The sequence below is a fragment of the Coenobita brevimanus genome, chromosome 61, assembly GCF_032717465.1.
Source record: "Coenobita brevimanus isolate Jiangsu-jjx chromosome 61, ASM3271746v2, whole genome shotgun sequence".
NCBI classification, from domain to species: domain Eukaryota; kingdom Metazoa; phylum Arthropoda; class Malacostraca; order Decapoda; family Coenobitidae; genus Coenobita; species Coenobita brevimanus.
This window is the reverse complement of record NC_137014.1, coordinates 618,453-690,541: the sequence shown is the minus strand read 5'-3', so window position 1 is coordinate 690,541 and position 72,089 is coordinate 618,453. Positions and strand designations below refer to the sequence as shown.

Sequence of the window (72,089 nt, the reverse complement as noted above, 5' to 3'; positions counted from 1 at the left end):
CATCCTCTAACTCCCATTCAGTTCAGTTTGTGGCCATGTGTTGTTGGAATCGAGGGTTCATTTGGCTGGTAACCAAGGAGACTCATTCCTACCTCATACCTAGAAGACTCATCCAATTTTATGTAACTGCGACTTAGAATTAGTCTCAGTGGCCCAGTTCCATCAGATAAAACCAGACGACCTATAGTAACCAAGGAGACTCATTTCCACCTCATATCTAAGGCTCAAGGAATTTCATGCAACCACAACTTAAATAAGACGTGAGGAGGGCACTGATCCGTCAAGCCAAAAGAAACAGAACAGGATAGCGTAAGTGCTAAGGGAAGGAATGGCGGGAATGTAACCTACCTGCCATGACCCTGGAGACGTGGTGTGGTAGGTCAGTGGGAAGGCGTTATATCTTCACAACATCATTATACAGCAACACTCCCCCCTGTGGACACCCCTGCACTGGAACTTATTTAATATCACACTACCCACGACACACCCTATAATTTCAAACGTCTTGCGTCATTATTGTATCCAGACTCGGGTGAGGTGAGGTGTAAAGTCGTCCCTTAAAACACGCCACTAAGTATCATCACGCACTTCCGCTCTTGACTTATTCCTGTGTTGAAGTTCGGAAGACGCGGGTATGTGACTGGAAAGAAAAGCACCCACAATGTGAAGGAGAGGGACAGAAGAAGTGGCAGGTGATGAGGAAGTGAATTTCAGGAAAAGGAACAAGTGTCGGGGCTTGACCCAACATGCACAGGTAATATTTTCTGGATAAGAGTCAGTCAGAAGCACACAGAAGTGAGGGGGACGTGGACGCAAAGTAAATAAACACACGACGCGGAGTGTGAGCGATGTGGGTGCGGGCGAGGGGCCGGCTGGGGAAGGAGTGAGAGCAGAGTGGACCAGCTCTCAACTTTTACTTTCTGCTGTTGAGTAAGTAGGGGATGCCCAGACCTTCGTCAGCAAGGCAGGGATGTGGAGGCAGCGGTGAGAGTGATCGACGAGGCTCCAATAGGACACAGTGATGTAGTTATCAGTAATACAGGGTTTGCAGGGTGGTTAATAATTACTTCATTATTAGCACATCATCGATTTATCAGTAGTGAATTACAGAAGATATAATTTAGGAAAAAAGCGCCTTAACATTGTATAAAGTATCTCATGAAATAATGCACAGTGGAGACTCATGCATGAAGTCCAGTCTTTTCAGTCTCAGTAACCCGGATATAAACGCATGGCTTGTGTCAGGAATATTACGTGTCATGACAAATGGAAGGGTCGGGTTTCTGAGGATATTCCATCACTTCCTCACTTTCCTTTACCCAGGCCTTCCCTATGTAATGGGTCTGTGAATTGGTCTTCAAATTGAGACGAACTTAAGTTAAAGGTAGAGCTTTTTTTTTTTTTTTTTTTTTTTCTTTTTTTTTCTACACTTACCTTTTGGACTGGATGAGTGTCGCGATTAAAACGGGACTGAGGCGTCTGGCAATAGATAGATAGACTTTGATCTGTGTGGTGAGAGTGAGGTGTGTGTGTGTGTGTGTGTGTGTGTGTGTGTGTGTGTGTGTGTGTGTGTGTGTGTGTGTGTGTGTGTGTGTGTGTGTGTGTGTGTGTGTGTGTGTGTGTGTGTGTGTGTGTGTGTGTGTGTGTGTGTGTGTGTGTGTGTGTGTGTGTGTGTGTGTGTGTGTGTGAGTGGCGATACTCGTGAAGGCAGCACCATCACTGTGTAACACGGTACCCTGGAGCCAATAGCACTGCCTGTTACAAAGTGCACTATGACAGGGGTAGCCTAAACAGTACTTCCTGTACCACTCGTCATCCTACAGTCTTATGCACAAGTTTCCGTCATCATCATCATCATCAACAACAATAACAACCACACTTCATAACAGCTATGTATTATTAAGAATGAAAACAATAAACGATATTTCTTGAACCAGTTGTCATTGATGCTTCTTATACTGAAGTTTTATCTTCCTCCTCCTCCTCCTCCTCCTCATCATCATCATCATCATCATCACTAGCTCATTTTATATGGATAAATATGAGTGACAGAAGTAGATAACTTTCTAAATCTGTTTCCATTGTGCCACGAAACACTAATGCATCTCTCATACAAATCCCATTCAGTCATCGTACTTTGTTATTCTATCCTGTTATTACAGTGATTTTAATTAGTTTCAGGAAAATTCTCGGGTCTAAATAGGTCATAGATAAGATTAATTTTTATTCTGTTATTAAATTCTGACTTCTAGTAGACTATTTTTTTTTCTTTAGATACAGGAAAACCCTCATGTCAAATAAAAAAAATTGCAAATACAAGCAATATTTTATAAAGTATTTCCTTTTGTACTAACCTAATTCCCCTTTACACACACCTACTGTATACGAATGATCTCAAAAGACTTTCATATTTTAGCGTGGCAGCTTTAATCAATTCACAGAAATGCAACATTGCTAACTTTATTCAATGTATTTGTCTATATGTCCGTCCCCAAGAGTTTAATGTCCTTAATGAGAAAAAAAAATGCTGAGATCAGAACTTTTATTAGTATTAGTTTCTTTTGAGGGATTATTTTTTTTCCTTCCAGCAATGGTTAGGACGACCTCTTGTAGTGAATGGGTCTGGATTTTTTTTCCATTACCCCATTAGAGTACAATGACATTTCCTTCCATTAACTATGACTGGTAATATGACTTTTTTTTTTTTATCCTTTTCTACAAGAGCTACTGCGAAACGACTGTGTGTGTGTGTGTGTGTGTGTGTGTGTGTGTGTGTGTGTGTGTGTGTGTGTGTGTGTGTGTGTGTGTGTGGTGGGGGAGTGACGTCAGCTGACCTACATGTAGAGACGTGGTGGTGTCGCCGACGATCACTGCAGCGGAAATCCCGAAGACAGTGAGAGAGAGAGAGAGAGAGAGAGAGAGAGAGAGAGAAATGCTATTTTTACCGGCACTGGTGATACTATCTCAACGTTATGTAACGTAACCCCGACAGAATTATTACTGTTACTGCCCAACCCTGGTTTGCCTGGCCCAGCAAACCCGTCGACCGCAGGTAAGCCACTGCCCTATGGAGTTGTCCCACGGATTCCTTACAGCGTTGATGATATGTCTTCGTCTTAGTGTGGCATGTGTTGTGTGTTGCTCTATTATGTGTGCTATGTTGTGTGGGTCTATTTTACAAGCGGGGCGCGTGTCATCTGTTATTCCACCCTACCCAAGCCTAACCTGGTCACTGGGGAGGGCTGGGTGACGTCCAGATCTAAGCCTCATTAGGGAAACCCGATCAGCTCTATTGAAGGACACCTCTGATGGGTGAAATGTCGGGTTTGGGGGCTTGTAGTATAGTGTTTTGATCGAGATGTATTGCGTGTGAAGTTTTTTTTTTTTTTTTTTTATGCGAGGAAGAAGGAACCAAAGGCCATGAGCCCGCAGTAACAGTTCCCTCCAAGAGAAAAACAAAATACAATAGAGAGCCAAATTCAAGATCCGATAATTTTGAGATGCCTGGACACACTGCGTTTGAAAGACTGGAGATCATAGGCAGGAGGAAATACAGACAGAGGGAGACAGTTCCAGAGCTGACCTGTTGCATGAATGAAAGACTGGGAGTAACGGTTAACTCTTGCATTAGAGAGTTGGACAGAAAAGGGATGAGAGTTTGCTGCCAGACGGGTGCTACGCGCCCGTCGTAGAGGTGGAGGAATGCAAGCAGACAGTTCAGAGGAGCAGTGACCATTAAAGTAGCGATAGAAAAGAGATAAAGATGCAACAGTGCGGCGAAGAGACAGAGGTTGAAGGGAGTCAGTAAGAGGAGGAGAGTTAATGAGACGAAAAGCCTTTGACTCCACCCTATTGAGAAGAGCTGTATGTGGGGAGCCTCCCCACACATGAGAGTTGTACTCCACACAGGGGCGGATAAAACCCCTGTATAGAGTCAACAATTGTGCAGGGGTAAAGAAAGAGCGGAGTCGGCTTAGCACACCCAATCTCTTGGAAGCAGATTTTACAAGAGATGTAATATGATCTTTCCAAGATAAGTCCCGAGTAAATGAAACCCCAAGCATGTTCAAGGATGATGCAGGATTAAGCTGAATATTATTAAACATTAGTGGGTATACCTGTGGAAGATTTTGTCGGGTTGATAGGTGTAAGAACTGAGTCTTAGAAGCATTAAAGACAACCATATTATTTTTACCCCAGTCAGAGATATGAGCCAAGTCAGACATTAGGTGTGCCATAGCCTCATCCCTTGTTTCTTGAAGTAACTGTTGAGATGGGCGTTGCGGGAACCGAATGGAAAGGTGAAGGGTGGAGTCATCAGCGTATGAGTGGATAGGGTTAGATGTACAGCTTAGAAGATCATTGATGAATAAAAGGAAGAGAGTTGGTGATAGGACAGAGCCCTGAGGAACACCACTGTTGACAGATCTAGGAGAAGAATGATGGCCGTCTACGACAGCAGCTATAGAACGACCAGAAAGGAAGCTAGCGATGAAGGTACAGATAGAAGGATACAAACCGTAGGAGGGCAGTTTGGAAATTAAAGATTTATGCCAGACTCGATCGAAAGCCTTTGAGATGTCAAGTGCAATGGCAAAGCTTTCGCCAAAGTCCCGAAAGGAGGATGACCAGGAGTCTGAAAGGTAGGTGAGAAGATCGCCAGTGGAGCGTCCCTGACGGAACCCATACTGACGATCGGAAAGAAGGTTGTGATAGGAAAGATGCCTTAAAATTTTTTTATTAAGAATTGACTCGAAAACTTTTGAAATACAGGACGTTAAAGCAATTGGACGATAGTTGGAGGGTTGGGAGTGGTCACCCTTCTTTGGGACTGGCTGAATGAGAGCAAACTTCCAGCAAGAAGGAAAGGTACAAGTTGACAGACAAAGGCAGAAATAGTTTGCCTAGGCAGGGTGTAAGCACAGAAGCACAGTTTTTGAGAACAACAGGAGGGACCCCATCAGGCCCATATGCCTTGTTAGTACTGAGGCCAGTAATGGCAGAAAATACATCAACTGAAGAAATTTTAATGTCAGCCATGAGGAAGTCAGAGTGGGGAAGTGATGGAGGAACAGCACCGGAATCGTCTAAGGTGGAATTGGAGGAGAAAGTCTGTGCGAAGAGATCTGCTTTATCAGTAGAAGAAATAGCTACAGAACCATCAGAGTAGAAAAGAGGAGGGAAGGATGATGAGGTAAAGTTGTTAGAAAGATTTTTGGCAAGGTGCCAGAAGGAGCGGGAAGAATTCGAGTTGGAGAGTTGAGAGCATTTAGTATGGATGAAATTATTTTTAGTAGAGCGAAGAACAGACTTAGCACGATTCCGGGCAGAAACGTAAAGATTATGTGATTCAGGGGTGGGTTGGCTTTGGTACCTTTTGTAGGCCTTCTCCTTGTTGCGGACAGCATTAGAACAAGCGTGATTAAACCAAGGCTTTCTTGCGTTAGTCAAAGGAAATGAGAAAGGAATGTATGCTTCCATGCCCGAGAGAATAACCTCCGTAATGCGCAAGGCACACTCAGATGGCTCACGGCCATGGAAGCAATAATCATTCCAGGGAAAATCAAAGAAGTACTGCCTGAGGGCCTCCCAGTCCGCAGCTCCAAAATGCCAGAGACGACGTTTCCCTGGAGGGTCCGCAGGCCGTACTGGAGCGATAGGACAGGTTAAGGTAATAAGGTTGTGATCGGAGGAGCCCAACGGAGAGAAAAGATTAACAGAGTAAGCAGAAGGATTAGTTGTGAGGAAGAGGTCAAGTATGTTGGAGCTCTCTCCAAGGCGGTCAGGGATACGGGTAGGGTGCTGTACAAGCTGCTCTAGGTCATTAAGGATAGAAAAGATGTAGGCTTGTTCACCAGGTGGATCCGTGAAAGGAGAGGAGAGCCAAAGGTGGTGGTGAACATTGAAATCTCCAAGAATGGAGATTTCAGAGAAAGGAGAAATGGACAGAATGTGTTCCATCGTAGAAGTAAGATAGTCGAAGAATTTTTGATAGTCAGTAGAATTAGGGGATAAGTAAACAGCACAGATATATTTAGTCAGAGAATGACAGGAAAGCCGAAGTCAGAGAGTGGAGAATTCAGAAGAATCAAGTTCAGGAACACGAGAGCAAGATAAGTCGTTGCGTATGTATACACAACAGCCACCTTTGGCTTTGAAATGAGTATAGAGAAAGTAGGAGGATACAGAAAAGGGTTTGCTGTCAGTTGCCTCAGACAGCTGAGTCTCCGTTAGAAAAAGAAGGTGAGGTTTAGAGGAGGAGAGGTGGTGCTCAACAGAGCGAAAGTTAGATGAAAGGCCGCGAATGTTGCAGAAATGAAGAAGAAGAGAGTCAGACAGTGGTTCCTGGCACCTCGAGTCGTCACCGGGAGAGGGGCAGATGGCGGGGGCATTTATGGTCCCCCCCCCTGGGGACTCCGAGGCTGGGTGAATTGACGCCATTTTGGTAAATTTTGAATAGGAAGTGTAGTGTGTACTGTGCATGTAGTTTGGTGAAGATAGATAGAGAAATTTGTACTGGAGAGCATGCTGGCCTACTCTCTGTGTAACTGAGACACTGAAAAAGTTCAGCAAAGGGGGATGGTCAGGAACTAGTCCTGAGGGCTGATGAAACGGGAGCTCCAGCACTCCCTGTCATCAGCTTTCCATCCACCTCGGGCATGTAGATTTTATTTTTTACTGCTAATGTTGGAGGGGAGCATACCGTGGTGGCTCTGTGCACCCTAGGGAAGGAGGGGCAACTGTGACTTCGGCTTGGGGCTAAAACCTCCCCAACCTACCTTGCATCTCACAAAGAGGATCTGGTCAGCCGAGTGGCGCGCCGTTTCCCATACAGAGTACCTAATCTAATCTAACAACCTAATTCAACTTAACCTTCCCTAACCTGACACAGCCTGATGTTAACCTGACTAAGACTAAAACGGAAACCGGTCTGGATTACTCACACTATGGTCGATTTTTTCACCTGACGAAGGTGGGCCACTGCCATAATTGGATTCCTAGGTCTTAAATGCATATAATTCGATTTGCCTTAGTTATGGCGGAGGAATGAGTCTCCCTGGTTACTAGTCAAGCTGGCCCTCAAGTACGACTATATTCGGACACTAACAGTGCTGAAAAAGGTTAGGGATCTACGTCAGGTTAGAACAAACATAAAATGACCAGGAGTGGATGTGACAGCACATAACGCAACATAACAGCTAGAACTGACCTGATTGGGTTCGAATGAATATGGACGCCCTTTATGGATCTGACATGACCTGAACTGACCTCTAGACCAATATGTTAGAAACAAAAGGATTAACCGAGCCAAATATAAAGGTTGTGGGTGCCGAGAATTTTTCTCCTTAGTGAAAAATCGTCTGTTTTGTTAGCCTGACGATTGTGTGTGTGTGTGTGTGTGTGTGTGTGTGTGTGTGTGTGTATAAGCAAGGTTCATTCTGGGGATGCTGTACAATCCATTCATTGCGAGGGTCTTTCCTGAGCTGAATGATGTCGTCAGGTGCTATCAAGAATAAACCAAGGAAATTCCCCATTGTCGTGAACGAATCAGAAGCTACCCTTGTAATTCTAGATAAATGTTCCCGTCAATAATCGCTCGGGACCACGACCGAGCCATCTTAAGTACTATGACACCACAGCTTAAGGATGCAGTCACGATGAGGACGGAACCGAACGTATACAGACGCAAACTATCCAATCGTGTAGGTCAGGAAAGAAAAACGGAGAGTACTGTGTCGTGTTTCATGCGCCATTTTCTGCACAAAATTTCTTATCGCCACACGCATTCCCTTGGCCACGAAGAAACGGAATGGCCTGAAAGTGAAAAAATGAAATGAACTTTTATTGTCCACTTTTTCATCCAACTTCCATGTTGAATAGTTTGCGACAGAAAAAGTACAGTCTGGACTCTGTATGAATGCACCCTTTGGCTCTACAGACCTTTAAAACTGTTTGTGTAAATGGCCTTGCGTTCTGCCAGGGTAAGGGGCATTTCTCTTACCTGCCTCGTCATTAGCTACGGACAAGGAAAAAGGAAATGGATGCTCACAATGAGTATTCTCCCTTGTGACCTTACGCTACTCATGTCCATCTAGGAAAAGCTATGACAGTGTGACTCCCTTTGCTCATTTTTCAGTAGGCGTGTATTAGAAGCAAGGACGTTAGCTAAGGGAAATTTCTATCTTTCTCCTCCACGATGCACTACTCCAAACTACCATAAACTAAACTACTGTATCTACACTCATTAGTCATAGTACCTGCTTACTATCACCAGATATATTCAGAGATATATGTGATTTAACTAATATCGGTATGAACTGTTTAACGTAATTTATTCCGTCTTATTTGCAAATGATGTTAATGAATCGTTACAATATATAAATATCCACAACAGTTTACTATAATTAGAAATCGCTTTGTATTCGTTTTTTCCACATCAGTATTTTCAACCTGTTTGGTTGTAATCAGTTTGGTGCCTGAAGAATTGAAGAAAAAGTTGAAGGAAACTATTTTATACACAATTTAAGCTCAAGAAAGTCAGTGGACATGGAACCAGATTTCCTGTAATTTTGCTCATTAATAAGCCAAACTCATTTCTTCAGTACCGGGTATTTCACTCTGATGTAGTTTTAATTCCATTCTTCTTGTTTTCAGAGGCTTGCATTGATTTTATGAGAGATTTTTGTGAGTTGGTGCAAGCATAAGCCAAATAATAATAATAATAATAATAATAATAATAATAATAATAAAAAGGGATCCTACATTCTTTCGAATCTTCGTAATACCTCTTCCTTCGTAATATAATCTGGCATTGCATCTCACTATCCTCCTGTATTTACTGATGGAAACTCTGTCAATATTGCAGCGACAGAAATAGCACATAAAAGGAAAGGGGGTGATACGCAAAATAAATAATAAAGGAAGAGGTGTTGCAAAGCCTCATAGGATAATTCAGTTAAAATGCGGCCTACTTTCTCATGTCCTTGTACCCTATGTAATTTTCCCTGTACAGGAGGTAATGTTCCTTTGCCTGGTGTTCACTCAACCCTCCTTCCTTCCCTCTCTCACTTCACCTCCCTTCCCTCCCTCACCTTACCTCCCTTCTGCATCCTTGGCCTCCTTCCTTGGAACCCACACCCTGCATCTCCACCCTACACTGTATCTCCACCCTTACACACACACACACACACACACACACACACACACACACGCACACACGGACACACACACACACACACACACACACACACACACACACACACACACACACACAGACCATCGTCAGAGCCATCATCACCACCACCCTCACTAGCATACAACACTCTTACTTGATCACACCGTGCACCACCACCACAGCACGCCACACTGCACTTACACTACACCACTCCACTGAACAGCCACAATACACTACACCACCCCAATCACACCACACCACACCCTGAATCATACCACACCTCACCACACTACACGGTACGACATGCAATACCACATCACACGATCGGCACATTTTGCTTCACGCCACACCACACCACATCACACCATACCACACTACACTGCACCACCTTCCACGCCTATACTCACGCGTCAAGCACTGGGTAGGGATGGCTTACTTCCCCAGTGACGGAAAATGGTGTTCCTCGACCCAGCTAATCAGTTTACACTTAAGAAATCATAAAAACAAGATTGGAATGATTATATCTGCCTTTCAACGTTGGGCGTGTGGAAACCGAGAATACATGACGGTTCTGTTCAGCGTAAAACACACACACACACACACACACACACACACACACACACACACACAGTTCGCCGTGTCTCTCCGCCACTGTATAAAATCGTCTGTAGGTAGCAAGACCGATGCACAAACTACATCTTCGTAGTGAATGGCTTAATATTCAGTTCTTGTCACCTGCCTCTCTCTCTCTCTCTCATCCTAGGAAGGGGTTAATGAATTCCCAAGTAACCCACCCTGACGCTGTGGGTGACGGTGGCCGGGGGGACATTCACCTCATACAAAGGAAAAAATAAAAATGTCGCAAAAATCCTTGATGACTGCATCCGGAAGACACGGGAGTCGGGGAAGTGTGTGAACGACTGCAAGAATACCAGTGAGCGACTTAACCCCGTGACAGACCTGGAATCCTATAAACTAAATGAAACTAGTGTGAGATAGGGGAAAAAATTGTCTTAAAGGTGACTCAAGCAGGGACGAAAAGTATATGTCGTAAGAGTTATAGAAAGAAAGACACGTAAGCACAAATGTATGTAGTTGTAAGAGAGAGAGAGAGAGAGAGAGAGAGAGAGAGAAAGCAAACTACATGAAGCAGTACAGTAAAACTTTAGGCAAATTTTCCATTATATGCACAAGGACTACAGATATAAGCTGTTATGTTGGGGTGTACCCTATTTAATATGGAATAATTAAAAGAAATCTTAAATAATCTTGCAAGGAGGATTTAACATACAGACTTCCTGCATAAAAAGTGCAACCTCATTATTGAACACTGGATCAGAGCAGTAATGAATCTATCCTTTTGGCAGACAGCGATTCAAAAAAAAAAAAGTGTTTGCTTCTCACGTCTGTATTGGTACATTTCTTTTTGTGTACCTCTCTCTCTCTCTCTCTCTCTCTCTCTCTCTCTCTCACTCGAAGGAATTAGTTTATATGACATAGATATTAATACGAGGGAAATTTTAAGAAGATTTCTTGATCTGCTGCAGGAGGAAGTTGGTGGTGTACAGGTAACAAATCCAACTAGCAAATGGGGGACCTCTAGTACGATTCTTAGACCGGCCAGACTCGTAGACAAAGTTTGTTTCCCCATGTCCACGATCACCCAGCATTACAATTAGGGAGCTGGATGGACATTAGATGGTTGTGTGTCATATTCTAGGGGAAAACTAAGCCTTAGAAAAAATTATCCACCTAAATGACCTTCAAGTAGTCGATAAATGTAAAAATCAGGCGTACTGTGGCAGAGAGAGAGAGAGAGAGAGAGAGTGTGTGTGTGTGTGTGTGTGTGTGTGTGTGTGTGTGTGTGTGTGTGTGTGTGTAATGAACCCCGCCACAGATTACTGACCTCGCTTGTAAATTTGATATCAATGGTAAAAAATGACCTCACTTTTCATCGTTGTGTTTATCAAGTTCCACACCAGCTCTCCCGGAACCTCCCCCCCCTCCCCATTACTCCTTCCCCCTCACCCTCCTCCCCTCCTCACCTCTCCCTCGTAACCCTCCCCCCTCCCCTTCCCTCCTCCTTGCTGTCACGCCTCACGCAAAAATTTTCATGAGGATGCAATAATAATGATGACGTTAATAATAATAATAATAATAATAATAATAATAATAATAATAATAATAATAAAATCCTTAGGGTGAAGGGGTCAACGTGCCACATGCAGGAAAAATCATGGTGAGTCTCCTAAGCCTACAAGAAAAAGACCCTAGTACTTACACACACACACATACACACACACACACACACACACACACACACACGCACTTTCGCTCTCAGGCCACAATGAGACATTATCTGTAAACATACATCTCAGTCACTTTGCTCAACACTTAATAACCGTATAGAACCAAGTAAAAGTGTAAAGACAAGCAAATACACTTTCTATACACACACACACACACACACACACACACACACACACACACACACACAATAATCTCTCTCTCTCTCTCTCTCTCTCTCTCTCGCTCTCTCTCTCTCTCTCTCTCTCTCGCTCTCTCTCTCTCTCTCTGTCTAAATTACCCAGCTTAAACAAACAGCCTCAGGGATCATAGTACGCAAGTGTAATATATCGCGTGAGAAGAGAGGAACAATAAATGCATTCAGTCGACTCTCTGCTCTTAGGATTTCTCTCAGCTGACCAGATTCATGTGCTGTTAGCCTCTGTAAAACTTGTAGATGATTTGATACTAAAGATACAGAAATTACAACATACTTCATGCTTCCTGGTGTCATTCTGTCATTCTATCTTCACTCACACACCTCCTCGCTCACATCCTTTCTCTCAAATCTCTCTTCCTGACCCTCTCCTCTCAGCCTTCTCCTTTGCCCTCTCTGTAAGTTTTCCCTTTTACTTTCTCAAATCCCCCCTCGCCTTTTTCCCCTTAGTTTCCCCTTCCCTCCTTTCTCCCATCTGTTTTCTCCCTCTCCCTCTCTCCTCCCTCCTTCCAGTTCCCCTCCCCACTCTCAGCTCTCCCCCATCCCCTACTTTATATCATCCTTATTTTCCCTTCATCAGCAATCCGTCTCCCTCTCTGTCTGCCAACCTCTTCTCCCTCACCATACCTAATCTCTCTCTCTCTCTCTCTCTCTCTCTCTCTTCACAATATTCCTTCCCTGCCCTCATCATCTTCATCATCCCTTCCTCACCAACATTCCTTCTCCCTTTCCCTCTCTTTCCGGCCTTCTTGCTCCTCTCTCTCTCTCTCTCTCACACACACACACACACACACACACACACACACACACTACAAGCCCTTCCCATTTTACAGACCCTTCAATCTATCCTAGCTTGTATTTTCTCCCCCTCTCCAACCCCCCGTCTCCCCTCTCTCCTCCCCCACTTTATAGCACCACCATTCTTCATCCCTCACACTACACCCCCCCCCCCCTCCCAGGCCGTATACTAGGTGGGGTTCCCGATCCGGAACTGGGTAAGTGAAAGTAAAAGTTCCATTTGCTGTTACGTCTTGGCCAGAGGGTGTGGGGAAGAAGGTTGAATTTTTATACAATACTCATTCTACTCCAACTTAGCCTATAATAACCATCTCTCCATCTTAAATGCTGAGAAGTAACAGCAGATTAACACTAGAATGTTGCTAGTCACGAGGAAGTGCTATAGAAAGGATGTGGAGCCACTATCGTGAAAGAATTATGGTACTATTAACCCTTCCATGCTCGGTACAACTCTGGTAGCCTAGCCAAGACGATTTTAACCAGCTGAGTGAATAATAAGAGCCTGAGAGTGTTAATACAAAGGGCAGCAGACGACAACAGACCTCATCATGCTTTCGGGGCAGTCTGTTACATGGAAGACCACGACTACGATATCTAATTCTATGAGGTGAAGAGAAGGATAGCAGAGAAGGGGTACCATTAACCAGGGTTGCCAATTCAGCGGCTTTAAAAATAGAATTAGTGTTTACATCTGCTTCTCGGAGAAACATTACGCTCTATTCTAACAGTTTTGGCTAATTTCCTATCAATTTTCTAGTGATTTTTGAGGCCGGCGAAATTCTAATACTTTACAAGAGCAAGTTCACCGACCTTTGTGAATCTGTTTTTGGCAAATTTAACAGTAACTCCTGCATGAGTGGGACAAGTCTATTTTTCTACGTCCACTTAATGACAGACGATTTTATTCAGCTGAGGGTGGTTCATAGAGGTGCGTGTGTGTGTGTGTGTGTGTGTGTGTGTGTGTGTGTGTGTGTGTGTGTGTGTGTGTGTGTGTTCTCGTGGGGTTAAGAGGCTTCCTGAAACCATGCCCTTTAGCGACTTATTTCGGATATTGCTCCCTGATACTTTTTTTTGTGGTATTTATAGATTTTTAAAACTTTCATATTACGGTACATGTTTTGTTTTTTTCTGAGGCGATGCCATTGTCGCAAGCAGATGAAAATGATCTTAAACCATTCATTTTACACACACACACACACACACACACACACACACACACTTACACCGATTACCAAGTTGAGATGGACAGACTTTAGGTGGTGTTTGTTGTGTTCTCTCGTGAGGCTCCAGGATATGACCCGGAAATAGAAGCAGTGAAGGGAAAATGCGTCTGATTACATAATATCCTGTGAAAGTTGCCTTCTTATGAGTTAGTTCACTTTGCACTCCATGTCATCATCATCATCATCATCATTAATCATTATCATGTTAACATTATTATCATCATCGTTAATTATTATCAATTTTATCATTACCATCATCATCATCGTCATCATCCTGAACTTTTTCACATTCAAGGATGGAATGAGATAGAATCGATGAAAAAAGGTGAGAGAGAGAGAGAGAGAGAGAGAGAGAGAGAGAGAGAGAGAGAGAGAGAGAGAGAGAGAGAGAGAGAGAGAGAGATGTCATATGCTCCTCTGTAATAAATTCATCTAATCACCTCGATCCCCTGTTAATTCACTAGCCTTACTAACTTAGATAAATACATAGATAAGTAAATAAATGAATGAATAAATGAAAGAATAACAGACTAATATATGAAAGAATAAATGAATGGAAGAATGAAGAAGTAAACAAAAAGAAATTCAATAAAGAGAATTAATACATGAATGCACGAATGAGTAAATGAACAGTACAAACTCAATAAGCAGACAACTAAATAAGCAAATAAACATAACTAACTAACTAACTAAATAAATAAATGTGTTAGGGAGCCTGCCAAGCCCCGAAGACTGAGGCAGGGTGGTGGAGGTGGGGCAAAGGTGGAACCATAACAAAGACCAGTGAGTGTGGCGGTGGTGGTAGTGAAAGTGAGGGGCTGGATCCGGGTTGACAGTTGGGGAGGGGGACGTAGGGGGTACATGGAGAGGGGGAAGGGGAGGGAAAGGTGCGAGGAATGTAGAGAGAGGGAGAGACAGCGGGAACGACACGAGAGGGGGAGGGAAGTGAGAGAGAAAGGAGGGTGGTGGGTGTAACCAAGGTCTAGTGAATAGCAGTCAAGAAAGATGTGTTGGATAGGTATTGTATATCTATATCCATCTATCTGTCTGTATATCTGTACACACCCACACACACACACACACACACAAACAAACACACACACACAATTATGTACATATACCGGTATCTCTCTCTCTCTCTGCATATAATAGAGAGAGAGAGAGAGAGAGAGAGAGAGAGAGAGAGAGAGAGAGAGAGAGAGAGAGAGAGAGAGAGAGAGAGAGAGAGAGAGAGAGCTGAGAAGGATGTGGTCCTGATGGAACGAAAGAAAAAGTAGGAAAGCAGGTCCACTGGGTAAGAAAAATTGTTACAGGAACTAGTTAGACAATATCACTTTATTTGGCATGGGGTGGCGGGGGAAAGGTGGGGGGATGGGGGGTAGGAGAGGCTGGGGGAAAGGTGGGGGGATGGGGGGTAGGAGAGGCTGGGGGAAAGGTGGAGGGGAAGATCCAAGGGTTGGGGCGTAGAGGTAGGAGTACCCTACCTCTATGGGTTAGGGAGTAGGTGAGAAGTGGAAATGGTGGGAGGGATATAGGGGAGGTAAGGAAGGGGAAAGGTGAAGGGGTGGAGGTAAGATAAGGAAGAGGAAAGGTGGGAAAGATGGAAAGGAGAGGAGGAGGAGAAGGGAGGGGTGGAAGGAGGAGAGGGTAAGGTGGAAAGGGTGCAGGGGTACGAGGGGGAGGAGTGGGAGAGAAGGGAGGAAACATGAAGGGGGTGACAGAGAGAAAGTTAATGATGGGAGGAAGTGACAGACAAATTAACAAGGTACAACTGAAATGCCCCTAATATACCGCTCCTGATACTGTCGAAAAGGTAGTTAGTGGTACACTGGTAGCAAAACGAGCTGGCAATCATCATCTGTTCAAATTATATCAAAACTGCTTTATTTGACTGTTCAGTAACCTTGCCCTTTGACCTTTCCCCGTGACCTTGATTTTAAGGATGGGTTAGGTTTGATTAGGGCTGGCAAGGTTGTACTAATCAGGGTTTCACCTGGTTAGGTTATCGGGTAGGTTTGTTTTGAGTTAGGTTGGGTTAGGTTAGCTTAGGTTAGGTCTGGGTTAAGTCATATTATATTACGGCAGTGCATCTGAAACTAGTGAATGAGTCAAGTCTGGATTAAAATATTTTGGGGGTGAATGAAGGGTGAATGAAACATGAAGGATGAATGACTCAATGTAGTATGAGATTTAGACTTTTTTTTCCACATTTAGTAAGATCTCATTGGTCTCCTATGTCAATGGGGCTGGAAATTATTTGTTTTCTTCAAAAATGGGTTCCCAATTCAAAAACAGCAGGAAGCTTTGGAGGGGAAAACTGAACTTCGGATTGGGAAGCTCGTCACAGGAGTGCTGGAACACTGTAGTCAGTGCTGATTAAAAAAACATGCGAGTGAAAACGTATTCTGCATGTGATGTTTGTTCTGTGATATACATACACAAGAATAATTTTTTTTTTCTAAGAATCTGAGTTAGAAGACTGTTGCATATACATACTAGAAAAAAAATTGTCCTAGAGTTTTGTCACTCCTAGTTTTCTTTGCGTATTTTTAGGAAGTTTAAAAACCTGAGTAAAATAAGCACTTAAGAAATGAGTCAGTCTATGCTACTTTTTCCTCTTATGAAATATGAATTACATTAAAATTTATACACAAGGGAGGATAAGTAAACACAACCAAAAACATAAAGGAAAATTAGATGCGGGTGAATACAATTTTGTGCTAGAGAAAACAGGGTGAATGACACTGAAAAGGTTTAAGCAGTAAGACAGGGTACCGCATGACGGAACTGGATGAGATGCTGTGGGTTAATGGCGGGCTTGGTTGGGGTGGTTTGGGGGTAAAACTGGTGAAGTAGGGTACCGCAACAGGGTGGCGGATGGAATGCGGTGGGTTGATGGTGGGGATGATTGGGGTGGTCTACGGTAAAACTGTGTGGTAAGGTAGGGTACATTAAGACGGAGTTGCACAGGATGTAGTGGGTTAATGGTGGGGTTCGTGGGAGTGGTCTGGGATGAAACTCTCAGGTGAGGTAGGGTACCGAACGAGGGAGTTGCTGGGGATGCAGTGAGCGTATGGAGGGGTTGGTTGGGGTAAAACTGACTGTCAAGATAGGGTCCCGCACGACGGAGTTAGATGGGATGCACTAGGTTAATGGTAGGGTTGACTGGGGTGGTTCGGGATAAAACTGACTGGTGTTGGAGGGCACCGCACGACGGAGTTGGGATAATAGTGGGGCTACTTGGAGTGTTTTGGGATAAAACTGACAGGTGAGGTAATGTACCGTTCAACTGTGTCGGATGGGATGTAATGGTTAATGGTGGGGACTGGGTTGGTTTGGGGTAAAACTGATTGGTGAGGTAGGGTCCAGCACGCCCGAGGCTGGATTTGATGTAGTGGGTTAATGGTGGGGCTGGTTGGGGTCGTCTAAAACTGACAAGGGAGGTATGGTACCGCACGACTGTGTTGGATAGGATACAGTGGGTTAATGGTGGGTTTGGTTCAGGTGGTTTGGGGTAAAGGTGAGGTAGACTGAGTAAGGTGGGGTAGGTCAGTTAGGTTGTTAGGCTAGTTTAGGGTAAGGGACGTTGGTTTAAGGTAGGTTCAATGACGAGAGCTAGACAAATTGTTTTAAAGACCGGGATAGGACAAATATTTTTAAAGAATGAAGCCTAGATACTTTTCCTAGGATGAACACATACTCTTCCGGCAGGGAACTGTGAAGCCGAGTCCCCATTCAAAGTTCTCTCCTATTACGATCTGCTTGCCTGTACTGTTTATTTCATTTAGATTATTAGGCTATTTGCTATTCAGTACAAGCCTTAACACTCCGGGGAACGTTGTCTCTGAAGGACAAACAGGAAGGGGACATGAGAAAAGGAGATAAATTGATGCATGCAAGGAGCTCTCGTCTCTTCTCTCACAGTAACCCCCTACGCCGCCGTTTTCTTTGATCTGGTTAGTTCACATTGTTCCTCTCCTTATTTTGGTGGACTTGTGTAAGTTTCATAAACCAACGAGGGTAGTGATAAATTCAACTCCTTCCTAGTCAAGTTGGTCCTCGTTCTTGCGTTTAAAGCTGCTGTTTGAATTTCTTTGACTGGCGCATGATTTATACGCCTTAACTGTATGAAACCTCTATCTGTATTTGACATAATGATCAGTGGCTTAGAATTTTGTCATCTGAAAAGTTATCCCTCACGAGGCATCGAACACCACGCATCCATGGCTCATCTAACCTTCTTGATAGACGCTGCCTTTTCATATATTGAAGCAAAAAAGTACTGTGTAAGAAGAGAAAGATAGTTTATTAATGTTTCAGTTAATCACACGTTTACTTATTTTTTTTTATATTATTTACCAGTCAGAGAAGTCCCTAAGATTCTGGGAGGCAGTGATGTGTGCCGTCACCAGTCAAAAAGCCAAAGAGAGGGAAAAATGATAGATCGCGAACAACACTGCGGAGTCCAGCTTAGAGAATTCTCGCGAGGATTTTGCGAACGCAGTATGTGAAGGTTATAAGAAGAAAGTCAAGGGTATCAGGCAGGGGGACTGGAATATGCTTCCCCTCCTTCGGTAGAATGCCCTCAGAGACACCTCAGTTCATCAGCGTGAGCAGGGGATTGTCAGGAAAAATAGACATTAGGCAGCAGTGTGGCACAGATGATTCCGCTTATCCAGGGCAGTTACCGTACCTTGCGACATTACTCTTCATTGGTGATTCGGTGACCATCTAGAACGGTGGGCGTGACACATACTTCTGCAATGCATGCTAACCTGCTTTTGTCAACAGCCAAGATGCGACCCTTGCTGGGGGGAGGCAAGAGTGTCAGGTGCGACTGTGGTGCAAAGAAGGGGACGTGGACGTGGGCTGATGTGAATAAATACCTCTGTTAGCAAGGCGCTTAACCCTATTTTGGGGAACACTGGAAGCCATTACGGCAGAGAAATGAGCTTACTGTCAACCGTGCACTTGGTGAGGTAAATAACCGCCGTCCGTTACAGCTTCCCCCCTCACCTCGAAGTAAGGCCCCCTCCAAAAATAAATAAACAAATAAATACAAAGAAAAGAAAGAAAATAACTGGCAGCAACACGCAAACCACAAAATGCAGATGGAAAACATTATAGGCGCCAAGGTATTTAAAAAATCAGGATCTGTTTAGGAATCGGTTCCAAGTAGCAGGAGTAGGCTAAACCAAATCATACGTCAAAGGATGGAATGGGCTGGGGTCCTCCTTATATCCCTCAGCACTTATAGACGTCCCTGGTAAGCTGAAGGAAATCGTCTGGTGAGAAAATTAATGGAAAGTATGTCATCGGACTAAAGGCGTTATGTGCAAAATAAATCGCCAAAGGAAAGGTATTGGGAGACCTCTTAAACCCGTGAGAATTAGGTACACTGTATTCTGAGTGGAGAGAGAGAGAGAGAGAGAGAGAGAAATGAGAATTAACAGTGATCATGTCATGGCACTTGCGCTGGGGTATTGATCGAAGCGCTAAAATATTTTCTCTTTCACTTCATCCCTTTTTCCACATTGTTTTTCCTGCTTCTAAACTTTTTTTTATTTCGGGGGGAGGGGGATTAGGAAAACATCTTAAGGTAGAAGGGTTAATGGTGACTTTAACTCTTTTGGTTTCATATTTTGCTTACAAGTTGAAGGAATTATCATAGGAAGCAAGGAATAAATTTTAAAACACATTCTCGGGATAAAATGACACACACACACACACACACACATGTTTCCATCACAACCACGATTTATTTACCTCCTTCAGTATAATGATCCATCCATCCATTGCCAGACGCCATGTATCCCAAACGGGGTGGTCAAGGGCTTAGAGTTAATTGTTTTACAGGGAGGGGCACTAATCCTCCACCAACCCCACTTGACACGTAGGGATGAATATTGCGGGGATTCGAACCAGCGCTTGCAACTGCGTGAGTACAGCAGCTTACCAAGTGAGCCATTATTAATTATTCTTGACACCTGTTGATAAGCATCGGGAATACCTTGGGAAACAGAAGGCTTGATCTAACTTCTCCGATCCGAAAAGTCTATCTGTAACAATTTTTTTGGGGGGTAACAAGAATTTGATTGAAAAAAAAAAAGTCAATGGGTTAATAGACAGGATGAAATAGCAAAAACAGTGCTTAATTTCGATAGGTATAAGATCGTAAGCAGTTTTGTGAATCTTATACACGCGATAAAAAAAAAGAGAGAGAGGGAGACCCATTGCATTCGTATCGTTTGTAAAGACGCCAACATGCTTATATGCACCGGCCTCCATGCTGCTCGATCTTTAGCAGCCTTCCTGTTCAGTCTCTTATCCCTGGGGTCACACTTCATGACCTCGTCCCAGGTCTTTTTGGTCTGCCTCTCGCAACTCTACTCCCGATGATCACACTTCACACCTTCCCCACCCAACTGTCATCCTCCATCAAATCCCACATTAATCCTTCAAGGTGTAGGGCTCCGAGGCTAAGTTACTGTAGCCCAGTTTATCTAAGGGTAGATTGATTGGCCTACTTCAGCTGATGGCATTATATGACTGATATATCCACAATAATATCTAGGGGATCGAACCTATGCAAGGGCGACCATCAAAAAAAAAAAAAAAAAAAAAAAAAAAAAAAAGGATGAGTATCACAGACTGGATGCGCAAACTTACGCTTAAGTGGCATACGTAACAAATTTCATTATTATTATTACTACTATTATTATTATTATTACTAGAGGAACAAGGGGCAGGGGAACTTGTGTCTGCACACTCTTTTAATCGTCCTTCCTGCAAAAGGCAAATCATATTCTCTTCTTCTCGTCCTTCCTGCAAAAGACATTACAGATACGAGTTGATTTCGTGGTTAGTTGTTTGTCCTTGGAGTGAAACAGAAAATGAAATAAAATAAAATACACCATATATCTGTATTTTCCTCCAGACAATATGAAAGAAATCAGTATGCTCCGTTCCACGTCCTTCCCTGCAAAAATAAACAGTAGTTACAAGGGGGAAATGTGATCATAAGTTGAATCTCAGTCCCCATCTGGCACCACTGCGTCGAGGTTAAAGGGTATGGTGCCGAGTGCCCGGGAGGTGGCAACTGTGGCAGCTTATGTTAGATCCGCAGTTGCCAAGGTAGCAGTGTTTACGCTAGACCGTGCGATATTTGCTTCTAAATTAGCTTTCTTTCCGCTAGATCGAACCGTATATGCTTCCATGCTAGTCTTCTTTCTGCTAGATCGAGCTATATTTTCTAAGTTAGCACTTCCTCCACTAAATCGAGTCAAATTTGCCTCTGCCTGAGCGACACTGTAACGATCCTTGCGCAAAGCTAATCTTGAATTGAACTGAAATGTTGATATGCAAACTACATGTACAACAAAAGGAGGTGGTGGATTTTGCCATAAACTGTTTTCAGCAAGTTTACTTTTCTTTCGCAACAAATCCTGACACCTCGCAACGGAAAATCTGTTAATATTATAGAATCTTTTTCACAAATTTAGCAAACTTAGGGATTTCAGCAACTTTCTAGCGACTTTATCTTGAGGTTAGCGCCATTCTAGTGATTTCCTGGAAGAAAGTTAAGCTGTATTTCAGCCTTCTCCCGAGAGGACATTAGCCCTCTCTGGTGCCCTGGTATTTGGCAACTCAAGGAACCCAGTGCCAACCGCCAACCAGTGCCAACATATCACTTTATTCAGCTAGATCCAGAGATGACTGATTGATCTGATTGACTGAAATGTTTGTTGTATACTGAATACATATACAACACCACCGTATTAGCTAAGATCTAGAGAATTTATCATCATCATCAGTATCATCGTCACCATCATCATCATCATCATCATCATCCTTATTCTCATCATCTTATCACTGTCATTATCATAATCATCATCACTTTTCCTAGCAACTGTCTAAAGTCTTGCTCCTATTCCGCTACATCTTAGCGGTTTCCAAAAGCAAAGTTAGCGTTATGTGGTGCCTCTGAATTTGGCAACTCTCTCTACCAGTGCCAGTGCCAACTCTCACTCCACTCACTCCACTTCCCCGCTCTCCTCTCCCCACTTTAGGCCACTTTTCCCTTAAGTGCGGATGATTTAAGTGGCTTTCTCGGGCCCAGGACTCGGCTATGAAGTGCTGTGAAGTGTTAAGTGGCGGGATAAGTGCGTGAGGGGCCAGGTGCACTTTAGGCGATGTTTGGTAATAAGTGTTCAAGTGTTGCCACCCCTCTGGAGACTGCGTTTTAAGTGCTAATGCTACAGGTACTTATATTCACTTATTTACTTATTCCTCATTTACCTATTCACTTATATTTACTTATCTACTAATTTATTTGCTTCTATTTACTCATCTAGGCTACTCATTTATATTTATCTTCTCATTTATTTACATACCCGGTATATTTACTCATCTTCTTGTTCATTTACTTATATTTACTCATCTACTCACTCGTGTACTTATAATCTACCCATCTACTCAGTCCATTCTCAGCTCCTTGAATCCCGTGACGTAAATTTGACGTTATTCTCGTGACTCACATTTACTCAACTTACGAAAATTTCCTAGTAACTAAGGGGTTAAGGAATGCCACATCTAACCCTTCTAACTTTAAGTCTCTCTAAGTTGGCTAAAGTGGTCTATCAGTGGCAAGAATTTAACGAAAAGTACGGTAGGTTATCGGGGTGAAGAGATTAGTGGGGAGAAAGGACTGGGTGATGATGATGTTGGTTGTGGTGGTGATGATGAATTAATTATACAACAACAACAATAACAACAATGATAATAATAATAATAGTAGTAGTAGTAGTAGTAGTAGTAGTAGCAGTAGTAGTACCATAACAGTAATAATAGTAGTAGTAGCAGTAGCAGTAGTGCCGGTAGTATATAAACTGCAGGAAGAACAATGAGAAGAGAGTGTTTAATCATCCCATGCCTCCTGTCCATCCTGCAATAATAAATCCTTGTTATGAGAGATATTATCGTCGGCTGTTTTGTGAATTGACAGCTCCAGATGTGTGTGTATAATTAACCCTCTTATGGTAGAGTCATTTGCCGCTCATGGTCGCGTCATTACCCTCCCATGGCAGAGTCATTTCCCCCTAATGGTCGATTCATTTCCTCCTCATGGTCGATTCATTTCCCCCTCATGGTCGATTCTCTATCCTCTCATGGTCGTGTAATTATCCCCTCATGGTCGCGTCATCACCCTCTCATGATCGTCATTACTCTTTCATGGTCGCGTCCTTACTCTCTCATGGTCGACTCATTATCCCATGCATCTCTCCAGCTAAAGTCAGACGATATTATTTCCCTAAGCGAGTCATACGAGCCAGAGTGTTAATACCGCCACCATGAACCGTCTCATGGTAGGGACAACTCTAGTATTCCATTCCAAGTGGCGCCAGACGATGTTATTCATCTGGGAGTGAGTTATAGGAGGCGGATGTCAACCCCTTCATTACGGCAGTGTCTTGTTTGGTTTATTCTTCCTCTAGTTCGTTCACCTTAACTTGGCCCGGAATTTCGTCTTTTTGCAGCTTATTTCACATAGCTCAGTGGCAGAAAAAATGGCAATACTGGCTCCACATCCTTTCCATAGCACTTATTCGTGACTAGCATCATATTTTAGCGTTCACTTACTGTTACAACCCAACACTCAAGAGACTGAAATTTTAGGCCAGGTAAGAGTGAAAAGGATACCGTATATTTGCACGCGAATTTACTTAGCTCAGGAAATAGTCTATTAAAGTAAAGGTGAGTTTTGTGTTTAGTATCTCCTGTTTAAAATGTCTCTCCTCGTCTGTCCTTGTCTCTCCTCGTCTCTCTTTGTCTCTCCTAATCTAAGTGAAAGCCTCTGATGGGTGCAAGAATTTTGTGAAGTAATTATGTAAGTGATTATGTGGAGGGATCGAGCTGGTTTAATTCTCTCTCTCTCTCTCTCTCTCTCTCTCTCTCTCTCTCTCTCTCGTTTTTTTTAGCATATTTTCATAACCTTTACACCAAGAAGGGTCACCGCTAAGCTGAGCAAATTCCTCTAGCAGTTGTTGTTGCTATTCTTACCCCAAGCTCATCTGAAATGTGAACCCGGTGGACTGCAGGCCTAAAATACCCTTCGGCAGTCTCATAAATTTTCTTATCTGTTGCATACTGAGCTGTTGCAAGAGATAAACACTAGAATACGATGCAAGTCACGAAGAAGTGCTCAGGAAAGGATGGAAGGTACTCTGCTACTAAAGTGTCACAAGAGACTAATACGAGAATATAATGCTAGTCACGAAGAAGTGCTCTGGAAAGGATGCGGGGTCGCTTTATTGTCTTTTTCTGTTTTTAAGTTGCGGGAAATATACCGCGGTTGGACAAATACTGTAATATTATCCCCTCATAAGTAAGGATGTGGATATTGTAGTCGTTTGTCTTTATCTGACGGAACTGGGTCACATACATTCCGAATACTAAGTTGTGGCTGCATGACCTTCGATAAGCCTTGGTTGTGGTGTAGGAACGAAATCTCCTTGGTTACTAGTCAGATACACCCCCAATACACCTGGCTATTAACTGAGCTGAAGGGGGTTATGAATCTTCGGCAGACTAACAGAACCCGCGGATTAACAAACTTACAATAAATTTTTTTCGTAACTAAGATATGACTGCCAGGACGGACAAGGAGTACATAAACTACACACACACACACACACACACACACACACACACACACACACACACACACAGAGTTAATGGTACCAGAATTAAACACAACTGAAAAAAAAAACGAGATTATTCAGGTGTACCACGTGGACTAAATCGCATAGGAAGAGGTGTTAGGGAACGTCTTAAACTCACGAGAATACGGCTGACTCTGAAGTACTAATGTCGGAAATGCCTAGTGGGGTAACCGCCTATCATGACTGTGGAGATACTATTTAACCCCTTCATTACGGGAGGTTATTCTTACCACACACACACACACACACACACACACACACACACACACACACACACACACAGAATAAAGAAAATTATTGCGGAAACAAGAAGATGATCTGCCTTAAATCCGAGGGAGCAATTGTGATTTTTTTTTCCTGCCTATTACAAAGCAACTTTTTTTTTATTCAGCTTACGGGACCCCCCCAAACTGGAGCAAAAAAAAAAAAAATCCCTGAAAGCTGCACCTAAATAATCCAGGTCGAAAAGTATCTCCCTAGGAAATAAAATAAATACAAATCACCTGAAGACAGCAAGGTTAAAGTGTGTGTGTGTGTGTGTGTGTGTGTGTGTGTGTGTGTGTGTGTGTGTGTGTGTGTGTTGGAGACTGGGTAGCCTGATGACTGACAGGGTGACATGGAGACGATTTGTTTGCGGTCACTCCTTCCGGGACTGAGATATCTGGCTATAGATAGATAGTGTCTGACTCTAGGAATAAACTTAGCAAGCTCCCTGACGTCTGGCTGTCCTTATACACGCCACAGCTTCACGTATCACCATTTCCGCGCTGATGCCCACCGTCTGTATCCCAGCGGGTCTTGGGGAGCGTCAGTATAGTCTGCTTCAGAGAGATTTAGACCTATTGTTCTTTGCCCTAGTGTGGGATCGAACATCAGTCCCTTCGAACTGCGGATACATTTTCTATCCACCTGGCCATTAACTCCCCCACGTCACTGATTTGAAGGAATTAGCCCCCTAAAAATGCTGACATCTTTTTGGAATTTAATCTTGCAAGCTTCAGACAATTTTGAAAAGCTTAGAGGAGATCTGTAACAAGGAAAGTGTTATTGAAAGCTGTCTCTAAATTCTCCTTTATAATATGTATCTAAGCTGAAAAAAATGGCTTACCAGTAGCAAAAATAAAATAATACCAAATCAGACTGAAGAGGTTATAGATGACACACTCACACACACACACACACACACACACACACACACACACACACACACACACACACACAGGGGGAGAGAGAGAGAGAGAGAGAGAGATGAAATTCGCTACGAACGAGGTGCCCAATCGGAGTGTCCCGGACTGAAAAAAATTGTCTGGCAGAAAAAGATAGGAAAATATGATACTAAACAGGGAAAGAAAATAAATCGCTAGTGGGGAGGTGCCAAGTATCCCACGAGAATAGATGTTGAGGCTTGACTGTGTTTACTGCAGCGACTTGGCTCTGCATGGATTAATTGGCACGCAGACACTGGGCCTTGGGTTCCTTCTTTTTTTCTGTAAATACCGTGGCGTCTGCTGTTTTATCCTTGCTAACTCATATCGATTACTTCTCTCTCTCTCTCTCTCTCTCTCTCTCTCTCTCTGCGGTGGAGAGGTAAATGAGACATGGGTGTGAGTTGGGAAGCAGGCAATCTGATGGCGGAAGACAAGGTGATATTAAGTCGACTCCTCCTTGACCAGCCCTTCAGGACAGATAGACAGACAGATATATATAGAGAGAGAGATAGACAAGTAACCTTCACTCTCTCACGATAGCGTTTTCTGTAGCATCATATTCTATTGACGTCAGACTCTTTTATTCATCTCAAGGTGAGTCGTAAGAGCATCAGAGCATTATTTTCTTGTCTCTTAAATTAACACTTCATTTTCTTTACAGCTTGTGGAGGAAAAAGACACAGGAAGAGAGAGACGAGAAGAAGAGGCATGCACAAGGAGAGAAGCTGAGGACGGAGAGAGAAGAGGAGAAGGGGAGAGAACGGAGGAGGAACGTGGAGAGACTGAGGCAAGAGCGGAGACAAATGGAGAGAACTATACGGAAGAGCTGAGTACAAAGGAAGAGACAGTGAGGAGGCGAGAGGAGGAAAACAAAGAGGAGGAGAAAGAGAATGTGGTCAATGAAGAGGAGAGTAATAAGAAAGAGTTGAATGAAGAGGAGGAAACAGATGTAAGGGAGAAGAAGGGAGAAGAGGAAAGTAAAGAGGAGGGAACGAAGCATGAGGAAGTTGGTGAAGAGATTAATAAGAAAGAGTTTAGTAAAGAAGAAATTTATTTGAGAGAGAGAGGAGAGGAAGAAAAATTGAGTAAAGAGGGAGAGACAGATGTAAGAGAGAGAAAGGAAGAGGAAAAGGAAGGTAAAGAGGAGGGAACGGAGAAGGAAGAGGCAAATGGAGAGGGAGAACCGCTAGGAAAGAAGAGTGATAAGGAAACACACGGTAAAGGGGAAAAAAGATTCGCAGGAGAGAAGAAGGAGGAAGAGGAGAGCAAAGAAGGAACAGGGAACGAAAAGAATGAGAAAGAGAGAGACGAAATCGAAGGAGTGGAAGTAGATATAAATGAAGGAATAGCAGGAGGAAAGGAAGAAAGAAATGAAAAAGAGAATGGAATAGGGGAACAAGGAATAAGAGAAGACAATGATGACGCAGGAAGAATAAAAGGAGAGGAAGAGGAAAAGGGAGGCAGCAGAAAGGCGAAACTCGTTACTGAAGGCGCAGGAGATAGCGAATCAGCATTTACTGCGAACAGGGAAAAAGGAACAGAAGGGGGAAACGAGGAACAGCCAAAGGAGGAAGCACAAATAAAAGTGGAAACAGAAGAAAAACAAAACAAAACACAAGCGAACGATGCACCCGGGAAGAAGACAGATGCAGGAGACGAAGTGAAGAAAAATCGTGAAAAAGCCGAAAAAGAAGAAGACAAACCAGAGGAACCACAGTCGACAGAAGACACAGAAGGAAGAGTAGAAGAGGCGTGTGAGAAAGAAAAACAAGAGGACAAAAAAGAGGAAAGAGGAAAAGAAGATAGAAAAGAGAAAGCTGAAAAAACGAGACGGAAAGACTCAGAGGCCAAAAAGCAAGGATCAAAGGCAAAGAGACAAGAGTCAGAATCCAGCAAGCTGAAAACAGGAGCAAAAAGGCAAGAATCAGAAGCAGGAAAACAAGACTCTGAGCCTGGAAAGCAAGACTCAGAGGTCAAAAGGCGAGAATCGAAGGCCAAGAGGCAAGAGTCAGAATCCAGACGACAAGAGGCGGCCGCTAGGAGACAAGAATCAGAATCCCGAAAGCAGAAGGCAGCAGCAAGAAGACAAGCATCGGCGGCCAGAAAGCAGAACTTGGAGCTGCGGAAGAGACTGATTCGGGAAGAGGAGCCCAGGAGGAAAGGCCTTCGAGCTCGCAAACTCAAGAACTCCTTCAGCACCCACGACCTTCCAGCCTCCGTGAGCGAGTGCTTCCAGGATCCCTCGCTCCTTTCCTCGCTCCAGGCCCGGTTGCTGTCGCTCGTGGGCAGGGGCAGTAGGTAGGTGGCGCGCGCGCGTGCGTGCGTGTGTGTGTGTGTGTGTGTGTGTGTGTGTGTGTGTGTGTGTGTGTGTGTGTGTGTGTGTGTGTGTGTGTGTGTGAGAGAGAGAGAGAGAGAGAGAGAGAGAGAGAGAGAGAGAGAGGAACAGACAGATGGCTTAGTGGGTAGGCAAGAAGATAGGCGGCACTGTTTGGAAGATAGGAAAGTAGAAATGAAAGTAGGTAGTTAGAGAGGAAGGTTGGTAGACTGGTAGGATGGTCACCTGGTAGGTAGGTGGGTAGATAAATAACCGTGTAAGTAGGTAGGTAGGTAGGTAGGGAGGAAGGGAGGAGGGACAGAGATAGGTAGAAGCATAGGTGGTAAGTAGGTAGGCAGGAAGTCAGAATGGCAGGTTGGTAAGTAGACTAGCTGGAAGGGAGAGAGGATGGTAAGTAGGGATGAAGGGAGCTGAACTGATCAGCAGGCTCGTTGGTAGGCAAAAAGGTCGATAGATAGGGAGGTAGGTTTGTCGTGAAATAGACAGACAGATAATATGATTGGTTGATAGAGAGAATGCTTTTAAAAGACTCAGGCAAACAGATGGGAAGGGAGGATGGTTGGATGGTCAAGGAGATAAAGAGATACCGGTGAATATAGGTAGGTAGGTAGGAAGGTAGGTAAGTGGGTAGGTACGTATGTATGTAGGTAAGTAGGTAGGTAGGTAGGTAGGGACGGAGGGAGGGAGGGAGGGAGGAAGATTGGGAGATAATTTAGTTGGATGAATGAACGTTGCGGAAATACAGGTACCCTAGATAGCTTAGTTGGTAACTCGGTCGGTAGGTAAGTAGATAGAGTAGGTGGGTAGGTAAGTAGGTTAGTAGGTAGGAAAGAAAATAGGATTTGTAGGGAAGTGGAAGGAGGATGGATAAGTAGCACAGTACCATGAGAAGTAATGTAGGTAAGTAGGGAAAGAGTTGGTGGGGACATGAAGTGGTTGGTATGCAGCGTGGAGATTAGTAAGTACGGTAGGTAGGTAGGTAGGTAGGTAGGTGAATGTATGCTATGGCAATGTAAGGTATGTCAGGGTGATGTGCTGCAGTGGAAGGTATAGAAGTGTGTGGTGCGATAGTGTGTGGTATGATAGTGTGTGGTGTGGCAGTGTGTAATGTGGTAGTATGTGTGTGTGGAGTGACAGTGTATAGCTTTTCACCGTGAGGGGTGGCATTATGAAATACGACAGTTTGAGGTTGGCTGTGTGAGATGTGATAGTATGATTTTCGGCAGTGTGTGGTGTGGCAGTGTGTGCTGTATTGTGTAATCTTGAGGTGTGCCAGTGTGTCGTGTGGTGCTATGAAGTATGACAGTGTGACGTGTGGCGGTGTGTTGGGCAGCAGTGTGAGATGTGACAGTATAAAGTATGACCGAGTAAGGTATAGAAGTGTGAGGTGTGGCAGTGGGAAGCGTAGCACATACTCTTTACAATATATCGGCAATAAAATACACCATGAGAAAGTAAACCCACAACCAGCATAGAGAAAGATAAAGACAGAGACACAGACATAGACCTGTGGGCTGGGGTGGAAGGGGCTGGATAAGGTTAAAGGTTGAAGAGAGGTCGACAGAATAGTTGATAAAGGGGGAAGGAGGGAGAACGGTGACTGGGGATTAGAAGACACGGAGACTGATAACGAGAGAGAGAGAGAGAGAGAGAGAGAGGACTGGAGATTACAGAGATAATAATGTAGCACTAGAATGAGAAAGAGAGAGGGCGGCTTGAGGATTAAAGAAACAGTTAGGCTATGTAGCACGAGAGAGAGAGAGAGAGAGAGAGAGAGAGAGAGAGAGAGAGAGAGAGAGAGAGAGAGAGAGAGAGAGAGAGGACTGGAGATTACAGAGATAATAATGTAGCACTAGAATGAGAAAGAGAGAGGGCGGCTTGAGGATTAAAGAAACAGTTAGGCTATGTAGCACGAGAGAGAGAGAGAGAGAGAGAGAGAGAGAGAGAGAGAGAGAGAGAGAGTCAAAGGGGACTGGGAGGCAAAAGAACGAGAAGGGGAACATGAAAATATATGAAAGAGGAGGAAGGGAGAGAGAGCAACGAGAGGAGGGGAGGGGAGAGGAGGGGAGCGGAGGAGAGAGGAGGGGAGAGAAGGCGAGGGGAGGGGAGGGGAAGTTAAGAGGGAGGAACAGATTTACAGGCCTTCAGTATATATTTAATTTTCTGTGAGGGTCAGATGATTTTATTTAGCTGGTAAGGAAGGAAACTTTATTAGAGGAGGAAAATGATGACTCCTGAAGGAAATTTAATGTGTGTGTGTGTGTGTGTGTGTGTGTGTGTGTGTGTGTGTGTGTGTGTGTGTGTGTGTGTGTGTGTGTGTGTGTGTGTGTGTGTGTGTGTGTGTGTTATATTCAGTGCAAATTTAGTAACAGAGGTTTGAATGATGGGTGAATGAATGGAGATATGATCTGTTTTTTCTGGTTGCTTTAATTATAGTACTCTTGCTTTTTAATACCTTTTTTACTATTCCTTTTTCTAACCACATTCATAACACTAATAACAGGGTGGTGATGATGATGATAGTGGTGGTGGTGATGATGATGATGATGATGAATGAGGAACTATTTTTTTTAATTCATCTTTCTCTCATTTCATTCTGGTTGTTTCATCTTTCCTCCTTTCCTCTTTCTCTTCTCTCGCTTTAAAACTCATCTTTTTCTTTGCCTCTCAGTCTAAAACACCTCGGCTACATGTTTTTTTTCCCTCCTTTTTTCCCCTTTCTCTTCTTTTTCCTCTTGTTCCCTCGTCCCCCTTTCTCTCTTTTATCTCTCAGTTTAGACTATATTTCCATTTGCTTTTTCTAATCTCTCTCTCTCTCTTTCTCTCTGTCTCTCTCTCTCTCTTTCTCCGTCAATCTTTACAGTATATTTCCATCTATCTATCAATTTATTACTATGGATAGTGTTCCATTATCTATCTATCCATCCATCTACCCATATTATAATCTACCTCTCTGTATACGTACCATATCTTCAACAGTCAATCAATTTATCTCTCTATCCCTCTATCTGACTCTATCTTATCTACCTATCTATCTATATAGCTTATCCATATCTATCCTTCTAATAATGAGTCTCTCTATATTTCTATGCACATCTCTATACAATTATAAAGCTTATCCTCATCTATCCAGCTATCCATCCATCCATCCATCCATCCTCATCTGTTTCCCTCCGTAGAATGCATCCCCGTCTATCTATGCATCCTTCCATATATCCGAAGGTAAATCTATCATTTTATAATATATCCACAAAGCTTATCTTTCCATAAATATATATCACTGTTTTATTTCACAACTTATCCATCTATCAATATATCAATTACTCAATCAATCAATCAGACAACCGGTCAGTCATTTTATGTATGTATGTATGTATGTATCTACCTATCTATCTATTCATCTGTCATCAGTCTATCTACCTGTCTTCCAGTCTGCTTCACCATTATTCTTCTCCCCGCCAGGTATCAACTCAAGCGCCCCTCCCTCCACCCCGTCATGTCTCTGGAAGCTCTCAGGAGGAAAGTCAAAGAAGCCAGACTCCTCCTCCTCCCCCCTTCCCCCTCCAGCCCTACCTCCAGTACCTCCGACCCACCCCTCCTTCCCTCCAACCACCCCCCGTCCCCTACCGCACACTCCACCACCCTGTTCAGATCGGTGACGGAGCCGGGGTCAAGACCTGGTGACAGTATAAAGGCGTTCGGTTCCCTCCCAAAGTACTGGGGAGGTGAGGCAGCGGGGGAGAGGGTGAGGGGGGAGGGAGGCATGGGAGGAGAGGAGGAAATTGAGCTCCTGCAACAATACCTGAGCCTCCAGCAGCTGGCCATATCCAGAAAGCATTCGGCGCAGCTAAGACAGATCCGCGACTCGCTCATCAGTAGAAGGATTCGAAGTCGACCTTGTTCTATTATCGGTAGTCCCCCTCAGTCCCCGGCCACCCTAGCTCACCCAGAAACTGAAGGTAGTATGCTATTGGGTACCGAAGGCAGTCTGTCAAGCTGCCTCACCCAGAGCATTGGCGACGTGTCCCGTATCCCCAGAGACCCAACCGGGGCATCCACCTCGCAGTCACAGTCACCTGATTCCACGCCTGACCTACACGAGCGTCACCAGAGACCTGCCCAGTCACCCAGACACACCCCAGACACGCCTAACCTTTCCCTGAGTCCACCACAGACACCCACCTCCCCCAGCCCTACCCAAGCAGTCTCCAGCAGAAGTCCGGAGAAGCAGACGACTCGCCACAAGAGAACGCCGAAAGCAGACAGACAGCAGCTGAGAGACTTCCTGCTCGATGTGGGGTTCGTTCAGTACTACAATCTGCTCAACAGGCACGGGTGAGTGGCATAAATTCGAAGCTCCAAGGGGCTGAAAAAAAAAAAAAAAAAAAAAAAAAAAAAAAATAAGCTTAAACTAGTGCCTATAGATCACACGGGGGGGGGGGGGCTCATTTAAGCAGACAGTCATCTTTTGCTAAGCCTCAATTTTCCCCTAGAAGATGACCCACAACGTCGATGCTAGTTTCAAGGGAAGGGATGGAGAAATATATTTACGGTACAATTAACTCCCTGTCGTAATTATGGCTTGTTTTTCTAGGAAGGTCAAGGAAAGGAGACAGCAGAATCTCCCCGTATCTCTAGTTCTTCTTGTAAAAGTAAGTCAAAGTTACGACAAGGAATCGACTGTAAATAATGTTCGAGAATCCCAACCCAAATTCCCAACTGTGTGGTTGGATGAAGAGAGACAAAGAGGGATACAGACTTTGTCCCCGAGTCTGACCGGCACAAGAATCGATGATTTGCTCTTCTGTTTGCGAGCTGGAAATGTTAACCTGTGAACCACCAGCTCCTCCAGTGTGGTATTTGATCATTTATTGCCTCAGAGGGCATAGGGTCATTTATCCTTGTGGGATTTACTACTGCAGTCTACACAATAGGCACCGGTTGCGTTAGGCTTGGTTAGATTAGACAGATTAGTTCGTTTAAGTTAGAGTGGGTTGGGCAGATTAGCTAGTTTAGGTTAGAGAAGGTCAGATTATCTTAGTTCATTAGGGTTAACTTAGATTAGTTCACTTAGGCTAGGCTAGTTTAGCCAGATTAGTTCATTTAGGTTACGTTAAGTTAGATTAGTCAGTTTAGGTTAAGCTGGGTTGGGTTAGGTTTGGTTAGCAGATTGGCTCGCCTTGATTAGGTTAGGCTAGATTAATTCATTTAGAATAGGTCAGGATTTCAGTGTCAGGCACGTATTAAGCCGCTCGTTGCAATATATATAACAATTTTTCTCCTGTCAACTAAACGACCTATCCCTGCACCACAGCTACGACCTGCCCACCGCCGCACACATGGACGCCCTGGACCTGGCCGGGGCGGGCATCACAGAGCCGCTGCACAGGATGGCCCTCAAGTTCGAACTCGATCTGGTGAGTGGATGGACAGACTTTGTCATTTTAACTCATCTAAGACAAGGGATGTATTTTCGCTTTGATCTGGTGAGTGGATGGTTAATTTTAATTAATCCACTTGTGCCCATGGAGCTGACGAGGATCTTAGGCTACGCGTGGTGGTGCTGTGTACCCTGAATGAAGTAGCTGCGGTATTCACCCAGGAGACAAACTTCCTCATATTTCTCTGTACCTCGCCGTGTAGAATGACCCTGATCAAACCCTGGCGATGTACCGGTTCCCTACCCGGTGCATGTATTGTGTTGTACTTGTAGGAAGGCCTCCCATATGTAGTGGTTTTCCTGTGGTCGACGGGCCTGCTCGCCCAGACAGGCCGGGGCTAAGCAACAACAATGACAATGATAATAACAACTTCAGCCCGTGGACGTATTTTCATTATGCCGTCACCAAATCAATATTCTAACGGGGAGGGGGGGGGGACTTCTTGTAGCGAAGGGATTATGCTAATTGAGTTGACTCCTAACCCTTCCAAATTAGTCTAAGCTACATAACTGGAGACAGCAAGAACTTAGCAGAAATACGCCACTGGATTGCAAGCCCTGATCCACAGAGGGCGTATTTTCGTTATATTTATGCTAACGCCAGACGATTTAGTTATTCGCCTGCATAAAGACAGCTGGTGGTGAAAGGAGTGTGCCAAACCCTCCTGAACCCCTTAATGCCAGTGACGTGTTGCTCCCAGACGATTTTACTCAGCTTTGGAGAAACGCTTGCAACGGGAGGATTTAGCTATAGTCTTCATTAGCCTCATTACTGCGAGAGGTCTGTCTATACTTGGAGTAAAATAAATAATCTTTCGGTAGTAGTAGTAATAACAGACTCATAAAACACGTCACCGAATTCAGTGAGAGAGGTCTCTCCTAACCTGAAAAAAAAATCGTCTGGTGGTAGAAAGAATAGCGCGCGCACACACACACAGACACACACACACACACACACACACACACACACACACACACACACACACACACCATCATCATCATCACATCATCATCATCATCATTAGTAGTAGTAGTAGTAATAGTAGTAGTAGTAGTAGTAGTAGTAGTAGTAGTAGCAGTAGCAGCAGTAGTAGTAGTAGTAGCAGTAGTAGTAGTAGCAGTAGTAGTAGTAGCAGCAGCAGCAGTAGTAGTAGTAGTAGTAGTAATAGTAGTAGTAGTAGTAGCCCCAGGTTCATCTGAAACGTGAACCCAGTGGCGTGCAGGCTGAACCTCTCTTCCTGCAGCCCACCACGCTCAGTTAGTGGGATAGGGAGGGAACTGAGGGACGTTTGTATAACCGGGCAGTGGACCAACTCAGCTATATCAGTGCCACCGCGTGAAGGCGTCCCTCTCCAGTACCCGTCTGTTACTTGCAAGAAAAAAAAAAATCAATAAAGCGCGTCACCGGACTGAAGAGGCTAACAGGCAGCTCCAAACAGTATTATTCACTTGTTTTTCTCGGACCAATTCTTTGATGTTTATTCTGATTATGATTTTATCGGTAAAAAAATATGTACCATTATTATTTTTAGGAATCAAAGCCACATACATTTTTCTCCTTTCATTCTTTTTTTATTTATTTATTCGTTGCCTAATACAAGGGCCCATTTTTCCTGATTTATTTACCCGCAATACAAAACTTTACTTAATCGTCTATGACACCTTAATTATCCACTCATGACCTAATTAACAAGACATAAGACCCTGCTGACCGGACACACGACTCTATTTAGCTAGATACAAAAAGGAGGAGGCGGAGGAGGAGGAGAAAAAAGCAATAATAATAATAATAATAATAATAATAATAATAATAATATTTCATTCACAGTTGGAAAGGCCTCTCGTACTGAAGGGGTAGAAGCAGACAATTTTTTAAAAATCTTTTAAGTTCGAAAAAATCTCGCCTGAGCTAAATAAAATAATCAGAAGTTAGGAAGAATTAAATAAATGACGTGATCGTGGTGAAGGGGTTAGGGTTGACTGTTCTGGGCCCTTATTTTCGTTGGTTAATTCCCTAACACCTCTTCCTAAGCGATTTATTTTACTTATTACTACTTCCTCTCCTCGTCTGTGTTATTTTAGGCATTCTAACATAACCATACATCCCATAAATAATGTACAAAATTGTTATTAACCGGCCGTATCCAAAAATAAATCACTAAGGAAGAGATGCTACGGAGCCTCCTTAAGCTACGAGCCTACAGGCCACAGTCTTCCGTGGTACACGACCTGTCAATGTTACAACCAGGTCCCTACTTAGACTGGCAGGTGAACAAGGACAGGAGGGAAATACCGGTGTACTGAGTTCCTTAGCCTGACCGGAGTGAGAATCGACCTCGAGTTCTTCTACCTGTGAGTTGGACGAACTAACCAATACACCACCGCCTCCCTTCACAACAGTTAATATTTTTGTAGTCAGTCCTTTTGTGTGTGTGTGTGTGTGTGTGTGTGTGTGTGTGTGTGTGTGTGTGTGTGTGTGTGTGTGTGTGTGTGTGTGTGTGTGTGTATCTGACTTTTTTTTTTTCCCAAGTCGATCGATTGAGTCACGTTCATTAAAGCTGCCACGCTGGTAGACAGTCGGTCAGAAGGCGAGAGCATATACAGGAATGCCTTGTGCAGCTATCAACATCATCACAACTACTGTCATCATCATCATCAAAACTTCTGTCATCATTATCATCATTAACGTCGTCTTTGTCATCATCTTTATCGTCATCATCACCACCATCATTATCGTCAACATCACCACCACCACCACCACCACCATCATCATCATCTTCATCATACCATATGGGGTCGGAGGGGAGAGGAATGCAAAGACGTGGAAGAACTATTAACAGACTGCCCACTGATACTGTCCACACATCCATTCACTCATCACTTAAGCCTCCACGATTGACCATTTGCGAGTTTGGGGCTACAAGGAAGTTGAGAATATTGACACTGATAATCTTCGTAGTATTATCAAAAACCACGCTTTCAACATATAAATATCGAATGAAAACTGCTTGGCCATATTATGAAGTAAATGCTGAACAATGTTATGATTCGGCCTGACCGTAAACAAAAGTACAGCATCGAAGACCGTACATCCTTTCACAGTGTTCGAGAAACTGATCATTATTTTCCTTCTTTACGGCTAAATCGAATCATTACACTGTTAAAGCAAGTATCCAATAATATGTCAGTTATTTTCACACGGTATTTATCTATTTAAAACGCAATTTATCTCAATACTACGTAAATTATCAGTGTGGATATTTTGAACTTCCCTTTGGACCAAAATTTACAAGTGCCCAGTTTTCGGCTGTTCCTCATAGACCTAAAATTTTCTATTCTTTAACCCCTTCAGTGTGATGACGTCTTTTTTAAAACATGGTTCTTGATATTTACAGACAATTTTAATCAGTTCTGGAGGACGGTACGAGCTGGAGTTTGGATAAAGCCTTCCTTCACCTCTTCACTTGTTGCATGCCCTCCTAAACTGTCACTGTCTTATTGTAACATGAATGGAAACTACGCCATCTCTCTCTCTCTCTCTCTCTATGTTAGGAGTGACCCAGGTACTCATCTGTCCTTTTAATGGGCCGTATTTATTAACTTTCCTAGGCTTAAGTTGTGCATAAAAATACATGTGTTTTAGTGTATGTGTGTGTCTTCGTTTTTACACCCACCAAACATTTCACGGTCAAGGCAGAGTGAATATGTAAGTGAAAACACACACACACACACACACACACACACACACACACACACACACACACACACACACACACACACGAAAAACACATCGATGTGAATGAATAGCCAACTGTTATGGACGCTTGTTTACGGTGCAAATTGGGTAGGGTCTTTTATCAACACGGCCCATTGTGTAGCATATGCAGGATTGTTCATCTACAACGTTCCTCTCCCATTCTACTGGGCGACTTCTCGTGTATTGCGGAAACGGCTCAGACTGCAGGTGTAGGCGTGAATGAGGTAGAGGAAGTAGGAAGTGAATAAATGATGCAGGTGAGGCTGTGTAGGAAATGAGTAAATGATGCAGGTCAGGGTGTGTAGGAAGTGAGTAAGTGATGCTGGTCGGGGTGTGTAGAAAATGAGTAAATGATGCAGGTCAGGGTGTGTAGGAAATGAGTAAATGATGCAGGTCAGGGTGTGTAGGAAATGAGTAAATGATGCAGGTCAGGGTGTGTAGGAAACGAGTAAATGATGCAGGTCAGGGTGTGTAGGAAATAAGTAAATGATGCAGGTCAGGGTGTGTAGGAAATAAGTAAAAGATGCAAGTCAGGGTGTGTAGGAAATGAGTAAAAGATGCAGGTCAGTCTGTGTAGAAAATGAGTAAATGATGCAGGTTAGACTGTGAAAAACGTTGAATGAGCCGTCTTAGTACACATGAAATCGCCAGCGGGAGTGGATGAGAAGTGTTATGAATGGGCCATCCGGTATAGGCTACCCCATGTAATTTCTCCTATGTCCCTCTTCACCAAGCACTTCAGTACTGTTTGTTGTATTCTAAGGGATGATTGTGACTTGGTAGAAAATTGACCGTCTGCCTTAGCCCACGTGCAGTCGATATGCATTAAATTCTAAACCTCCTCTTCTACGTATGGTCCCTGGGCTGTCTAATCACCTCATTCCCGTCGCGTCAATGTTCACTGTGACTTACTCTTGTTATTTCCTGTCAGTGCTATTTAATATTATAGATATTTCTTTGTACTGTAGTGGTTCATGAAGGCTCTATCTAACTCCACTTTAACAAATCTCTCCAGAAAGGAAGAAAGTCTGGAGATACCAAGAATTAGTGTAAAAAAAAAAAGAAAAAAAAGAAAGAAAGAAAGAAAAAGGAAAAAGGCCGCTGTACTGAGGTGGTGAACCACTTACTGTTACATTTTTCTTAATCTAATTCTTGCTACTTTCGGAGGCTTTTATTGAGCTTGGGAGAATTTACCGACCTGGAGAGGTGACCTGTAGCCTTCGTTTTATCTCTCATGTCTGTATCCCAGCTCTAGGTGTGAAGAGACTAAGGTAAATATCCCATTTCGTGTATAACCATATGACTGTTAAGGAAAGCCAATAAAATGTGAGGAGTGCAGTCAGGTCGGAAGGAAGGGAAGGAGATTAGGGAAGGATTAGAGGAAGGGGAAGTGAAATTCAGGGAAGGAAGGAGATGATGAGGAAGAGAATTTCAGGAGAGGATGGAGATGATGAGGAAGTGAATTTCAGGAGAGGGAGGGGGAGATGATGATGAACTGAATTTCAGGAGAGGAAGGGGAAGATAAGGAATTGATTTTCAGGAGAGGAAGAAAATGACGAGAAAGTGAATTTCAGTCCAGGAAGGACAGGATGAAGTGACTTTCACGAGAGGATGGAAAAGATGATGGGAAAGTGAATTTCAGGGAAGGAAGGGAAAAATGAGTAGACCCACTTGAATTTCAGGAGAGGAAGGAAAAGATGACGGAGACGTGAATTTCAGAAGGAAGTATCATGACTGAACCCAGCTGCTCAGGCAGTATTTTACGGATATACTGTTGAACCCTAACAAACATAAGAGAACCAACTGACTGAATACGGTACCCAACAAACATTCCCCCACACAACCCTGATTTACAAACTTCATTTCCCTGTGTCAGTTTTAGATGTGAACAGACGAGTAAAAAATGCATATCGTAACTCTGTCGATCAATCTATCTATCTATCTATCTATTGCCAGACGCCTTAATCCCGTGTATGGGGTGGCCACAAACAAACCACCTCCACGTCGCGCTGTCCTCTGCCATTTGGGTGCCCTCCGTCAAAACCCCCCCCCATAGGCCTACCTCTACACTCCATCCCTCCATCTCATCCTTGGTCTCCCCCCTCCTCCTAACTCACACACACTCTTCTAGTCAGTTTCTCATTCTCCATCCTCTCCACATGGCCAGAGCATCTCAAAATACTTCTCTCAACAAATTCAGTCAAATCCACATGAACAACACAACGCTCCTTTACTTCCTCACCTGTCTGTCTCTCCACGTAGCTCAACCCAGGTGTACCTTATCATTTTCTTTTATGGAGTCGTTGGTATACTGGTACTATTTTGTTCTACTGAATCGATCGCAGCATAGGAGCGACATTTACCACAAACATGGGGTGCATCGTTCCGCTTTAAATGCTGTCTCACTGTTCCCTGCACACCACCTTTAATTTTCCTCCCACAGCCTTTGATATGACCTGTTTTCACCTTACATATATGCCCAGTCCATCTTCGCACCCCTTTGAGTACCAGCGGTGGGATTCTCAAGAAATTGCGATCGATTTTGTGTCGTCCCCATGACTTGTTTTTGTAGGAAAGACAAGGATGTAAATGTGCAGGATGTTTCTGAGTCTCTAATTAGTCCTACAAAAAAAAGAATTCCGAGTTACCAGAGCAAAAAGTACCGTAAGTTATCACTGTTTTCTGCGGGAAGGAGATGGAAAGGAACACGTAGAATTTTTCCACGTCCAGTAAATCAACCACAAGCTAAATAAAAGGGCCTGAAGGTAGCAGAAATATAATGAAAATAGGTAATCATACTGATGGCGTGGTGGGCACAATGTCACAGTCCTACACCACACACTGCCAAGCTTCACACTTACAGTACACACTGCCACACTTCACACTCCTTCTTTGGTATCCTTATCTCATTCAAGTACGGTACCCGGTAGCTAGTTCAGTTAGCCTACTCTTCTAGGAGCTGCCTAGCATAGGCCAATTTGCCTCCTGCTGTTATCCTCTCTTCTTATGTTCTGCACCACACTCTGCCACACCCCTCACTGCCACACCACATACAATCATACCACACACTGCCACACCTCACACTACCACACCTCACACTACCACACCACACTCTGCCACACCTCACACAACCACATCACCCCACACCACACACTATTATACCTCACACTATTACACCACCCACTGCCACACCTCAAACTTCCACACCACACACTGATACTCCTCACACTTCCACATCACACAGTGATACACCTTACACTTCCACACCACACAATGCCACATTTCACGCTTCCACACCACACACAATGCCACACCTTTCACTGAGGATAATCTCTTCCTCTCTTAGGTGAAGGAGAGATCAATCTTACTCATGCCACACCAGACAATTTTATTTAGCTTAGGGACTGCCTCTCATAAAAAGGGACTAATGTTTCTTTCTCATCCCCTGAAGGTCTCTCATAAAGTACAAAGCCTGAGACCATGAGAAATGGGGAGGAGATTAATTACATCCTTGTCACCACTGAGCGATTTCATTCAGCTACATGGAGACTTCTGTTGGTGAATAAGACCCATTTCTATTCCTCCCACAGGTGAAGCAGCCCCCAAAGGTCCCCGACGAGGTGCCAGAGACCATAGAGGAGTGGCTAAGGTCCCTAAGCCTTGAAGATTACACTGAAAACTTCCACCAGAACGGCCTGTATTGCCCTCTAGCGGCGGTGGGACTAACTAAGCGAGACCTGCAGCTGATGGGCGTTTACATGCAGGGACACAGGAAGAAGATACTGCTGGCTCTCTCTGGTCTCTCTCAAGCGCTGTTTAAGAAGGAGTAAGATCAGTGAGGGCAGTATTCTTTCGGTCGCTGTGTAAGGTAATATTCCCGCAGTCGCTGTTTAAGGAGTAAGATCTATGATGGTATCGTCTTTCGGTCACTCTGTAATGTAATATTCTCTCAGACGCAGTTTAGGAAGTAAGATCGACAAGGGCAGTATTCACTCACCCGCTGTGTAAAGAGAAGTAAAGACTGTGATAGTAATATTCCCTGAGGCTCTGCTTAAGGAGTATGATCGGTAACGGTATCACTCCTTAAACAAACTCAACGACGCTCCTGTTAGGTCTGTGAGGCGCTGTTTGAAAAGTAATAGAGCCTGGAAGGAGAGTATTCCCACTGCTTTGTGAAATATAGCTCAATAGCTGCTTAAAAAGGAGTAAGAAAAAGACCACGAAGATCTTGCTAGCTCTTTCGCGGCTCTCTCAACAGCTGTGTAAGAAGAGAAAAGAAAAAAAAAAAGATCTCTACAGTAAGAATCACACCCTTAAAACAATCACTGCGAAGATACTGCCATTTTTAGAAGCAAGAGTCGTAATTAAAAAAAAAAAATGCAAAGATCGTACTATTGGCTATAAGAAAAAAGTCAAAAGCAGAAGGGAAATTTAAGTGGAATTTTTCTCATCCCTTACTGTTCAGATGCTGGTATATATATAAATCGACTCTGTATACATAAATAACATACAGGAAAACAATAATGCACACTCGGTAGCATTAGTCCTTTCGTTTCTCCTGCTTCTCTGTCCATGGCCTCTGACAGTCAGCCTCATGGATTAGGATGTAATTTTGTTGACGATGGCAAAGTAGGTCGCTATCAAGTGGTTAGACGTGTGGCTTGCTCTCTAATAGGACGCGAGTTCGAACAAAGGTTGGGGCAGGGAACAGTTAGATTTCAGTTCTGTAAAAACAAGCTTTACTGAACTTCCGCACGATCCACCGATAAGTCATGAAAACACCCCGCTAAAGCCACCACGTCAGTCCTGAATGAGACAGCCCTTGAATGTATTCAATATAGACGGTGGGTGTTAGTGCCAGTACTGATATGTAAAGAAGTGTGGCCCGGAGATCTGTTTGACTTAAGGGAACGGACTGTCATGCCTATGCCCCAAGTCTGACATACAGGGAGGAAAAATAAAGGTAATCGTAAACTATACTCTTTTCATCTTAACTTGGCCCAGATTTTCGTCCTTTTGCAGCTTACTTCACTTAGCTCAGTGACAGAAAAAGACAATGCTACAGCTCTCCATCCTTCCATGGCACTTCTTCATGACTACCACCACATTCCAGTGCTAATCAACTGCTACAGCTCAGCATTCAAGATAGAGATGGGAATTTTAGGCCTAGTTAGAGTAAAAAGAGTATAGTTCATTACGTAGAGAGAGAGAGAGAGAGAGAGAGAGAGAGAGAATGGCATACAACGAAGGCCTGCTGTATTACTGATTTCTCTTCATATTATGGTTTGCTAGACTCCTGATACTGAGGTAATGTATAATATCTATGACTATATATTGTATTCTTGTATGTATTTGTGAATAAATCATTCTACTTTTATGTGTATTATTTCTTAAAGCCAAAGTCTTATCTGATTTATCAGTCTTGTTGTGATTTAAGTTTCACCGTATGAAATTTCTTTGAAACCGCAAATAATAATAATAATAATAATAACAGTAGTACCGGCAGTAACCCTAGTAGTAGTAGTAGTAGTAGTAGTAGTAGTAGCAGCAGCAGCAGCAGCAGCAGCAGCAGCGGTAGTAGTAGTAGAAGTAGTAAAACAATGCAATAAAAACAATAACTATTGCTACTTGTACTACTACTACTACTACTACTACTAATTTAATAAAGCTGAATGCAGTGATTAGTGAATTTGAGAGAGGTACACTCAAAATGTGCTTTTAGAAATTAAAGTAACCTCTTGCAAAAAAAAAAAAAATCGAGTTTTATAAAGTATGAAGATTGCACTATGTCGCCGCGTGCCAAAATAAACTGGGCACATCTCTCACCAAGGAACCAGGCCTCTTTCCTAATATATTCGGCGCAGGGATAGGTGACGTTACCCGAGTTTCTAAACACACACGAAAAAAATGACTCCGTAAGGGAAATATTGTTCTAAAAATTGCCATTATTCACTAGTATTCGATGGCACAATTCATAGTCTATTCCTAATACTCTCTGACGATTAGGCTACATGCACAAAAGAAATCACACGGCCAAGTGGTAAGCTGAGACTGCTTTTAATGCCATCAATGCAAATGGTTTCCCTAAAGGAGAGAGAGAGAGAGAGAGAGAGAGGAAAATACGTCACTAGATTACAAAGCTTAAACGTTAAAATAACACTTACCGGACCCTGGAGCTGTGGTGGGCGTGAGGTGGAGAGGTTGGAGGAAAACATAATCCAGGAGGTATCGCCTTCACGTGGTAGCACCGATATGACTGGGTGGTTCCGCTGCCTGGTAATACAGAGGTCCATCACATCATTCCTTAGCCCCCCAAAGGAGGACTGTGGACTGCAAGAGACGAGAAACTTCAAACTGCAGTCCACTAGGTTGGTGTTTTTGAAGTTTCGGTCAGTCACCTCTAGGGATTTTGTGTGTGTGTGTGTACTTATGGCCGATTTCTTAGCTCTACCACCACAATTATATGCACTGAGAATTATCAATCCTGTATCACTTGCATCTCAGGGACACATAACCATAATCACATCTTTTCTGTTTAAATCTAAGAATCGTGAGAAATTCCACTGCACACATTTTGCACTGGGGTTCATATTCTTGTTGTCACTGTGATCTTCGTAACACATTTTTATTGGCATCTTATCAAGCCTCTTACACTCTGATATTCTCCCATGTTAATTTATAGGTTTCCAATATCAACATCGTTTGCCTCATTAACGAATAAGAGAACCAAAAGGGGCAATAAGCAACATAAATATTCGAGGAAAAGGTGTTACGAACTATCACTTAAAGATCCGGCTCTGGGAACAAACACCACGACATTTGTAATACATTAATTTTGCTCTTCAGTATTAACTCAGCCCCAAAACTAATTAAACATAAGGTTATAATGAACTTTACTTTTCATTATTAGCTATCGCCCATATCAATAATAAGGTTGACATTATTTTTGCTCTTCAGTATTAGTAAGGCCTAAATTCATCATATAACATTATCACCACATGCTTTCACAAGGCTGTCATACTTACACTCCTACACATCCCTCCTGAGCAAGCTCCATGGTCGCTACACTAGTCTGTATTCTCGTTGGGTAAGGAGACTCCCTATAATACGAGCCTTTTGTCTCAGAAGCGTCACCATCATCACGTTTTTCTTTGCCACTAGGCTTCCACTGCTATGAATCATCTGTACGCTTATGTGTACGTGATGGACGGGCACTGTGTGATGAACAGGAGTCAGGATCCGCCATAATAAAAGTGAAAACAAAGAATAAGGCACACAAACGGGAACGGATACCCACACGCGGAGAGCAAGCTGGAGACTGTTTGTTTACCCACCCTGCCCACATAACCATCTTGCACTCGTACTGTCCGGACTGCGAGAGTAGACAACTGCATTCGTAGGCCGCCGATTAGCTAAGCCGTTGGTTAAGATGGGCCATTATTCCTGGTGGTCGTTTTTCTCTTTTTTTTATTTTTTCTTTTCTTTGTAGCATCTCATCCTTAGCGATTTATTTAACATAGTACACCTTCTCGTGGTCTTTTATGTTGTTAACGCGCCATAAATAGGAACAAAGGAGTAAAGGAAGAGGTGCTATGGAGCCTTTCTATGGACAACGCGAGTTTATTTCTGCAGACCGAATTTCACCCATATCATTCAACTCTATCAGGCAGAGTTACCATAGCAACAGACATACAGTATACGTGCCACACATGTTGACAGATACGAAATTCTGACGTCGACTGTCCTTAGTCACGAAAAATAGGTCGAGATGATGATGATGATGATGATGATGATGATAATTATGATGATACTGGAAACCCCTTATAAAAGGTTTGTTGTTAGCTTTTTGCAATGAAAAATTAGTGTAGTTTCTACTCCAAACATGAAAGAAAATGGTATTGCAATTTTTTTATATAGTATCAAAGAAAACGAATATAGTATGTGATTTTAATGGATTACTACAACAACTATTCACAAACACATTGCAGCATTCCCAGCATCTGAACACATGGAACAATATTCAGTGTACTTAAATCAAACAAGGATCCAACACACCCTGCTTCATACAGACCTCAGCACGTCATCCAAGATAAATGAACGCCTAATTCTTGAAGTTATATGTCCCTTGTTTCTTCAAATAGATTTTGAGCACTTGACTCCACAGACACCTTACTGACAACCTCACACAACATACATCTGACGGCACCAACTCCACGAGACCCTCAACTTACATTTCTTATAGTAACAGACATTAGAAAAGCTTTTTGGTGCCATTCCTTGAGGCAAACTACAGTGCAGACATGGAGAACAGCACCAAACACTGGCTTACCAACAAAACATCTGGTAGACTAGCACATGTTACAAGTCAGGGCAAGTCATCACAAACACGATACTTCCCTGACGGAATTTCACAGGGCTCCTTTATTTCACATACACTTTCAACCTCTACATGGATGATACTCTTTTTTTCTACACACCAGAAGCCCACAAACACTACCTCACTTGCAGATGACATTATCATAACAGCCATTGAGTTTAAAAGACTGGAGGTCAAATGCAGCATGAAATGTAGAGTGAGAAAGACACTGCACAGATGTATGTGAAGGACAGCGCACTATTAACTCAGGCGACAAAGAGGTGGACAGAAAAGGTGGCAGGGTGCGTTATACTTGCTATGTTCATCGAGTCCATTCAATTGAAGGAGGAATCCACACATATACTAGTACTTCAGAAGAACACTGACCACTGAAATAGTGATAGCAGAAGCAAAGGCATTTGGGGGCAGAGGGAAGAATCATGTATTTATAGAACCTGTGTGTTATGAGCTCAACCACATTTTGCCACTGTATTCAACATGGGGAGAATAAGTTCCTGTACAAAGTCAGCTAATGTGCAGAGATGAACGAAGTACTGAATCGGTCCAGCACTCGTGGCTTTGGCAACAGTATTAATATAAACGCTGCATGAAAAGATGCTGAATTATAAGCTGTGTGCTACTGGGAATTTACAAACAAGTCAGAAACCAAGTTTTCCGTGCCTATCATCTCCAGACTGCTGAAGTAACTGTTGTGCTTGCCAATTTGAGAAGTTTGGGGGGGAAAGTGAAGGGTAGACTCATTATGAACTGAACATAGTGAACTCATAAAAACTTTGAAATCCTACCAGTGACGTTAACCGAATATCTTAACAGTTTTTATGGTTCCTGAAAATTATCAATATTTTTCAGGTGTCAGATAATTGTTTATATGTAATCTGAATGTGCTTGAAACCCACCAATATATTATTACGTGTGGTCGGAATCTCTTTCGTTTTTAATACCCAGTCATACTGCATATTATGTAAGCAAACCTTTCTTATCTCACAAGTACTTTAAATACCTGGAGTAGCAGTGTCCAGTTCTTAGCAAAAAGTAACGTAACAAAGTTTCACCTGCACAAATTTACCAACAGAATATGGAAAATTTGAGTACTGAAATATCGAAAGCCAGACTTTTACTAAAGAAAGTGATAAGATTTATATATTTCCTTTCTACAAGCTGATTTAGTCATTCGGATAAGCGTTTGCTCTTCCTCCCTCTTCCCTCTTCACATATTTTCCTCCTGTTCTTACACGTAACAATTTTTCCTTCTGTTTTTTTCCTCACATTTTACCTTTGACCTCAACAACTAATTATCTTTTCATCTTTTCCTTCGTCTTCTGTTCGTACTTCCTGATTCCCAGTTCATTATCATATCTTCTTTATACAGCCTCCACTCTCTGAAACTACAAACATGCGGTGCAAATGGGAAGCATGAAAGCAAAGGGCATGCGTATAGAGTAGCACAGAGCGAAGGAAGCAGACAGAGCTAGTGACTGCCCATTGCACTGAGAGATAATCTGGGACACACTCACTGACCGCCCACACCATCGTCCTTCTCGCACCACCACTGTCTCGCACCACTCAGCCATCTGCCTCTACTGTCTCGCACCACTCAGCCATCTACCACCACTGTCTCGCACCATTCCCTCGCATACCACCACTGTCTCGCACCACTTGACCATCTACCACCACTGTCTCGCACCACCACTTTTTCACACCACCCTACCACCCACGACCACCGTCTCGCACCACTGTTGTCTCGCACCACTATTCTCTCGCACTGCCACCGTATTGCACTACTGTCTCGCACCACTTTCGTCTAGCACCACCAGCGTCTCGCACCACTATCTCCCACTGCTCCACCACCCACCAGCACCACCACCATTCAAGGTCAGTGTTGTGAGCAAGGGTTTGTATTCGTGTCGATCAACCACTTCTTTTCAATGACGTTTTTTTTATTTCATAGTTACTACCACAAAGCGTCTTTTACATACCTAACCCCTTCAGTTACGTGACATATTCTAGCTTCCATTTTTGTTGCAATTAGACGATTTTCACTCATCTCAGGGAAGATATCTAATGGTGGAAGTGTGTGTGTGTGTGTGTGTGTGTGTGTGTGTGTGTGTGTACGAAATCTCTCCAAACCTTAATTAAATCGTCTGCAAAAAAGAATCTAAAATAAACGTGATGGCAGTGGAGTTAAGCCCGCTCCATAGCAACTCGTCCTCAGTAGTTCATTCTGCACACGACACAGTAATATTCTAGTGTGTACGATGCTTATTTCTTCATAAGACACAGTAATATTCTAGTGTGTACAATATTTATTTCTTCATAGAACTTAGTAATATTCTAGTGCGTACGATATTATTTCTGCATGACACTAATATTCTAGTGCGTACGATATTTATGTAATCCATGTTGATGCTGAACACACAGAAAATATATGAGGAGAGTGAGACGCACCATGATAGAATAAATCACTTAGGAAAGAGTATTGCGAATCCCCAAAGGCACCGAGAATGCGACCTTGAATTATTATTTGTCGTATCATCAAGAATTCTAAGCTCCAGTGACTCATATTTAATCATGTGACGTTAGCTAAATTAAAATCCTGGAGTTGACTTAATGATGAGAGTGCTAAGTGGTAGATGTCTTAACCCTCTCAGGCCAGTCTTCCCGTGGGGTAAGAAAGCTCCCTAACACCTTTTCTTGACCGATTTATTTTTCTTGTTACATCTTACTACCCTTTTTGCGTGTTATATAAATCCTTCTAATATCTCCTGATTCTGCATAAACAATGTATAAATGGGTGTTAACCAGCCATATTAAAAGATAAATCGTTATGGGAGAGGTGCTTGGGAGCTTCCTTAACCGACGAGAATACGATCCTCACTCTCCTACAACACACGCTAAGATGACTGAAATTATTTGACAAGATAAAAAAAAGGAATTGTCCATCTCACAATGGAGAAATACAGAGTGAAGATGCAACAGCTTCGGCCCGACTTGAACCCTCTTTTCGTTCTCTTTTGTACAGGTGCAGTGCAACCACACCACGCATGGAGACTAGACTGACCACCGCCATCATAGCGGTGTTGTGCTGGTGCTGTGTAGATGGCCACCCTCTCGCCACACCTTCACACGAAACACTTACACCTCGATTTATGCACCATCCACACTCCATACCATCCACTGATTCGTCCTCCGCTTCGTCCTTCAGTACCGTCCCCACATCTCTTAGCTTAATTTCGTCCCCATCCCCTCCTTCGTCCTTGGTTCAGGCCCCTGGTTTACTCTCAGTCTCCTCTAGCACAGTCCCGTCCTCACCCATTTCCTCATTGCCTCTCTCACTTGTAAATTTAGCTCAAACCACTACCTCATCCTCTGATCCAGTTCCACTTTCATCACCTAATCCAGGCCATGGAGAATACACTGTACCCACATTTATGCAGAATAGTAGCTCAGTTCCTCCTCCTGTTTTCAGTTCCTCCCTAGTTCCCTCCAGTAGAGCGGCTTCTCTCTCAAAGCCGACATTACAACCGGTTCCGTCAAGCAGTTTATCTGTTGAAAAAACAAGTTCACCCGTCGTCCCCACTAGTACACCAAAATATGAAGAGCACGACACAATAATCACAGACGCAATCACTACTACAGATCACAGTGATGCAACTACACTCCCATCCGCTAGCTCAGTCAGTAGCGCCAGATTTATGCCAATGCTTAACTCTTCTACAGTTCCACCATCTGCAACACCCATTTCTCCACCTCGCGGTTTGTCCTTTGATCCATTTACAGAGCTTGAGCAGACAGAAAGTTCAGACTATGATTTGTCGACCACCTCACCCTTTCTTCCACCTGCTGACCCATCCACAGCATCATATACTATACTACCAACCTCACCTTCTACCCCACTCACCACTGCGGTCGCTAGCCAAACCTCTCCCAAAACCACAAGTCTTGCCGAGCCCGAACATCACGAGAAAGACGTGCCCCATTTTATCTTAGAACTTTTGGCGTCCCTGTCCTTCGTGAACAACGACCACACAGCCATCCCAACCCAGCCAGCATCGTCATCAGCTTCCAGCTTCAACGTGACGCTCCCTGTTGCTATGGGTTGTGTGCCGCCTTCCCCTGCCATGGTGCTCACCCTATCACCTCATGGGTCGAAACTTCAGTACGCCGTAGCTCTGACTCACGTGCCTACCCTTCACCAACTCACTGTCTGCCTCAGGTCTGTGTATAGTGTTTCCTCCCTATTTACCCAGCAGGGACCTGGATATGACATTATCTGTTGGGGATCGTATTTTAGGGCAAGACTGTGGCTTAAAAAAGATTGCCTTCATGATTCACGTGTCCAGCCTCCACCAACTCATTATCTGCCTAAGGTTCGTCTATATCTTTCCCCAACAGCACAATTGGGGACCTGGATATAACATTGGCGGTTGTGGGTTGTGTTTTGGGGGTGGGTTGGGATTTAGTAAAAAAAAAAAAAAGAAAGAAAATGATTGATTAAATGACCTATACACAGTCGATCACCATTAATCTAGGTTTATTTATTTATTATCATTTATTTATGTCCATGGGATTTCGGAGATGCTGTTCACAGCCACTAACAATTCTTAAACTCTCTCAGTTTGTATTTCTTTCTGCCTATGACCTCCAGTCTTTTAAACGCAAAGTGTCCAGGCATTTCAAAATGAGCGGACTTTGAATTTGGCTTTCTTCACGTACTTTTCTTTTTTTTTGGAAGGAAAAATTATTCCGGGATTCTAGCCTTTGCTTCCTTCTTCCTTTAATAAAAAATAAAAAAAATCTTCACAACAATGGTATCTTTTTAATTTGGTCTTGGTATCCCCAGACGCTTACGGTATAATCAGTGTAGCAGCGACTTCTCGAACTGGAGGTGACAGACAGTCTTCATTATGGGGAAATAGATGGTGCGTGGCCTAGCATGTCCACCACGCACCCTGACTGACCCGGGCTCATTCTCGAGTTGGTCTGACTGTTGGGCAAAGTTATTATTATTATTATTATTATTATTATTATTATTCATTTATTGAGAACTGGGGTATCATCTTAGTTACAAAACTTTGATGGGCACTTTTTAAAATTCCTATTGGCTTAACAACAAAAATAGACAAAAAAATAAAGGCATTAAAAAGATTCCTGTATTTTCTCCCAGGTTTCAAGTCCTGTCGTTAGATGCCCCACACTTCCCACTGAGCTATGCCTCACAGAACCAAGATAATGCCGTTCAAGTGTTCCTGAGCCCCTCGTCCCGGCGTGGCCTGGGACTGTATATCAACAACGTGAGGATGAAGGCCAAAGCCACCCTCACACCCAGCACCTGGCACGCCGCATGTATGGCCTGGAGTTCTGTCCAAGGGCGATACCATATCTTTCTGGATGGAAACAAAGTCAAGAGCGGAAAGGGCAAGGTTGGGTCAAATCGGCTTGTATTTTTCCCCATATGTTGTTCAGTCATTGTTTACCGGCAGCTAAGATAATGTGGCAATGTTACCACTAACCACCATGACAAACACAGTGGTGAGTGATACCATCTCGACTTTGTATGAAGTAAAAATGTAATTAAAATCTTAAATGCCTGACGTATCTCTGGCAGTGTTAAGATGGTTTCCTTATTAACTACTATGGTTATTTTGGCGGTCACTGACAAAGATGCCACATTACCTTAGCTGTCACCACGGCTTTGAATTTAATAAAGAAGATATTTTATTCAGAAATGCTGGGTTGTAGTTATTATTTTTGTTGTGGTGGGCGGAGGCTAATCTAAAATGTGAACCCCGTGGAATTGTTCTAAGTTACCCTTCTCCTGCATTCCACCAGTCTTCTTTTGGGGATAGAGAATTAACTGAGGGATGTTTGTATAACCAGGCAATATATCTATATGTCTATCTATATCCATATCTGTATCAATATTAATCTATCTATCTGAATAGTCAACTTTTGAATCTCACGGATGCCCAGGATAGAACGGTAAATCTGCACTTAGGGTAACCTTGCTTATCCTCGTATATAATTGGCAAGCGAATCTCGGCATATGAATTGAAAATAACTTAGAATATCAACATACAGTAGGATATGCAGGAATCAACTGGTAGGAACGAGGTGGTATAGTCTCCAATAACTGGTATTTTGCAGTGTGGCCGGTGTGTGGTGCCTGGCGATGGTGTGGCAGTGCTAGGAGCCGAGCAGGATCACCCGGGAGGCGGCTTCAACCCCAGGCAGGTGACGGACGCCCACCTGACCCACCTCAACCTCTGGCCCACCGCCCTACCTGAGGACCAGCTGAGCCTCTTGTCCAGCTGCCATCAAGCCTCCCCGTCACACCCAGAAGCAGCAGCAGAACCCCTTATATCCTGGACCCGCACCCCGCTGGCCGTGATGGGGGGCGCTCTTGTCCTCCCCTTCCAGTATTTAGCACAGGATGATCCACTGTGAACCAGGTGTGCGATTCTCAGTCATATTTACGATCGATTCCCTGTCGTAACTTACATATGTTTTACAGGAAGAACTAGACGAAGGAAGGTTTTGCATTCCTTTCACTGATATACTTGAAGATAATGGTTATAACCGTGTGTAGTTTTCGTGTTCTTATCCCTCCTGCATATCAAAACCTGAGTTACGATAGGGAACTGATGGTAAGTGCATCTGTGTACTCTGGTCCAGGTTGCATGACACGACTTTGTTTAGTTTCTTGACAGTGAACAGAAACTCTACACAATAATTTAGAGTTTTGTAAATAACTGTAAACAATGATAAAATAACAGTTGTTTAGGAGGGATGGTGACGAACGAAGTAGCTTAAGTAACCTACCTCAGTGCAGTGATTTATACAAAGGTGCAAATATGTAAAGGAATTAATTGAATAAAAAAGCCCCAAGGAACTCCATTAGTTGTTTTTCCATACCTGACACTGCCATCACAGAGTCCTGCCCTAGCTCTACGTTCCATGGGCTCGGCATTGCTCTAGTCTTACACCTGTCATATTTTCGTTCCTCATGGCCTCTAAGTCGGCTGGTAGTTCTCTGTATGCCCTTAGAAATTATTATATGGCTGAAATCTATGTACCAGATTTTATGGGTGGGGGTGGGGGTTCAGTTTCATGATCATCCTCTTTATCATCTGAAATACGCCCGTGATACAATGGCTGATACCAACTTTAGCCCATAGCAGTACAATTGGGCTCTGAATCAGCCTTGAGCCGGGCTGTGCTTTCGACACCCCGTAAGAATACCCCATTCATCCAGTCCACTTATTCTCACCTATTCTCACCTCCAGTTCATCTGACCCCTCCCAGTCCCCCTTTATTCCCAGCTCCCTCCCTTCAGTAAGATTTAGGAGAGGTGAACTGTTCCAGTCTTGAGCTGTCGTGAATGGAAGGGGGTGATTAGTCTGTGATGGGGGGTACTATTTCTTACTGCACACAGGACCCGAGGCAAACCATCACGAAGGTCGTTAAAGGAAGACGGTAAATCTGTCTCTCCATGTCTGGTTGTGTCCTTGTTTGAATGAATGTCTGTATGTTTATTTGTCCGTCTGTCAATCTCTGTCTCTGTCTGTTTGTCTGTCTGTCTGTCTGTCTGTCTCCATTCCTATCCTATTTGCATACCAAATCTCACCCCTCTTCCCTACCTCTTCTACTCCTGCTCTTCATTCCCTTATCACCGTTCATCTCGTGACTCTTTCTCTCCTCTTCCCAGCACACACACACACACACACACACACACACACACACACACACACACACACACACACACACACACACACACACAGCCTTGCCCTTAGATCGGACTATATGAGCTCTCAGCTCCCTTCCGGGAGGGTAAAGGCTGACGATCACGACCATCAAGTGATCCTGACCGACCCGGTGAATTACACACACACACACACATACACACACCGTACAAATGGCAGTCAAGGAGCCACACCACACTTGAAGAGGGGGGTGGGAGGTGGGGGGGCACGACTGCTGGAAATGGCACAAACAAAAACATTCACTCTGGCCCCTCTCACCACCTGGACAATCTCGCTCCTAATTTGTTTACCAGACATGCCTGCTTGCTGTGTGTGTGTGTGTGTGTGTGTGTGTGTGTGTGTGTGTGTGTGTGTGTGTGTGTGTGTGTGCACGTGGTTGTTGTTGTTGTTGTTGATATTGTTATAAACCTAGTCTCATAAGGTTATAAACTCTGTGGACTAAAGGCTAATCCTGTCCCTTTCCTGGATAACACTGTCCTCCTTTCAAGGGATATGGAGGGAATTGAAGGACAACTGTTTTATATAACTGGAGCTGCCTTTTTAAATAATTTCCTCCTTACGCTAAGATATCTTTTCATAGAACCTCCTGTCTCCCTACTCGGCAAAAATATGTTTATTTATTAATATTCTCACGAAAGCTGAAGATTGATTACTCCCTTCAGTCCAGTGACATTTATTATATGTTTATTGTATCCTTCAGACGGTTTTATTCAGCTTATGAAGAGAAATCAAATTGTATATTGCCAACTCTTTAATCAGGTAAGGGGTGGCCACTAAGAAATCGCCTCCATGTCGCTGTGTCCCGTGCCATCTGGTTACCATCCCTTCAAGTCATACTGTACATCCCTCCCTCAGATATCTCTCCATTGCATCCGTCCATCTCATCCTTGCTCTCCCTCTTCTCTCCCTCCAATTCACTCACACACATGCATCTAGTCAGCCTCTCATTCTGCAGTTAGGTTTGAAGGGATTGATGGAGATTGTCCCGTCACTACAAATGGTCTCTCCACAGCATAACATAATCGTCTGAGGTAGCAATAGTAATAATTATGTCCGTCATCATGTTCAAGGCGGTACTATTATAGCAGAATGCACTTGCCAATCCTTACATTGTTGCATTATGTTTACACGCGAAAATGGTTCCCAAAATGAACATCTATAATCATTCTATAATGGCTTAAAGCATAAACGGCAGCAAACTCAGAAATATGGAGTAATGAAACAAAAAATTTACCCCTACAACCCGGTCCTTTAAGTAAATAAAAAGGAAAAGGAAAGAAATAAAAAAAAGATAAAGAAAATACAAAGAAAAAAATGAATTCTGAGCTAGAAAATTAACATTATTAATGGATAATCTGGATATTTTGAGTCTAAAATTATTGTTCGCATCTTCCCATATTCACTGTGATGCTGTGGACTGCAAATTCTAAGAGCTCTGAGGAACACTGATGAAGTAACGAACAATTTTCTTTGGTATAAAAATTATCGTCGTTACCCACATTCACTACCAGAGATCCTTCTTAAATTCTATAAAGTGATCTGGAGGTAGCAAGAACAAACTGTTATCATTTCACCTTAACTTGGTCCAGGTTTTGTTTATTTTGCAGGCCATTTCACGTAGTTCAGGAACGGTTTGCGGGCTCCTGGCCTTTGGTTCCTTCTTCCTTGCATTGAAAAAAAGAAAAAAAGAATAAGGCAATCCTGTGGCTCTACATCCTTCCCACGGCACCTCATTTACATCTTTCTCACAACACTTCTTCATCTACATCCTTCCCACGACACTTCTTCATCTAAATCCTTCCCACGACACTTCTTCATCTAAATCCTTCCCACGACACTTCTTCATCCACATCCCTTCCACGGCACTTCTTCGTGACTAGCATCATAGAGCCATATTCCTGATTGAAACTACAGTATACATTTTCTCTTCCCTACATCTATATATTGCTTTCTGCCATATCCTCCCAACTTCCTCTATTACTATTTTTATTTTGCACCTTTCTTTTTCCTCCTGTTCCTCCTTTCCTCTCCTTGAATATTTCTCTCCGTTCCCCCTCTTCTTTATGTGGCTGCTTTTCTTTTACTTCCCTCTCTTTCTTTCCTCTCAGTTTCTCTCTCCTTTCTACTCGGTTCTTCTGATGTCTTTTCCCCCATTTCTCTCTCTCTCTCTCTCTCTCTCTCTCTCTCTCTCTCTCTCTCTCTCTCTTACAGTAAGAGATAAAAGTTCGGCTGTTATTCTACTGCATCTACTTCGCGTCCAGCACAGAATAATGCTTTTAGGTCATCTTTATCGAAACGCACATTGGTTAGCACATCCACTCGAGAACTGGAAGAACCTTAGCTCAACTGAACAGGCTCATGGACAAAGTTTGTTTTCCCCTTGTCTACATTCATCCTGCAGAAAAAATGAGGACCAGGATACACAAACACACTTACAATCAATTCCCTATTGTAACTTTGATTTTGATTTGCAGGATGGACAAGGAGGATGTCGAATCTTCCTCTTTGTCCTGTTCTAACTTCACGAATAAATCTTAAGTTACGAGACGAAAATTACTGCAGGTTATAGCTGTTTTCTGCAGGACGATCAGGGAAAGGAGTGCAAAATCTTCATATGTCTAGTTCTTCCTGTAAAAGCGCATCTTAGTTACGACGGAAAATCGATGGTGAATATGTCTGAGACCCCCCCCCCTCTGGATATGGCATCGATAATTGCTGGTTGCAATCTAGGGAAAATTGGAACTTGGAAAAAACTGAAGTCTGCCCTAAATGACCGTCGCTTCGATCACAGGTATTAATTTAAGTCTTCTCCTTCTACCTTTTCATATATGATTTGATTGATTGATTGATTGATTGATTGATTGATTGTTTGACTGATTGACTGACTGACTGACTGATTGATTGACTGATTGATTGATTGATTGATTGACTGATTGACTGATTTTTTCGGTGTCGGTTAGAGAGACTGAAACCGCTCTTCCTGGTCACATTGCCTTACTATTACCAGCAAATGTTCGTCCACATCTCCTATACTCTTTTCACTCTAACTTGGCCTTAAAATGGGTATACAACAGGAGAGGATACTGAGGCATAGAGTACAGAGGAAACTGATGAAGAAGAAGTGATGTGAAATATCCAAAGCCACATAGAAAACGACTCAGTGAAGAAAATGGAAGGCCAGGTGTGTGTAATCCTCAGCTTGCAACTAAACGCAATGGTGCAGATCTGATGGCCAGTAGCTGAGGGCAGGGGAGGAAGAAAAATGAGAAGAAGGGGAGAAAGAAGAGTGAGAGAGGAGAGGAAGAAACGAGAGAGAAGCGACATGAGAAAGGAAAACGAGTGAGAGAGGAAATACGAGTGAGAGGCGACGTGAGAGAGGAAACTTGAGAGGGAAGAAATGAGGAAGGAGTTTTAAAGCGAAATGAGAGAGAAAATATAGTAAAGAGAAAAAAATCGAGAAGACATGTGAGAAACAAAAGCGATGGATAAAAGAGAAGGGATGAAAAGTGAGAGAAAAAACGAGTACTGTACAACTGACATTACTCATGAACACACACACACACACACACACACACACACACACACACACACACACACACACACACACACATGGACGCAGGGGATCAGGTGGCGATAAATAACGAGCAAACTTCTCTTCTTCCGAATTTTGGCATGAGTGAGAGGCGGAGTTGTGAGAGCCGTGGGACATGTAGATCTTGTGGTGTCCCGGCCCTGGCTGGACCGGGCATTATAGAGCATAGGCCTGAAAAATGGTAAGACTGTGTAACTAGACGGGTGCTGCGTATCCCACATAAGGAGGGAAGAGACACAGAAAGCGAGGTAGAAGTGCAGTGAACCGAGAAATAGCTAAAGAGATTATAATAAGGAAGGATATAGCTGCCTATTTATAAGTGGTTTAATCTGTGGTCATGATTTTAATAACTAATGTCAGCTTGTTATCCAGCTCATTCATATGGATCAATAGCTAGATCATAAACACACATACACACATTATCCTCTGTTCATTCTGACTAGATTTAAAAGTGGCATCTCTCCATCTTGAATGCTGAATAGTAATAAGAGATCACTACTTCTAAATACCACAGGGGGAGTGCTTTGGGGTCTTAATGTGGCACCAGTATGAGCGTATTTCCTTACGTCTTGCATCTACTGAGGTCTGTTTACTGTAACGAGCTTGTTCCTATTCGGTTAATATTAGATTTAAACAAATACACTAATGTCACAAAATACCTCCTACCCATCACCCCTCAAACCACCCAGAAGTGAAAGCGGTATCGGAGCCACGAGAAAATGTACTGTGGGTGTAGAACCGCGGTATTGTTATTATGCCAAGCTGTGAAAAATAAGCTGCAAAAATGACAAAAAAAAAAAATATCTGCCAAGTTTCTAAGGACGAAGCATAATACCGAAAGTTCCGTAGGTGATATTCCACAGTAGATGCGTGGATGGTGCTGACCAAGTGGTGAAGTTTGAGAGCTGCTAGGGATCAAGGGTGAGAGATACACACAAAGTTGCCGTGAATTCTCTGTCTTAGCTAGGTTCTACTTTTTTTTTTTTTTCGGGGGGAGAGAGAGAGAGAGAGAGAGAGAGAGAGAGAGAGAGAGAGAGAGGAAATAAAGTGCGAAGGCTTTACCAATCAACACGTTAAGTTATTCCCAGGCGACTTGATTTATGATTACAGTAACTTTCTGAGTTGGAAGAGTTAGATACAGGCTTCACTAACCCCTAACACCTTATCCATAGCGATTTATTTTTGGATATGGCTGGTCAATATCCCTTTGTACGTTCTTTATGCTGAGTATGGCAATGTTGGAAGGATTTACATAACAAAGAATAGTTCAGTAAGGTGTAATAAGAAAAATAAATCGCTTAGGAAAAGGTGTTAGGGAGCTTCCTTAACCGACGAGAATACTGGCTCAAGGGGGGACTCTCCTAAGCTGAATAAAATCGTCTGGCCTCAGTGAGAATAAATTATACATCACTTACTTAGAGGGGTTAACATACCTAGGCTTTCATGACTTACTTTCACCTGAAGAAAATCGTCCGTCTTTAACTGGAATTAAATGATGATAATAATGCGTTCTGGCTCCATGCATGCTTTTCTCTCTGAATGACCATGCAGACAGTGATAATGGCATTTTAGGGGATAATTATTACTGGGAAAATGATGATGATGATGATGATGATGATGATGATTCAACTTTTGGTTATGGCAGTAATGAAAAAATCGTCGTTAAGGACAATTATAAATGTGAAAAAGGGTGGTGATGACGACGACGATGATGATGATGATGATGATGAGTAACTTGTAACCATGAGCAGGGTAAACACAGCGGGGTTAGAGGATGACGATGGCGATGATGATGATGATGATGATGATGATGATGCAGCCACGAACACAGTAAACACAGCGGGGTTAGTTATGGTGCAGTGTCATGTTGTTGTGCCTGTCGCCGACCTGGGTATAAGCGCTGGGCGACACTTTATGGAAATTACACTGTCGTTTCCGCCGCTTAATGAAAGTCACACGGAGGCAGAGGGGAGGCAGAGGAGAGGCAGAGGGTAGGCAGAGGGTAGAGAGAGGGTAAGCAGAGAGGAGGCAGAGGGGAGGCAGAGGAAGTCGGAAGGAAGACAGAAGGGAAGCAGAAAGGATACAGAGAGTAGGGAGAAGAAAACTGGGGAAGGAGGGGATAGGAGAGAAAAGTTTGGGTGGGGAGGGTATGGGGAGGGAGGGGATTGAGGGGAAGGAGGGAAGAGGAGGGTAGGAGGAGGAAAGGGAAAGGGGATAGAGGAGGGAGGCTGTGGAGGGCATAGGGGGAGGGAAGAGGGGGAAGGAGGGTGTAAGTAACAAAGGCTGTACTCTCGTGTGCTTAACAGGACCCAACGCAGTACTTTACATGCCAAACTATAAAACAAGCGTACAGAGAGAGAGAGAGAGAGAGAGAGAGAGAGAGAGAGAGAGAGAGAGAGAGAGAGAGAGAGAGAGAGAGAGAGAGATTTATGGGATCATCATTAATCCGTGACAATCCACTGCAGGACCAAATCTCCCACCAATCTGACCAAGTGGCTGCTCGCTTGTTCCACCCGTCCATCTCTCCATCTAGTTCTCTGTCTGATATTCTTCTCACCTCACCTCTGGGTACCTACACTGGATCTTTGGTTGTGTATCGTTTATCTCTTTGAAAGACGCTAAAGACCTGTCCATATTTTACAGTAGTTTATGGCGTCGGAGAGGAACACCTACAAGATATAACCAACGGCTCCAAAGTCCAATTATACAAACGTCCCTTAATCCCCTCCCTATCCCCCTATCCACCGGAAGGACGATGGTGGATGCAGCAGAAGAAGGGCAACTCAAGCCTGTACATTGTATGAAAATGTATGTGTCTAGTTGCCAGTGTGTTATGATGATCGGGCTACTAGCATGAATGTGCTGTCTAGCGCTGACATGCTTCCCATTGTAAAAAGTGCAGAGTAAGACTGAGATCGCTGAGAAAACTTTTACGTGTACAGATCAGAGAATTCGTTAACTCAGCGTTGCGTGATGGCATCTGGTACAGGTGACTTTCCCCTTATCTCTCTCCCAGTGAATTAGTGAGAGAAAGCAACTAAACACCAAAAGATTAGGATGAACCTCTTCTAAATAAAGTAACCTGTCCTCGTTGGAGGTGTTTTACAACAAATCCTGACCCATTCAATCTGATGGCGTACTCTTGTGGTCTTTACTTCAGTCTTCCTACCCTCACACGATTCTGATACACCCTCGCGAGCGTACCAGTGTGTGTGTGTGTGTGTGTGTGTGTGTGTGTGTGTTTGTGTGTTTGCTGAGTAGGTGAGGTACCCTGCATTTCCTGCGATCAAACCTGGCGATCTAATTAAAATCAGTCGTGGAATTCACTGTCAGAGTATTCGAATTTATATAGCCCGCCAAATGCACGAAATTAAAATGACTGTCTCGTTCAATTACCGAACAATTAATTTCCCGCCCGAAAGAAAGGGGGCAATTTTAATGGAAAATTTTCTGCCTGTGATACTGGGTCCAGATGACGAGGATGTTTGGTAAAAGCTGTCTACTACCACTACTACTACTATTACTACAACAACAACAACAACAACTACTACTACTACTGCTACAACCATTATTACCACCATCACCACTACTACTACTGCTGATAATGATAATGTTGATTTAAATGTTGTTGATGGTAATGATGATGAAGTGCCGTCTTTACGTGATTCTGCGCTGAGTGAAGTCATATGGCTCCCCGTAGCCTCCAAAACCCTTTACTACGTATTACATTTGGTGGTATCTATATAATGTTTCGACACCTGGTGGTTTAGTGGTTTGAGGCGCTCCAACGGGACGGAATACGTAGGGCTATGCTTCCTAGGTGTGGCTGGGACTTTTTGGTCATGTAATCCCTTTTTTAATCCCTTGTTAGAGTCCCATCGTTGTAATCCTTTGTTATAAATTACTCATGGACGCTTGGAGTTGCCTTTTCATATACATATTTTTTAAGTTTAGGTGTTCCTTTTAAATCTTATATATTTAAGTTCCTTACTAGGAAAAAAATGAAGATAGATACCTTTCAAATGACAGCCTAGACTTTTAATGCAAAGAAGAAAGAACCAAAGGCTGAAAGTCAAAGCTGTAGACACCAAGACAGGTACTCAGGTGGATAAGAGGAAACACTACTCGTACTACATCATAGAGTCAACGTAGGGTGGGAGAATCCTGAGAAAAACAGAATCAGACGAATGGTGAAAAGCGCAATTCAGGACACACGCAAATTCCTTCCTGGCCTGAAATTAGAGCGCGCGCGTGTGTGCGTGCGTGCGTGCGTGCGTGCGTGTGTGTGTGTGTGTGTGTGTGTGTGTGTGTGTGTGTGTGTGTGTGTGTGTGTGTGTGTGTGTGTGCGTGTGTGTGTGTGTGTGTGTAGAGGAGGGCAATGAGAGTTCAATACCCACCCCTCTCATGTGTTACTGAGCGCCTTTCTGACGGCAGGTATTTCTAGTTCTCGATTATTGCCGTCCTTACCATGCATCACATTATCTACAGACGTATTACCTGCGTCGCAAAAAAGACAGGTGGATGAAAGAGGGTGATTTTATTTTCTTGATCTTCATGTCCATCTTGATAACCTGGAATAGAATAATGTAGTAGATATTCACTACAGTCATACAAAGGGAGAGGACCTCTACACGTAATGGCACCATGCATCCCTGTGAAGCAGTTGCGGCGTCCACCCGGTAGCCAAACCATCTCATATTCCCCTGCATCTCGTTATGGGAAGCAACCTGATCCTACCCTGGTGAAGCTTTGTCTGCCTCAAGTGGGCATTTGATTCTTGCACAGTTTTCTTGTTATCAGTATTAAGGATCTGCTAAAATGATTAAGAACATGTAACTTAGCATGAAATAAATAGAAAGACATCATCATGGTTAAGGGGTTGATGGATGTTGCTTCAATCCCTTGCACTTTGAGGGGTCTATTGCTGATTATACAGACGGTGAGCTAAGTCAATAAACACTTCATCATCATCATTATCATCGTCGTCATCACCATCATTATTACCAGCATCAGGGAGCAAAAGGAGCAGCATTAACTTAGAAAGAAATCAGCATCGCCAGTGCCCTACAGTACCAGTAGAAACAGCAATGAAATGTCAACAGCAATAGATTACACAGGATCAACATTCTTTGAACTAGAGAAAGAAAGATTAAGGCAATGATATCCTGAACACCGAGGCAACGTCATCATCATCATCATCATCATCATCATCACACAGTAACATTTCCCTGTCACTGTCTCCGAGTTTAGAGGCGGTGAGAGCCAGCTGCTGTTTCCTGGCCTCTCAGTTCCAGCTGTTTCCCTCGTGTTTATCCTCGCCCTTTGACACACTGAGAGGCTTGCTGAAGGCTCGGGGGCTTCAAGGGTGTTCGCCACTCTCAACCTTACGCCTGGACGTAGTAAAGACGCTAACTGAGTCCCGTCACGGAGCTGCTAAGGAGTCTACGGTATGATGCTGAATGGAATGATTTTATAATGGTACCCCCTCCACCCTCTCCGTAAGATGTAAATACACGAAAACGCTTCGGTGGTTTGTGTCTACATACATCTATGCATACATACATACATATTCACATGCTACACACATAGACTATATACATACATATACACACAGGTACTTAGATATGCAGAGAGAGAGAGAGAGAGAGAGAGAGAGAGAGAGAGAGAGTTGCCACTAATGTAGGACATAAATCCCGTGATCGCTGGCCTAGTTACTAATTACTCAAACCCTATCTATCCCTGGCTCACATTTAGAGAGAGAGAGAGAGAGAGAGAGAGAGAGAGAGAGAGAGAGAGAGAGAGAGAGAGAGAGAGAGAGAGAGAAGGGGGGGGGAGGAGCAGCAGTAAAAGATAACACCCTGGTAGGTTATCGCTGCAAGAGGCGGTAACAAAAGACGAACGAGGTGGCCAAGAAAACATAAAGTGAAAGAGATAATAAAGAGAGAGAGAGGAGGGAGGGAGAGAATGCGAGGGAGGAGAGACGAGGGGAGTAGGGAGAAGAGGGAGAGAGGGAGAAGGGGAGAGAGAGGGGGAAGAGGAGAGAGAATGGTCAGTTAATGGTCAGAGAGAAATAACACATCGCGGGGAGAAAAAGGAGTTTGTGTTGTGTTGTGTGTGTGTGTGTGTGTGTGTGTGTGTGTGTGTGTGTGTGTGTGTGTGTGTGTGTGTGTGTGTGTGTGTGTGTGTGTGTGTGTGTGTGTGTGTGTGTGTGTGTGTGTGTGTGTGTGTGTGTGTGTGTGTGTGTGTGTGTGTGTGTGTGTGTGTGTGTGTGTGTGTGTGTGTGTGTGTGTGTGTGACAGAACATTCATCATCATTAGCATCATAATTATAAACATAAAATAGTAACTTCCGTATCGTGTTCTTCCTTCTTATATGAAGCTAATAATCCATTGTTTTTTATTTACGTATTCTATGTTTGTGTTAAATAAAGATAAAAAAAGAAACTAAATGACGTACAAGAGATTAATAAGGCATTTCATAATCATTGTTTGTTATTAACGTTATCTATGTTTGTGTAAAAAATCTAAATGACATACATGAAAGTAGTAGGGTGTTGTAGTTAAAGTAATTCGTCAAGGGAGAGGTGTTAAGAGGTGATAAGCCGATGACAGCACAGTCCTTTTGTCTCTGCTCCCTCTACACACCCCCATCGTGCCATCCGAGGCGTTTACAGCTCTGCAGATACCTCATAATTTTCCGCCAACACAGCACCATTTCTTCTTTGATAACCGGCAGCTGGACAGAATGGCTCCTATAGTTTTGCTTAATACAGTCAGGCACAAAAATTCGTCTGTTCTTTCGATGCTTCTAAAATATGTCTCATGAATTACAATATTAATGCAAATCCGAGGTGACCATAACGTACGGAGCCATAGTCCAGTGACCAGAGGTAGTTTTCTTGCCGTTCTTCCGTACTAATTTATATACGTGTGTGGTACTTTAATATCAGTGTGTATTTACTATCATAAACCGTGTCGCTACTATAGTAACCTAGACGACATGCAACGCGTAAATGTAGCATAAAATTATTCCGCTACGCAAGAGGTGCAGGAAAGCCTACTAAGCCGACGAAAATGTAACACCCACGCGTGCACATGAACCCATAAATGTACACAGGCACCTGAACACATACGCACACAGGAGTACAAACGCTGGTGCTGCGTGTGCGAGCGTTATTGGCGTGTGTACTCGTGTCCGGCAAGCAGGGCCCGCTGTACACGCCTGTCTGTGCACTGGTCAACACAGGCAACGACCATCTTCATTCAGGTTGCACTATCTACGGCAGAGTCCATGTGTGTGTGTGTGTGTGTGTGTGTGTGTGTGTGTGTGTGTGTGTATGCGCGTGTGTGTGTGTGTGTGTGTGTGTGTGTGTGTGTGTGTGTGTGCGCGCGCGCTTATATCTATCTATCTGTCTATCTATCTACACGCATATTCTGTCTGTCTGTCCGTCTGTCCCCCTCCCCCCTCTCTCTCTCTCTCTCTCTCTCATCAAAAGGATATGATGACCGCAGGTAATTATTATTCGTGCCAGTGATCACCTGATTTACGCCTCTCATTAGTGGCCGGACCTCCCTGCCCTGCCCCTCGTCATGAGTCGGCACGGCAGGGTTTATGCAACACGCGCGGATTAATTCAAATAACACAAATTGACTCATATCCTCGGTTCAAGCGTTAGGTAAAATCAGCTACATCTATATTTGCTTGAGAATCCTTAGGGTGCAGCTACATATCCCCAGACATGTGATCGACAAGAGGAAATGGGGCTCAGGGGTCTGACCACCGCTCAGACTGATACTGAAGCAGCTTCAATCCGGTCCTTCGTTTCATCTCGTCGATCACATGGTTCGAGCAAGTGTGGCCTCACCCATTGACATCCAGAGCAGCAACTCGGTTAACATCTCAGAGGAGGAGCCCATCACAAGGTAAGTCCGTCTTATGAAGCCTTGAGATTAGACCACAAATCTTGATCAGCAATGGCTTCAACTTTGGCTGATCTCAGAGTTAGTCTATCTCAGGACTTATGTACATATTTATATACATATTTATCACTGTCTGGTTCTTCTCTCATTCGTTTCTTCTGTGTTTTCCGTTTATGTGATACCATATTCCCATTCCATTCTCTTTCCTCTCATGGCTTCCTTCTTTCATTCTTCACTTCTTTTTTTCTTCTTTCCCCATGGCTAATTCCCTTTTCTTAGTCCTGCATTCTCTCCATCCCACCCATTCCTTCCTTCCTTCCTCTTCCCCTCATTCCTTCCTCTTTCCTCTCATTTCAGATTTTTCTCTCTCTCCTCCCTCTTCCCCGACGTTCTTTCCACATTCCTCTCATTCCAGGTTTTTTCTCTCCTTCCTCTTACCTCTCATTCCAATTTCTTCTCTCTCTCCTTCCTCTTCCCTCTCGGTCCGATTTTTTCTCTCTGTCCTTTCTCTTCCCACTCATTCCAGTTATTTTTTTTCTCTCTCCTTCTTCTTCCCTCTCATTCCAGTTTTTTTTTTCTCTCTCTTTCCTCTTTCCTCTCATTGCATTTTTTTCTCTTTCTCCTTCCTCTTTCCTCTCATTCCAGGTTTTTATCTCACCTTCCTCTTTCCTCTTATTCCAGTTTTTTCTCTCTCTCCTTCCTCTTCCCTCTCATTCCTACCCCTGCCTCTCGCCTCGTTCTAATGCAACTCTAAAAGCTCTAATTAGCAACTTTTGGGTGTGTGGGGCCAGAAACCAACTTGGGGCTGCGTATGAAATCATAATTAGGGGTGTGGGGCTGCTGGTGGCGAGAGAGAGAGAGAGAGAGAGAGAGAGAGAGAGAGAGAGAGAGAGAGAGAGAGAGAGAGAGGAATCAAATTTCTGATTAGCAATTAGTGAGTCTGTAGTGATTTCTAGACTCCACACACACGGACGGAGAAATGATGCTTTGTCTGTTTTCAAGGGAGACATTTATTTTACTGAGAGAAACGAGTACTTTGTCATTAGAATTAGTAGAAAAGATGCTTTACTTCAATAATATATTAGCTGTTTCTTTCTTACTCTAGCTTGGCCTAAAATTGCTATCTCTCTAATTTCAGTACTGGGCTGTAGTAACAGATTAACACTAGAGTACGATGTTGTATCACGAAGAAGTTCTATAAAAAGGATGTAGAGCTACAGTATTGTCTTCTGTCATTAAGCAACGAGAAATAAGCTTCAAAAGGACGAGAATCTGGTCCAGTCTAGAGTAAAACATCTATAGTAAAGCATAACAAACATGAAGCTGAAAGACGTGAAACACATAAACATTTTAAGTCTTGCTGTCACACTAAGCCTAACTCCCATATGGATGCCTAGTTGCTCACCGACTACATACGGCTATCCTTTGCCCTACCTTGTGGTTAGAATGCTCATATAACTATATATTTATGCTTGTTAGTTAAAAGATATACTATCCTACTGCACAGGAATTATTATATAGATTAAACACATTAATTGTTTAGAGAATTCATGCAGAGAAATTTATCCAAAACATGACCTTTTGGCGACGACTGACATCGAGGTACAATGCACATGTAATGAAAAGTGTATTATATCTAAAAAACTGAATCCTGAACTTTAAATACTGCTATAGTACCTACACCTCACTGCATATATCCGTATAATTGGCCTGATCAAAACATATATAGCACTCGGTATCTCTCGCCTCGCATCTTCTTGGAGGGACGCTGGTTTTGAAGGTGGTGACCCTACAAATACACTGGCCTATTTCAAACACTATTTCTTTATCAAAATTGTCACGCCCTCATCCCGAGCTTCACCCGTCCCACGTATCACCTGCGTCAACACCTTTCTAATTACCTGCACTACAGCTGAGAAGCAGGCAGACAGTAATGGCCGTGGCTGAACAGTCCTTGTCAATCCGTCTGCCTGTCTCCGTCCTTCTGCCTGTCAATACGTCTGCTTTCCCAACAACCTGGGCCGTATTCTAGATGGCGTAAGAGACATCGTAGCATCGTTACTATGCACATAACATCTTGGAATTATTGTTTCCGGGAAGGGGGGGGGGTCAGGTGTGAGTGAAGGAAGGAAGTGAGTTGGAGATAAGAGGGTAGGGGTCAGGAGCATGCTATTGTATCAGTGGTGAGGGGGTTTAGGGGGGAGGAGAAATGGGGGTAGGGGTGATGCTTCAACCCACCTACATCGGATGGGTTGAAGCATTACTCTTGCATTGTTACCCAAGATACTCATTGTAGCAGCAGAAATACAGTAGTAAGATATATTCCCGTAAATCCTAAACACTTACATTCAACTATTACCTTGACGTTGTTTCTATTACATTGTCTTACCGCCGAGGAGTATATGGTTATTTTTTTATACTGTCGAACAAGTTGTCAAATATAACACTGCTAAGCGTAAAGAGGCTACTGTGAGCAAAGAGAGAGGGGACAAAGTGAATTCCCACGAAATCCTGTAAAGGGAAAGGAAGTGTAGAGTAGCAAAACTAACAACACCAGAGTATACTGTATTCATCCTATAAATATTTACATGTTCACTTAGTGCCCCTTCCCATAAAACAGTAAACTCTGAGACAAACGACCACCCCTTACGGGATTTTGGCGTCTGGTTATAGATAGGTAGATAGATAGATAGTTTCATTTCTTGCATTCACATTTATTCGCACGTATTATAACGATACTAGATCAGTAAAAAATAATTACTTTAACAATGGTAGTACGACTGAGGACGGATATGATCGCCAAAGTTACCAGACCCGTAAATGTTGGGTTGTAGCGGAGGGAGTGCATGCGTGTTTGTGTGGGGGAGGGGGGAGGGGGACAGGTACGGGAAGGGGAGGCAGGGAGCCAAGGACAAGGGAGATGAGGATAGACCAGGGGCGCTCTAGGTGAGATTGGATAGGAAATACATTATGCTTCTCCTAAAATTCTACGTATTCTGTGTATACAAGGCTTTGGGTTCATTTAAACAAAGATAATTAAATGCTTTACAATGTGCCCCTCCATGTAAAACAAATAACTCAGAGTCAAATTGCCACCCCGTAAGGGATTATGGCGTCTGGCAATAGATAGACAGATAGACAATGGCTATCGTTAGACTCCTTTATTAGCCTTTGGGAAAAGCCTCCTTTCTAACAGTTAAAGAAAAAGGGATGTGTAAAGAGCTCATTTCAAACGGGGTACCAAATAATTTCGTAAGAGATGGCGAGTTATTCATACGTTACACACACATTAAAAAAAAAATGCAGATAATATTGAAGAGCGACACTTGCATATACTGTACCTGTTGGTGGTGATTTATTCAAGGGTTTAATTATACGCTCGAAAGAGAGAGAGAGAGAGAGAGAGAGAGAGAGAGAGAGAGAGAGAGAGAGAGAGAGAGAGAGATTTCACCATCCTCTTCTCCCCCTCATCCTCACACAACTTTTGTCATTTACCTCTCTCTCTCCTTTTCTCTGTCCGTACCTCTCCCCCTTCCCTCCCTCTGTCCCTCTGTCCCTACCTCTCCTCTCCTCCCTCCGCCCCTCTTGTCCTTCTCATCATTGTTCCTCTCCTCTCCTTTTCCTGGTAGGAGGAAAGTGGAGTTCCCTGTAAGTACCTCCCAACATTGATCCACCCTCACTCACAACCCATACCTCTCTCAGTCACTTCTCATAGTCTGTCTCTTCATTTCATTTCTTGCCTTCCTAGTAATTCTTACCCACTTCTCTCAGCTACTCTGGCCTCTTCACCTCTAGGATGACTCTTTCATTCAGTTCTAGCTTGTCACCTTGATTTACACGGTTTCAGATTTTACGTGGCTCTCCCCCTCCATCTGTAATGAAGGGGTTAAAGTATGCTTCTCCTTCTTCCTTATCTCGGAGAAATTGTCTTCCTGGCCACTAATAGCATACAGAGGACGTCATCGTAGTAAAGGATTTTTTTTTTTTTTTTCAGACCACGGAATCAGCTCTTTTACTGTCATGACGTCCTCTGCAATTTATTCTGTATGTCAATTGACGAATTTATTTTAAGTAAACTGGAGGTTCAGTTTCGAAAGACATGCATTATTGCTGGGCTACATAAAGTGGGATCAGTCATCACTGCTCTTGGATATCACAGCACTTGTTTAGGCTTAAAATGATTCTTGGCCAGGAATGCATGGACGGTAAATTCTCAAGCATTACAGAATATTGCATTTTTGGCGACTAGTTGGTGTGTGGTAGTGAGTTCATTCGATCAGGTAATCAATAAAAATGACGTCATGCGTCCTGCAAAGAAACTCTCGTATTTGGTTGAGTCGCTGATGTTTGTGTTGAAGAGTTTATATTTTCTGTGGGCTGGAAGCTTAACCAAGCGCCAAATCCGGCTAATTACTTCCCAACTGTTGGTGAAAACTTTGGGGGAAAGAAATTTCAGATGTGTAATGCGATTTTGCAACAGTGTCAGAGTCTCTGCTTGGATTCTGATTTTGTCTCTTTGTGGCTGAGTTTGTCTGAGAGAGATGCCAAGCGTGAAGTCATAATTCATTCTTAGCGTTCTCGTGATCGGGAAAACTAGTGTTTTTCTCTAGGTGAAGCTATAGGATTGTTTTTTTTCCTGTGATTGTTAAGATCAACAAAGTTAAGTTTGTTTTATAGGAATTCATGTTACCAAACTGTCCCCTTCTCCAGCCTGGGTTTGAATTCGTCTTCTGTCAGACAACAGACTATTTCTCGAAGTGTTTGGCTGCTGATTCCCCCGCAGCAGCAGCAGTAGCAGCGGGGAGTACTGTGGATCTCTCAGCATGGATTCTGGTCTGCCTTCAGCGCACTGTCGCCAACTAATTAACAAACTTTTGATTGAATTTCCACCAACTTGTGTAAGGAGGCGGACGCTGTTAGAGTCTTGGGATAATAATCATCACAACTTGGGGATTATACCGGAAGTGATAGATACGTAACGAGGACGACTGAGGGATAACGAGATGCATAGCTGCGGGCCTGACTATCGAGCCTCTGTGATAAATACCTAAACAGTGAACAGTGTTTTTAGAAACACCGTAATACGATCTTTGGAAACAAACAAACTTTTCAAAATGTTTTTTTGTTGTTGAACAACATCGGTTAGTCTGGTCGAGCAGATCCATCTACCGCAGGCAAGCAATCGCCCCCACGGAAACGTCCCATGTGGTGAAGCGATGTTCCCTGTGGCAGACAACTGCTCGCCCTAGTAAGACACGGGGAAAAGTGTGGAGTACTGGTTCCCGGATGGATGCCGCATCTGCGTCTACCCCGTTATCAGCAGGCTCACATCACCCCGTAATTAGGTGATATGGTTATTACCCAACGTTGTAAATGGTTTCTTGGGTTACAGGTGACTCTACACTCAGCGGAAAGTCACATGAAATGGAAAGAAGAGTAATAAAAGGCTACGAGAAAACAGGAAACGAGGAGGGCCGATACAGGAAAGGAATGATAAAGGTGAAGGTAGAAGCAGGCAGCACTACATCAGAATTTATGCAGGAGTTTCACATTGTTCAGCAGTAGAGTGCATCGATATTACTCTGTTATTACCTAAAGAAACAACAACTGTTGGAAAATACCGGTTCGCTCACGTGTACCTCCCAAAATTTTCAAAGTATCATTTGTTTCGTAAATGTTCTAGTAAATTTGGATCGATGTTATTCTTTGCAGCATAATACATGAGGATATTCTGTACGACACGAGGGTTAAGATTCAGTAACAGACTTACCATCAGTGTCTCCTTGCAACAAATATATATCTTCACAGGCACAAGAAAAGGCATGGAACTAACTGGCATTCTAATTTCTCCGTCTTTCCTCTAAATCACAGTTACGAGTTAAGTTTGTTTGCCAGTCACATCACTAAAGTTCAACCCTTCATTTGGTACTACAGTACAGAGCGTACAGTATCCATGGCAACGGTGATTGGATTTTACGCCGCCTAAAAATCGCGTCAGAACTTTAGCCGTTTTACCTTAACTTGGCCCAGATTTTCGTCCTTTTGCAGTTTATTTCACATGGTTCGATGGCAGAAAGAGACAATGCTACAGCTCTACATCCTTTCCACAGAAGCTCTTCGTGACCAGCATCAAATTCTAGAGTTAATCTTTTGCTACCATTCGGCATTAAAGATGGAAAGATGGCAATTTTGGTCCAAGGTAGAGTAAAAAGGATGGGGTGAAAATCCTTGGTACCCTAAACAGCAAATTTTTCCCAGAAGGCGGGATCGAGCTTATGGTAACGCATCCCCCAGTCCACCACCCTCTCCAGTACCCAGTCCATGCATGTGAGAAGAGTCGGGTATTAGCCGGACTGTGGTGAGGCGTCAGATGAGGCGTAGTAAGTCGTATTGGTGTTAATTTTCATGATGCAGTGATGCTTCTTTATCACCGAATTACCTTGCCTATGAGAAGTTATTATTCTACTGAGGTAAATTATAAGAAAGGAGTAAATATAGATATAGATAGGGCGACATGGAGGCGATTTGTTTGTGGCCACCCCTTACGGAATTAAGGCGTCTGGCAATAGATAGATAGATAGAAATTTATTAATATTCTCAGTCTCCTGTTTTTCAATTTCAGATAAATAAATTCGCCTGACGTCCGTTGAAACACTAAAATAGTTGTTCCAATCGTCTGTACTATCTCTGTCTCTCTCTCTGTCTCTCTCTCTGTCTCTGTCTGTCTGTCTGTCTCGCTCTCTCCAGCACACCCTAAACCCTTGGATGTGTAGTGCGTTTGTCACTGTTGGGAGGTGATTTGCCTTCTGTACCGGGTGGCGGGAGGGTGTGAGAAGGAGAAGAGGAGAGAGAGAGAGAGAGAGAGAGAGAGAATCATATGTGTGTGTGTGTGTGTGTGTGTGTGTGTGTGGCCTACGCATACCTAACCTAATTCATTTTCACCAACCTAGCCTAATCATGTCTAACTCCATTTAATTTAACCCAGTCTCACCTAACCTACCCATACTTGGTCTTACTGAACATCACGTAACCTCAGATGATCTAATCCAACCTAAATCAACCCCACCTAATTTGGTACACTTATATTCAACCTCACATAACCTCACCTACCCTCACCTTACCTAACCTACAGTACATTACTTCAGCCTTTCCTTGACCTTCCACTTATTAAAATTCTAAGGTGATTCCCACCCAGGTTTCACCATGGGCATCATACCTGTCGACCAGTCCCAGCATCCACCACAATTATTGGTCTCCTCTCCTGCTACTCGTCCCGCACCC

At 43.3% G+C, this 72,089-nt stretch overlaps 1 protein-coding gene across 1 annotated transcript; it reads left to right on the top strand.

The window, feature by feature from the left end:
* Positions 1-21,732: 21,732 nt before the first annotated feature.
* LOC145403591 (uncharacterized) lies at positions 21,733-42,535 on the top strand. Its single transcript, XM_080275267.1, has 5 exons — positions 21,733-21,960; positions 26,290-27,926; positions 31,426-32,298; positions 33,278-33,380; positions 40,751-42,535. The coding sequence occupies exons 1-5, from the start codon at positions 21,952-21,954 to the stop codon at positions 40,988-40,990; spliced, it is 2,862 nt and encodes a 953-aa protein (XP_080131393.1). The 5' UTR covers positions 21,733-21,951; the 3' UTR covers positions 40,991-42,535.
* The last annotated feature ends 29,554 nt before the right edge of the window (positions 42,536-72,089 follow it).

What these genes read in the sequence shown, in the direction of transcription:
- LOC145403591 (XM_080275267.1), top strand. An exon ending in AATCTGCTCAACAGGCACGG is followed by an intron (nt 32,299 to 33,277) that starts GTGAGTGGCATA and finishes CCTGCACCACAG; the next exon opens with CTACGACCTGCCCACCGCCG. An exon ending in TCAAGTTCGAACTCGATCTG is followed by an intron (nt 33,381 to 40,750) that starts GTGAGTGGATGG and finishes TTCCTCCCACAG; the next exon opens with GTGAAGCAGCCCCCAAAGGT.